The 72,089-nt window shown below is 41.5% G+C and overlaps 2 protein-coding genes across 3 annotated transcripts; one reads left to right on the forward strand and one right to left on the reverse strand.

Annotated features, from left to right (window-relative positions):
• The first annotated feature begins 766 nt into the window (after positions 1–766).
• On the forward strand, positions 767–20,073 carry THOC7 (THO complex subunit 7). 2 transcript variants are annotated; one of them, XM_068982437.1, is made up of 8 exons: positions 767–898; positions 14,513–14,630; positions 15,365–15,492; positions 15,770–15,856; positions 17,800–17,857; positions 18,961–19,027; positions 19,114–19,183; positions 19,797–20,073. In XM_068982437.1, exons 3-8 carry the CDS (start codon positions 15,384–15,386, stop codon positions 19,862–19,864), a joined length of 459 nt encoding a protein of 152 aa, XP_068838538.1. In that variant the 5' UTR covers positions 767–898; positions 14,513–14,630; positions 15,365–15,383; the 3' UTR covers positions 19,865–20,073. The 2 variants fall into 2 exon arrangements, with proteins under 2 accessions (XP_068838538.1, XP_068838537.1); XM_068982436.1 differs by lacking the exon at positions 767–898 and adding an exon at positions 1,597–1,666.
• A 1,033-nt stretch (positions 20,074–21,106) lies between these two features.
• On the reverse strand, positions 21,107–32,637 carry C10H3orf49 (chromosome 10 C3orf49 homolog). Its single transcript, XM_068983115.1, is given in 6 exon segments — positions 21,107–21,310; positions 21,755–21,868; positions 26,575–26,699; positions 30,142–30,318; positions 30,321–30,436; positions 32,513–32,637. Coding segments are annotated over 6 exon segments (861 nt in total).
• Between the last annotated feature and the right edge of the window lie 39,452 nt (positions 32,638–72,089).

Consider the following 72,089-nt stretch of genomic DNA (forward strand, 5'->3'; position numbering starts at 1 on the left):
CTTCTGGTTAGTGTCTTCTTTCCCTCTAAACCAAGAAAATGAACGAAATCATGCCCAGTCAGAATTTATGCCAGTATTAGTCTAAAGCCTGGAGAGATTTCGCACTGTGGGGGAGAGCAAGTTATACATCAAAATATTCACTCAAGGTAACTTGCTTCCTTTTTTTTTTCTTTTGGCCTTTGTGTTAAAAGTCACAGGTGCTAACTCTTTAGAGCACTGTTGAAGAGCATTATTGAAGTTTTTACTTCATATATGCGAATAAAATTTTATGCATACTGATTTCTAGCTAGAGGTGATACACCCTTCACTGTCACTTATTTGCATGTACAGCTCTTCCTCTCAGAAACAGAGAAAACCAGGAGAAAGAACTCAATTTGACTAAGGAAACTGAAACAACCAAATCCGTCTTCCATAAGAGCTTCAGACCGAAGAAGCAGGGTACTGGGGGGTGGGGGTGGGGGTGGGGGGCAGAAATATTGGAAAATAATGTCAAACCTGGATTGAAAACTCAGACCCGCTTCTTGGGGCTCACTGAATCCACCCCAGTGGAGATCAAATCAGTCGTACTGCTGCCCGTTTCCTCTTGCCCATCACCATCGAAATGTTGCCATTTGCGAGAAACTCATAGAAGTTGAATCAAAGTGACTTTTGGGAAGAGATGCCAGTATCTCCGGCAGTGTGCTCCGGAAATGTGTAACTACACGCTAGTCAACGTTTCTCATTGAGCACCTCCCTCTCCCTTCACTTTCGACTTCCCCTTAAGATGGGGACAGTTTTTGAAAATCTGAGAGAGAGAAATAAATAAGAGCATCCCGTCCCGGTCGCCGACGGGGATTCCGGCGCCCGGGGAGGAAGGCGGGCACCCCGCACCCCGGCGCTAAGCGATCTCCGCCCGCAGGTCGCTAAGTTTCTCCGTCCCGGTTTTCCAGCACCCGCCCGACCCCGGAGGGGAAGGGGGCGGCCGCCCGGGCCGGATCCGCGCCACCTGGAACCCGGGGCCTTTTTCGCTCGAGGACCGCGCCCCGCGCCAGTGCCCGCCTGCGAGACCCGCCCAAGCGCGCGTGGGTGTTGAAGTTTGCGGGGACCCCCCGCGAGGCGCCCCCTCTGTGCCCCGTGTCCCCCGACTCTCGGGCTCACGCCGGGCCGGACGCCCCCTCTCCCCGCGCCTCCCCCGAGGAGAGCGAGCCCACCCCCAGCGGCAACAGAGGGAACGGGGCAGCGGGGGCCGCGCTCGCCGTCCCCCAGGAAGCGCCGGGGGTTCGGACCCCGCGTGGCTCCAGCCGCCCCGGCGGCGCCCGGGCGAGCTCACCTGGCGTCTGGCGGCCTCCGGGGCGGCCTCTGGGCGTGGGCCGGGCGGGGGCGGCAGGGGGCGGGGGGGCAGGCTGCGGGGGCCGGGGTTGCACCGGGGCCGCCGCCGCCCGCCGGGCCTCGCCGCACGCGCGCTGGCCGTGGCCGCCCCCGGGGAGTGCGGGGAGCGCGGGTCCCGCGGCGGCGGCGGCGGCGCAGCGCGGCTCAGGCGGCGGAGCGGGCGGCCGCGGGCGCCGCCGCCTCCTCCTCCATGGCTGTTTACCCGGCTGCATTGTGGGAGTTTGACCTCCGCCGCCGCCAACCGCCGCCTCAGCTTGCGCCGCCGCCGCCGCGCACGCCATGGGAGCCGTGACTGACGGTGAGGTCCGCTCGCCGCCGCCCCGGCCCGCTCCCCGGAGCCGCGCGGCCTCCCCGGCCCCCGCCGCCGCCTCCCTCGAGACCCCCGGCCTCCCCCGCCGCTTCCGGGAGCCCCTCGGCTTCCCCGACCGGGTCCCTCGGAGACCCGGCCTTTCCCGGCCGCCTCCCCCGAGCTCTTCAGCCTCTCCCCGGAGCCTTCCCTGTCCCCCCTCGGAGCCCCTCGGGGCTCCCCGGCCGGCTCTCCCGAGATCGCGCGGGGCGTGGGGCGGGTGCGCCGGGAGGATCGTCTGGGGGCCGCGAGCACACGTGGGGGCCTGAGCAGGCGGGCAGCCCGCGACGCGCGGGTGGGTGGTGCCCGGAAGGGGTCCAGGCTGTGGGAGGATGTGGTGAGGGAGCACTGGGTGGGGGCGCTGGGGTCCGAGGGGCGGCGAAGCGGGAAAGGGCTGGAGGCCTTGCCGCTGGGGGTCCGGAGGACCTAACGAGGGGCTAGAAGAGACTGCGAACTCCGAAGAGGTGGCCGGGGGGTGGGGTGGAGATCGCGCCAGGTTGGAAAGCTGGGAGAGGTCTCCGGACAGTATTGCAGGGGTGTCGGTACAGAGGATGACACCTGGAAAGTGTCTAGGAAGGTCCCCTAGACAGTGGATCGCACGGAGGCCCGAGAGCTAGCCCTGGGTTGGGGGTAGGGAGAGGGAACTGGGGATAATATCAAGAAAGAGTGGATGTGGACGGAGTGTTTGGAAGACAGCCAGGGACTGTGCCTAGGAGATTAAGAAGAGCCAGTATAGGGATGGGGCCACCTCGGGTAGATCAGTGGAAGACTCATTCGTGTGTGCATGTCTTGGGTAGGGTGGTTTGTCCCCTGAAATGGAGTGGAGAGGGAGAGGTAGGGGCTGAGTTTCTGGCAAGTTGTGAGGTCGGTTTAGGAAGATGGACCCATGTAAGGAGGGGCCCAGGAAGTAGTCTACAGATTGAGAGCAGAATTAGGGTGACACCTTGGGGAAGGTGGACAGACATAAGCATGATGGGCAACTGGAGGGAGAACCTAAGAAGCTATCCAGTTAGGGAGTGAAGAAGTCCGTTGCCGTTTGGGAAGGGGAGATCTAGGGGCACTGGGCCTGTTTGAAGAGTGGCCAGTAGATGCCCATAGAGAGGCCATTTCTGAAAAGTTGGAGGTAGACAAGGTCTCCACATGAAAGGACCAGGTCATGGGCAGAAGACTTAATAGGCCCAAATTTGTTAACATGACAGGGAGTAGTTAGATGGAGGCTCTTCAAGATCCAGTTAAAACTTAGCTTCACTCCAGTTAATTTTTTTCAGTAGGTATGTATCCCATCTGGGCTAAGTCTTGGGATTATAGCCCCGAGCCAACAGGCAAGACCTCTTCCTTCTCTGAGGTCACAGTCTGGTGGAAAAGACACATGAGATAATACGTTCTCATGGTGGAAAATGTTACTACAGAGGAAGTAGAAGGTTGGGAATTGTAGAAATACATAACAAAAATTGTTTATCCATTCTCAGAGATCAGAAAACCTCCCTGAAATGGTTACCCTTAATCTCACTTTGAAGGATCAGTAGATGTATTAATTGTTGCCCTGGTATTCCAGGTGGAGAACCACTTGTGCAAAAGGTCACAAAGTTTTGGAAAACTCAAAGATAACAAATATTGGCTAGAAGTTAGAAAGTTATGAGCCATACATTTTTGACGGTTATGGGATACCATTAAAAGATTTTAGCATTGGTGTGATGTTATTCAGATGGCATTAAAAACAACAACCACACTCTACTCTGAATAATAATGAAGGGAAGGGAAAGTGAGGCGTTAATTGGCCTCTCTCCTTTCTAACATCTATAGCATATTGACAGTATGCCAAGCATGTTCTAATTACCATCCCCACTTTTCAGATGACGCTGGAACACAAGGAGGTTAACTCAACCCTGGGTTGCACAGGTAGCAAGCTATAGAACCTGAGCTCAAAGCCAAAGGACCAACTGCCATGGTTCCTAGAGAGAAAGGATGGGGACTGAGACCAAGAGGGATGGCAGAGAAGCAGACAGATGGAAAAGAAACTGATGAGGTCGAATGTCAGGAGACTGAGTGGATGTGAGAGGAAGGGCCAAGGATTATTCCAGGTTTCTGATTGAAGTGACTATGTGCTTATTAGTGCTACGGCTCTATTCATCGAGGTAGAGAACAACAAAGGAAAGAGAGGTTTTTGTCAGAGGGAGGTGAAGAGGAAGATGAGTTCTAATGCACTGGTTGCAGTCAAGTGCCCACTACATCCAAAGAGACCATCAGAATCCCCACTCTGCCATTCATAAGCAGTCTGACCTTGTGCAGGTTAATTAACCTCTTTGAGCCTCAGTTTCATTCCTTGTAAATGGGGATAATAAAATCTACTTCATAGGCTGGTTTTGAGAATTAGATGCAGCAAAATTTGTGAAGTGCTTTGCACCGAGGCTGATACACAGTAATGTCCAGTAAATACTATTAAATGTCAGAACTGGTTTACTTGCCTCTCCTCCACTTTCTTTTGATGAGGACTGTGCCTTCTCCCATTCTTTGTCTGCACAGATTTCCCCTTCCTGCCTTTTCTGCCTGGTGACTGTCCATTTATTCTTCAGGACCCGTATCAAATATTCTCCTCTGCTCTTTTCGAAAACCAGTTGATCTTTCACCTGTTAACCACATTATCTTATTATATTTCTGCTATACCTCTCAGTATACTTAATTTACTTATATGATGTGTTCCAGAAAATATTTAAAGTGGCTAATTATAATGAGAAAACATTGAAATAAATGGATGATAGGGTCTTCCCAGGCAGTCAGGTGGTTAAGATTCCACACTTCCAATGCAAGGGGCACAGGTTCAATCCCTGGTTGGGGAACTGAGATCCCACATGCCTCACAAGGTGGCCCTTGGAAGTGATCGGAGAGTTTCAAGTGGTCATCTTTTGGATCATTCTGGGTTTCTGTGTAGAGAATGAGTTATAGGAAGGCAAGAATGGAAGCAGGGAGGCCAAAGAGAGGTGGTCCAAGTGAGAAACCAGGTTGGCTCTGATTAGGATGATGGCAGGGGAAGACTGAGGAGTGGGTGGCCTCCACACCCTCAGCCTCCTGAAGGGTTCTTGGAGAAGTTCCAGTACCTGTTTCTGGAGACTTGAGGAGGGCGGATGTCCTCTTGCCAATCTGAGTGCCTGGTCAGGTGCTGTGCCTTCATGTAATCCTTACATCCGGGTTTGCCTATCCAACTGGACTGGGAGCTCTTGGAAGAGAAACTCTTTATATCCTGTGCAAGGACACAATGGTTAGTTGGAGGAATAATCTGCCCTCCTCTAAGGGAAGGAGAGAGATACTACGTTGCTATCTATAGATACTGAACTTAGATGGCATCACCAACTCAGTGAACATGAATTGGAGTGAGCTCTGGGAGACTGAAGAACAGGGAAGCCTGGCGTGCTGCTGCCACCAGCTTGCAAAGAGATGGACACGACTTAGAGACCTTAGTGAACAGCAACAACTGAACTAGAAATGTTATCCCTAGAAGCATCATCTGTGCATGGACAAGGGAGGTCCTGGGAAGTTAATGGCTTATAGTCACAAAGCCATTCTCTCTCCTTCCTTGTTGCCACCCCAGCATTTTGGCTGACTGGAAAAACAGTTTAGATGTTGTCACTGTTAATGTAAACTATGTTCACAGTTTGTATTTTGTATGTTAATTTAAAGGGTGTTAAACTGTTAGTACCCTAATAGAAGGCATTTCAGAAGCACTTTTTGCAGTACAGAGAACATTAGGTATATGTCTTGATCTGCCAGAGCAACAGATGGATGATGAGAAGGGCAGTAGGGAGCGGGAGGTGGCTGTACACTCCATTTAATAGAGCTTGTTGGTTTTGACAAATGTTGCTTTTTTTTTTTTAATTAGAAAGTATAATGCATGGATAATATGCCTGTTAAAACTTGAAATAAAGGTTTTTAACATGCCCGTGAACAGACAGAATAATGGAATGCCACTGTGACTTTCTAATAATTGAGTATATTTTCCTCTAACTACAGAGATGACACTTTCCATCTGTAAAAGAAAGATAATAATACATGCTTTATTGGGTTTTTCCACGGATGAAGTGGGATTAATATATGTAAAGCACTTCAAAGTTGAGTGACCATTTAATTGATTGTCCAAACCAGGACACTTTTCAGAGTGAAAGGAAGCAGGAGGTATGGTCATCAAATAGGAGTGTACAAACACTGTGTCTGCTGCTGTTCCTGTTTCAGTTGTTGATCCAATGTTAATTACACATTTGTAGCCAAAGGGTTTGTTTGACTTTTTTTTTCTCCCCTATAAGTACCAATGGATTTGCCCACTTTGTTCTCTCATCTGTGGTCCCAGCACAGGGGTTACTGAAGCAGTTCAAATATTAAATAATATTTCTTTAGCCAAGATAAAAGGCATCTCAAAGTGTGGTTGGAGTTTCAACCTTGACTTGATTAGGGTCATACTCTAAACATTTAAATACATTTAGAGAAAAACCAGAGATGGTGAGGGACAGGGAAGCCTAGCACATTGTAGTCCACGGGGTCACAAAGAGGCGGACATGACTTGGCGACAGAATAGCAACAACAGAGAAAAACAAAGGACCTCAACATTGATTTTTCTGCTTTCTTTTTTCATTTTTAATGTAATTTTGGCTTTTGTCATTTACTTTGGCATGAGCAATTTATTTAGACTGGGCCTGAGTGTCTCTGGAGACCTTACTCTCTCCACTTGACTTTTTTGTGTCTTAACATTGGTGGCCTCAATAGTTGTTTTAATGATTTTAAACTTCTTGAAAGGAGGGGCTCGGTGTTATTTTACCAGGAGGAATCCAATGCAGTGGGATATACGTAATTCAGCTTAATATCCCATAAGCTGTGGTGATCTAGTGATGAACGTAACAGGAATCTGCACATGCGTTGTTTTGACATGGCCTTAGTCCCTCCTCTTGTTAACAGGTCAAGTCAAACCAGTTTTCTTTTTTGTTGTTAACACATCGCAGATTTATTAAAGAACACTGATGAGAATTTTCGATACAGAATAAATGAAGAAAAATACCTCAAAATGACCAATAAGTTCTCTATCAAAATAACGACTGTTAACACTGTGAGGAAGAAAAGTGGTACATGTCAGGAAATTCAAGAAGAAATGCCCCAAGGGACAGTGAAGACCTTCCCCTCTTCACCTTCCATAGCTCAGCCCCAGTGGCAGTTACTGTAAGGTGTTTCTTGTGTCCCCTTCCAGAGTGATTATTAAATGCGATCAAAGGTAAAAAGCATCTTCTCTGGTGTCAGACTCCTGAGTGTGAGTCCCAGCTCCGCTCCTACTTCTTATGGTATTTAATTTGCACAAGTAACTTCCAGTCCCTTCATTGGTAAAATTGGGGTAATAATGGCCACTTTACTGGGCTCTTGTGAGACTAAATGAGCATATTGTAAGCATTAGTTAGTTGGTGTACCAGTATGCATATGTAAAATTTTACACAAATATTTGCATGCTCTTCTGAACTATACTTCCATAATTAATGATATATCTTTGAGTTCTTTCTAATACATTTTGGGGCTCCTCCTACCTTATTCTTTTGTGATGCTCTAGTTTTTTAATCAATCCCCTTCTAAATGTTTGTTGTTATTTTCCTTTTCTTTTTTTAACTTTTATAAATAGTATGACAGTGGAGATATTTGTATAGTTGTCTTTGTACACAGTGGGTATCACTTCTAGAAGACAGGTCAAAAGTATCTGTATTTTTAATACATATTGCTACATTGGTTTCCTAGTAGCCAGCTGTTTTTTCCTCTGTAATCTTATCTCCAGTTATCCCTTCCTGTGGTTTTCAGTTTGTATCCAGAGTGTTTAGGAACAGTAAGAAAAAGCCAGCGGTTCATTTGTGTACTTTCAGAATAACTTGCTAAAGAGCCTTTAGAAAGGAAATGCTGATCCTCACTGAGAGATCACAGAATTGCTATCTCTGAAAAGCAGGTGAGATTGGGAGCTGTGAGGTCTAGCAGACTGGGAGGCACATTTGACAGTTGCTTCCCTGATGGCTCAGAGGTTAAAGCATCTGCCTGCATTGCAGCAGACCTGGGTTTGATTCCTTCGTTGGGAAGATCCCCTGGAGAAGGAAATGACAACCTACTCCAGTATTCTTGCCTGGAGAATCCCATGGACAGAGGAGCCTGGTGGGCTAAAGTCCATGGGGTCGCAAAGAGTCGGACACGACTGAGCGACTTCACTTAACCCTAGGAGGAAGTTACATGACAGGCTCTTACCTGTTGTCAAGCCTTGACCTGTCCCTAAAGTAAGAGTTTTACTTTACTAAGTGGGAACTTAGCCCACTATTATCTTCCAAATTGTCCTTCTCTTTCCTTTTTTGAACCTGTGCTCCAAGAGGCTATGAAAACTTGTTCTGTAATCAAGGTTTTAATAGCCACTTTGAGGGAGTAACAATTAGTTTGTGAAAGCAGTGTTGGTGTGGGTTTATGAGAGATTGTCCTTTCCACACTAAAGTGAGAAAACAGCTGCGATGGCTATGTCAGTCAACCAGAGGCTTGGGAGTGGAGAGTTGGTTTAGTAACTGTAAAGGAGTCATTTCTTCCAGCCTATTTAAGAAAAGTTAGGTATTAAAATCTAACCCTTTAAAATGGCTTTCTTGAGACCTATTCAGCATGTTAAGCAGTTTTGTATTCTAGTTAGAGGATGGCATATAAGACAGGAAAGGGTCTAAAAATATGCATCCCAGTTTTTCAAATAAATATTTGCTTATCATCATGCTTGTGTCATAACTGATTTGAAAGTGATTTTGAATGGCAGACATTTTATAGGGTATACTTACGGTACCCATATAACTGAATCCAATAAGAAATCTTCATACAAGCCTAAAATCTGGTGGAAAGCCACCGTTTTTGGAGCAGATATTAGGTATTTGGGGTTAAAAGCTTTTCCGAGGTGGTTTTGATCCTCGTACTTAGTAAAGAAAGGGATCGTGACAACTACGGAATGATGTTGATAACATCACTAATTTCTAAACCAACTTCACTATTTTTACAGGTAGACCAAGGGCCTCCTGATTTAATATTACTATTCAGATTGCTTACAGAGAGCTTCAAGCATGATAATAATTTATGAAGTAAAAGCATATAGTAAACAGAACATGTTTAGGTATGTCAGTCTAGAGCTAATTGATGAGGTACAATTATAAATAAACAACGCTCATGTCATACATGCCAGGAACCATCAGCAGCTGGCCATCCTTAAATTTAAAAAGAGCAGAGAAATTTCAGACAGGCAACTTACCCTTTTAATTTGTTGCTGTTGGAGCTGTGCTCTGTACTTTATGTATATATATATAATTTCAATCCTCTTCATCCCCACAGACATTCCTAGGCAGCAACTACTTATGCTGACCTTAGAGCATGAAGCTTGAGGCAAGCAAATTTGTGACAGATCATAACTGTGCAGAACTTTCTATGCATCTTATGTATCAGTATGTAGATGTATCTATAGATATAGCTCCAGCATTTATTCAGTTTCACATTACTTTGGGAATTAAATTTAACATGAAGATAAGAATAACTTTGCTTTTTTCTTTTTTGTTTTCCTACAGTGAACAGGCACTTGTATACTTTTATTTCCATAAGGTTTCACAGCAGTCCTATGAAGTGGATTGTTTTATTCCCATTTTTACAGATGAAGTTAAAAGTTGATCACACACACCAAGTAAATACTGCGGACTAACCAGAACACTGGCCCCAGTTTTTGACGTGGGGTCTGGCTGGGAAGAAATGCTCTGTAGACTAAAGAGCGATCAGGCTCAAGCAGGAGAAAGACCTTGAGGGCCTGGACAGCACGCCCGCTGTGCTCCAGAACTGATCAGCCTGCACTGCTCGTGCCAGCCAGATGGTCCTGGCTCCTGCCTTTTCCTAACCAAGTCTCTGTGGAGCCCTCGTCTGCCTTCCAGGACCTGTGACTGATCTCTGCTTTAATTCACATCCTTTTAGCTCCTTCAGTGGGCATATGCTTTGGGAGCCTCCTAACTAGCCTCCGTGCCTGTGGGCACTTCAAAGTTGCACCCCATTTTGTATACTTGATCCTCCTAGAAAGTCCCTTCACAAATCTCCAGCAATTCCAACTTGTTGCCTGCCAACAGGATCTGAGTCTGCCAGTGTGGCATTCACTACTGTGGACTTCCACAGTCTGCCCTCTGACTGCCTGTATGTGCTTGGGCCTTGACATCAGTCTCCAGGCCCCCAGACTTCTTGGTGTCCTAGAGGAGTGTTCACATCCCAGACCCAGCCTTGCAATTGCCACCTCTGCCTTAGCTCACAGCTTTCTCCCTGCCTATTGCAGGTGAGGTGGAGAGAGACACGATTTTAGGTTGCTTGCTTTCTTTTCCTACCTTCCACTTTTGTTGAAGTATAACTGATACACTAATAACTACATGTGTTGGGTATAATTTGATGCAGTTGTGTGCTGTGCTTAGCCACTGAGTCGTGTCCGACTCTGCAATGCTGTGGACTGTAGCCCGCTAGGCTTCTCTGTCCATGGGGATTTTCCAGGCAAGAATACTGGAATGGGTTGCCATACCCTCCTCCAGGGGATCTTCCTGACCCAGGAATCGAACTGGGGTCTCCTGCATTGCAGGTGGATTCTTTACCAGCTGAGCTATCAGATACAAACACCTATGATACCATCACCACAGTCATAGCTTTCTTTATTTTGCAAACATCAACTAACAAATTTTGAGTACTATATGGTTCAAAAATGAAGTATTATAAGACATATTTTCAAAAATATAAGACATGGTTCAAAAATCAAGTAATATAAGACATCTTCCAGCCTGTCCTCCAGCTACCCAACTTACACTGTTCGATTCTTTGGTAACTCCTTATATTAGTTTCTTGTATATCATTCCAGTATATCTATGTGAACATCAACACATATAAATATACTTATTTCCCTACATTTATATGAAAAGAAATATGCCATAAATAGGATTCTTCACCTTGTTCTTTTAACAAGTTGTATTAACTGGTCTTCCTTTCAGTATACACAGTTTTCCTTTGTTTTTTACAACTTTATATTATCATATTCTTATACCAAAATTTATATATCTTAATCTGCTGCCAATGAGCATGTCATATTGCATATGGTCAAGTATATCTAGGATTTTTGGGGTCAAAGAATACATATTTGAAATTTCCATAGATATTGTTAAAATGCCTTTTAGCTTTTTCTTTTTTTGACCAATGATGGTCATGTATCAGAAGAGCAGCTTTAGGGACTTACCTGGTGGTCTAGTGGTTAAGACTCCATGCTTCCAGGGAATGGGTTCAGTCCCTGGTCAGGGAACTAAGATCCCACAAGCCAAGGGGGAGGGCCAAAAAAGAGGGGGGGAAAGCAGCTGAAAATTCTCTTTCCCTGTTCCCCCCAAGCTAAAGGAAGCTCTCCTAATCTCCTGCTGTGTGTCCGTGTCACTTAACAGTCTCAGCCTCCTCTGTGTGTGTACATTCGTATTGTGTGTTATGTCTCCAGCTAGAGTGAGGGAACTCTTGTCTTTACTCCATGTCCTCAAGAGGTTAGGCTGGCACCTATGGACACTGCTGCTCATTGATCAGATATTCATGTCTTTTGTCTAGGAAGAGAAATCTGCTATGGACCTGAAGATAAGACGGTTTTATTGAGGGCAGATGTTCCCAGGCAGGCACCACAAATCCAATTTTAAAATATTTACTGAGCATCAGAAATGTAAAGACACAGTATGAGAGACTGGAGAGGAAACAGAAGGAACAGGACATAGGATGGGCCCTGATGAACCTTTTCCCCAAGTTTATTTGGCCTGTATAATGCTTTAAACATTTTTCAAAAATTTTTGTAATTGGGATATTACATACGTATGTAAACAAGTGCACAGATCTTAAGTATACAGCTGAAAGATCACAAAATGTCCTGGAAACATTTTCAGCTAGTCACCAAACTTTAAAAATCCCTTGAAAAACCAGATCTGGTAATAACCTCTCACTTTAGGTACTCAATCCTCCATTTCCCTACTCCCTGGTTCCTGCATTCATTGACATTTGAAATCCATTGTCCTCCATAAAGGAGGGTTCCTAGTTATCTGGGAGGAAGATGGGGTTTCCTGGGGGCTTGAAAGAGTAGAGGTAGGAAGATCAAAAAGAAACGAAATAGCATCCATTGGCCACTGGACTGCTCACCCACTGAACGTTTACTTTTAACAAAGTTAAAACATGATTGTGACTTTATAAAAAAGTCAATTCCATTTTCTGAATTTTAATCTCTGCCAGGACTGTGTTTTGTCTCAGTCTCCTCAAATAACATTATTGGTGGTTAAAAGAGGAAACCATTAGTTTATATCTTTCAGTGTAAAATTAAAACCCTTGATGAATCCGTAGCTTGAGCCGTCTGTCACAGCCATGACTCTGAGAACAAAACCCAATTCTAAACATGTTTATCTGATGTTGTCACAGAATAGATTTTAAAACTGGGCAAAAAAAAAAAAAAAAGTTGGAGCCATCTGCCTTCCAAAGTTTATCTCCACTGCACCTGCGCTCAAAAATACTTCTGCCTACTCACAGGAACTATTGTTTCAAGATTTTGCTGTTGATTCATCATGCAGGTTCTCTAGGAATTATTCACACTTTAAAAATTATTTTTTAAATGCCTGAGTATGGTTGAAAACAAAAATCCTATAAAATCATAAAAATTAAATCGCATCCTCTATAATACCTCTTATCACAAATAGCCACTATCACCAGTTTCTTATGAATCCTTCCAAAGATATTTGCTGAATACCTAAACACATGTGTGATGGGCACATACAGACACAGATGGCTCCTTGTTTACACAAATGGTAGTAAACTATGTGCTTCTCTGCACCTGTGTTATTTTCATTTTACTTAACATATCTAAGGAGATTTTTATGATATTAATATATACATCCACACAATTTTTTTTGGCTGAATCTTACTACCTCTTTTTAAAAACATGAGATTCAGCAGTTATCTATTTATGTATGTATGTCTGTTTCTTTATTGGCCCCCCTTGTGAGGCATGTGGGATCTTAGTTCCCCAACCAGGAATCGAACCCGTGACCCCTGCGATGGTAGCATGGAATCTTAACCACTGGACTGCCGGGGAAGTCCCTGCATATTATTACATGTAACAACTGTTTTATATTTAGCCAGTCTCTTCCTGGTGAATGTTTAGGTTTGCCATCTTCCTACTACAAGCAGCACTCTTAAGAACAATCCTTTTACATTTATCTTTGTGCATGGGTGCACGTATTGGAGAAGGAAATGGCAACCCACTCCAGTGTTCTTGCCTGGAGAATCCCAGGGACGGCGGAGCCTGGTGGGCTGCCATCTGTGGGGTCGCACAGAGTCGGACACAACTGAAGCACCTTAACAGCAGCATGGGTGCACATGCATCTATAGGATGATTTCCTAGAACTGGACCAATGGGGTCAAAAAGCTATATGCATTTGGAATATTATCTGATTGTCCCGCTGCCTTGCAAAGAGCACACCACATACATACTATCCGTGTACGTAAGTGTGATTTCTCAACACTCTTACCATAGCTTATTATCAGGTCTTTTGATCTTTACCAATCTGAAAGATGAAAATGATATTTTATTGTGGTTTCAACTTGCACATCTCTTATTATTATGATCCAGCATTATCTTGTCCAGGAAGAACAGTAGCTCATGGCTGCCAAGCAAGCCCACTGCGGCCCTAATTGTTACTCAGCATTGTTATCTGCATTGCTTTTCTATTATCTTTTCTGTTTTTCTTTTCCTTGGAGCAAAAGGGAGACAGACATTTAAAAAAAAAAAAAGTCCTCACGAGGAAAGAAACGTTACCGATACAATTACTAAATTACACCCCCCCAAAAAATTTCTTTTCTCTGACACATCTCATTCTCTTTTTCTAGTCTCCCACTATGTCTTTCAATCTTCTTTTCTCTCTGTTCCTTTTACTAGTATCTTACAGTACTCAACGCCATGAATGCTTCAGGCTTTCTTCTGTCTGAACAGGTTTTGCCCACAAAGTTTCTCCAAGAACTATTGACTTATTTCTCTGGTAGTACCTGAAAATTATTTTTACTCTACAGCCTGGCAATAAAATGTCAGTTCTGTGAGGGCAAGGCTTCTCCCTGATATAACCCCAGCCCCTAAAACAGTGCCTGACATGAGACACTTAATAACTTTCCATATATATACATGGAAATTATATTAAAACCTACCTAATGTAAAATGGTGTTGGAGAAGACTCTTGAGAGTCCCTTGGACTGCAAGGAGATCCAACCAGTCCATTCTGAAGGAGATCAGCCCTGGGATTTCTTTGGAAGGAATGATGCTAAAGCTGAAACTCCAGTACTTTGGCCACCTCATGGAAAGAGTTGACTCATTGGAAAAGACTCTGATGCTGGGAGGGATTGGGGGCAGGAGGAGAAGGGGACGACAGAGGATGAGATGGCTGGATGGCATCACTGACTCGATGGACATGAGTCTGGGTGAACTCCGGGAGTTGGTGATGGACAGGGAGGCCTGGCATGCTGCGATTCATGGGGTCACAAAGAGTCGGACACAACTGAGCGACTGAACTGAACTGAATGTAAAACTGACCATTTTAATTCTTTTAAGTACAGTATTTTATGTACAGTTCAGTGGCATCAAGTACATTTACATTTCAGTAGTTTTCTTCTAGATAAATGAATCTGTAGTGGTGTTGCTTATTTGTCCCTGAAAGTGAACAGGAACCAGATAGTCATTTTAATTCACATTATTCTGTCCTCCAGACGAAGTCATACGGAAGCGTCTTCTAATCGATGGAGATGGTGCTGGAGATGATCGGAGAATTAATCTGCTGGTGAAAAGTTTCATTAAATGGTGCAACTCAGGATCTCAGGAAGAGGGGTATTTCATGTTGCTGCCGTTTCTATACTAATGTCCTACTGTGATTTTTTTTTTAGACCATACATATAGTGCTGTCAGTTTTTCATATTTTCACTCATTAACAGAGTCCAGAGTAGGTTTTTCTAGCCTTCCCTTCAGAGGCTACTTTTATGTTTATTAAAATGTGCAGAAAGTGCAGTGATAAGAATTGAGGGTTAAATTCAGACTTAATACTTCAGTCCCTTTTAAAAGCAGAAAAGTGTTTAGTAAGACAAAATACTTAGATGAAATTTTCTCTATTTTTTAAAAAAAGTACTAATAAAGTTGCTGCAAGGTTTTATATATTTGATAAATTTCTAACTTAGAGTTTTTTCATCATTTGAATTAGCTTTTCACATAGATAAATAATTATATAGAATGAAAAAATTGAGAACAGAATTGTGATGATAAAAACCATCTTAAAACATTTTAAAAAAGGATACTAAGCAAAATTCAAAAAATAGTTGTTTGAATTATACTTATATTGCTAACAACTACAGTCCCATCTTTACATTTGTAACTAATACAGTTTATAAATTCAAGTAAACCACATTTGGAAAAAGAAAACCTAAAGGATGGATATTTCAAATTGTTTTAAATAAAGCATATTCTCTCAGAACCCGGCATAATTTACTTAGCAAAGGTGTGCCTGCATTGTAATGATTCAGCTGGAAATCCACAAAATGTTTATTCTCTTTCTCTCTCTTTTATGTTAGATACAGCCAGTACCAACGTATGCTGAGCACGCTGTCCCAATGTGAATTTTCAATGGGCAAAACTTTGCTAGTATATGATATGAATCTCAGAGAAATGGAAAATTATGAAAAAATTTACAAAGAGATAGGTAAGGAAACAAAGTAATTGTATCTGTCTATAATTTTAATTTTTATGGGCTAAGGGAAACAATATTTACTAACATTTTTCTCTGGTTAGTGGTAAAATAATAACAATATTAATAGAAATATATTCTAATATGAGATTATACTTTGAGTTACAGCTGTGTTTTAAATGCCAGCATCTGTTTTATTAGCAAGGAAACTAAATTTAAAAACACATTTAAAAACTGAAAATGGAGATTATACATGTTGTTATAAGTATCTTAAAAAAAACTTTTTATATAGAATGTAGCATTGCTGGAGCCCATGAAAAAATTGCTGAGTGCAAAAAGCAAATTCTTCAAGCAAAACGAATACGAAAAAATCGGCAAGGTAAGGGTTTTGTGGGATGTAGTGAGCAACTTCACTTTCACTCTTCACTTTCATGCATTGGAGAAGGAAATGGCACCCCACTCCAGTGTTCTTGCCTGGAGAATCCCAGGGACAGGGGAGCTTGGTGGGCTGCCGTCTCTGGGGTCGCACAGAGTCGGACACGACTGAAGCGACTTAGCAGCAGCAGCAGCAGCAGTGTGCAAATACTTCATTACTGACTAGTATTTTCATGCAGCTTTTAACGTGGTGAGATGAAACCTTCAGCTAGAATCAACCTAAATTATAAAAAAGAATTAGGAGACAAACTTTATTCTTTAAAACTATACTATTTTTTAAAATAGCAGAGAAGGAAGGCCATGGTAAAAAAAAAAAAAGTTGGATTGTGTTGATTAAACAAGTATGTTTTTAAGTATTCTTTTTTTTTTTTTTTTAACTGCTCTTATACCCCTTTGCCTAAATAATGTTATACAAGTACATTAGATTTAAGACTTTGTGTTTTGTGTGGGTTAATGGAATTACATTAAAAAAAAGAAAGAAAGAAATAAGCCCAGTGGCTTTTTTTATTAAGGACTATACAAGCAGACATTTACAATCTGCCTGGGTTTTATTAGAATAGGAAGGTAAAACTTTAGTTTTCTTCTCATCTCTTTTGTTCTTAATTAAGGTCTGCCTTATTTTAGTTCATATCAACTAGTTCAAAATAATTTTCATGGCAGAGGCATTGCTCCTCCTATAAGATAAATTGAAAGGAAGATTAACAATATAATGGAAAGTCACAACTGTGACATATACATGAGAGCTATAGAAAATGTTAATTATTTTGGAGTTGTGGAGTTTTATCATTTAGGTTTTGTTGTTGTTTATATTGAACATGTATTATTTTATAATCCAAAAATATTTTATTAAAAATCACACTTATATTGAATTAATACACTGTCAACAAACAATTTTACTTTTTAATGAGTTATTTAAGATGATGTTCAATTCCTTATTTTTAAAAGATGGTTTTTTAATTCAGTCTAAAATGCATGTGGTCAGGTTGCAGTGGCCAATTTAGAGCAGGATATACCAACTTATTTAAGAACTAATATCAATTGTAAAATCATTAAAAAAAATTTGACAGTGTTTTGGTAGATTAATAAGGCTTTTAAGTAAATGCTGCCATATATCATTTCATAGGAAAAGTTAACAAGAGATACATGACTTATCTTAGAGGTCTTAGTGGAGCAGAAAAACAAAGTTCCTGAATTATAAATCATTTCTAAGTTTATGAGATATTTACCTTTGAAATGAGTGAGAAGTATAATTTCCCCTTGTCTAAGATTTGAAATTAATTGTAGGATACCTTGTTAATTAATTATAGATCACCCTGTTGAACTTCCCTGGTGGCTCAGACGGTAAAGTGTCTGCCCGCAACGCGGGAGACCTGGGTTCGATCCCTGGGTCGGGAAGATCCCGTGGAGAAGGAAATGGTAACCCACTCCAGTACTCTTGCCTGGAAAATACTGAGGAGCCTGATAGGCTACTGTCCATGGGGTTGCAAAGAGTGGAACACGACTTCACTTTCACTTTCACTTTGTCGGTCTTCTATTTGCAGGGCAAATAATAAGATTCTCTCAAGTTCAGAATCAGTCTACTTGATGATCAATAATGACTTAAGTTCACTTTCTCTTAAGCTAGTCCTTTGTCTTCTACCCAGGGATACGTAAATGGAAAGACAGAGTAGGAGCTAAAATCCTTGTTTGGAATATACTTTTGAAGTCATGAATTGTCGCAGTTATAATTGAATGAAAGGAAGCTGACAGTACTCCGCATATCCTTCAATGTTTCCACTTCTTTATCTACTAGGAAAAGAATTAGGAGAGATTTGTGATGTTAGACACTTTGTTTTGATATCCAGGTTTGAAATATCTTATTTTGGTAAATGTTTTTGTATCTTTCAGAATATGATGCACTGGCAAAAGTGATCCAGCATCATCCAGACAGGCATGAGACATTAAAGTAAGTTTAGAGCTTTACTTTGAAAAGAGCCAATCTTCATACATAAGTGTTTACATACTAGTATACACATTCCATTTCTATGGGAATATATCATATGTTTCAAAAAATAAGGGTCAACCCTAAAAATTACAGATTCTAATACCACTTGATTAGATTTTCCTTCTGCTAACCTTGCTGCCTATAGTTCTAAAATAAATGCATGTAATATGTAGCAATACAAAAACAGATAAATAGAATATGGTCTACTCATATAGAATACTAAATAGGAGTTATAGAGAATTTGAAAAGAAACACTTTCCAAACACCAATTTAAAAAATAATCAGTGAATAGGAAAACAGAAGATATATATAATGAATTTTAAATTATTAATAAGTTTCTGAAATATATACAGAATAATAATCATTTATAAAAGTTAGAGCCCTCCAAATATTCTATCCTGATGCTGTATGTTATTGAGATACAAATATATGCATAAAAAAGGATTGGTATAATACAAGGATTGCCTGAATGGAAAGTAGAGGAGGGAAAAAGCCTGGTTCAGAGGAAAGTGAAAGTGAAGTCGCTCAGTTGTGTCCGACTCTTTGCGACCCCATGGACTGTAGCCCACAAAGCTCCTCCCTCCATGGGATTCTCCAGGCAAGAGTACTGGTGTGGGTTGTCACTCCTTCTCCAGGAGGTCTTCCCGACCCTGGGATCGAACCCAGGTCTTCCGCATTCCAGGCAGACGCTTTAACCTCTGAGCTACCAGGACCAGGGGTTAAAGTTCAAAGGGTATTTAATTATTCTGCAATTTAGCACATTTACTCCCCCCCCCAAAAAAAAGTTTTGAATTATGACAAAATGTTAAAAGGGTTTGATATCCTATTGTCAAGTTTTCCTATACTTTAAAAATTATCTAAAATTTAATTTTAATGAAAATTAGTACATATTTAGAAGTTAAGGAATCACACTTAGTTTTAAAAGTCTCATCATAATGGATGTTAGAGCTCCTTATCCTTTATATAAGTACTATTATTTAGTAACTAAAAAATTAGATATTAATTATGAATTCTTTTCTCCCAATTAGCAAAATATAACACTTTCATTTTTTTTTTTTTTTCAGAGAACTAGAGGCTCTGGGAAAAGAATTAGAACATCTTTCACATATTAAAGAAAGTGTTGAAGATAAGGTATTTGCATGTGATATCATTAGTCTTTGTGTTCTGTATTGGTTTATAGATCATTTGTGTATTAATTTTTTTTCTTACTAACATAGCTGGAATTGAGAAGGAAACAGTTTCATGTTCTTCTTAGTACCATCCATGAACTTCAGCAAACACTGGAAAGTAAGTAACATGACTGTAAAATGAATGTTCGTGTAGATTTTATTTTTTAAAGATTAACTTATTTTACTGCATCAGGTCTGAGTTGCAGCATGCCAACTCTTAGTTGCGTCATGAGGGATCTAGTTCCCTAACCAGGGATCAAACCCAGTTCCCCTGCATTGGGAGCACGGAGTCTTAGCCACTGGACCACCAGGGAAGTCCCTATGTAGATATTTTAATGACCAGGGGAACTTCTTTTTAAATTGAAGTCTCTCACATAAATTTTGCATTTTGATTCAGCTAATGTGTGCTTAGTCACTCAGTCATGTCTGACTCTTTGCGATCCCATGGACTGTAGCCCACCAGGCTCCCCTGTCCATGGGACCCTCCAGGCAAGAACACTGAAGTGGGCCACCATTCCCTCCTCCAGGAATTCAACTTATAACAACAACCAAAGCAGAACTTTTCAAAACCAAACCCCCTTGTGTGGGTCAGTTGCAATCATAGGCTGCCATTTGGCCATTTTTGCTTTAAATATATTCACTTATAAAGGACAAAAATGTTTTCATATATTCATCAGACATATAGTTTAAGCAAATTTGATTAGAGTTTTACGTTTCTTTTTCAACTGCAGATGATGAAAAGCTGTCAGAGGTAGAAGAAGCTCAAGAAGCAAGCATGGAAACTGATCCTAAACCATAGACCAAGTAATCACTCTCCATCCCCAAGAATGTTGAAGTAGCAATGTGATCTCAGTGTGTTTAGAATTTGTTGTGCTCTCGAGATATGTAAAGTTTTGGCGGTGAACTATTTTGCTTTTAAATGTTAATGCAGAGTTCATTCATATTTCTTCACACAAAGGAAGATGACTTCATTATATATTTGCTTTTACTGAAATGTCTTTTTTGTATTTAAAAGGTGGGAAGCAACATCCAAAATAAATGTTGAATAAAATGTTTTTAAGCCAAATATGTTTGTGCTCATTGGCATTCTAGATAGTTTTTAATTGGTAACATTGATTTGCTCACAAAATAAATGGAAGATAGTAAGAAGGTGGCATTTCTGGAGGGTACATGAGAAAATGAGTCAGTTTTTGGAAATTGTTACCACTTTTGAAAATGAAGACTATGATCAGGCTCTCAGGAGAGCTGTGAACTTGTTAAATTATGTACAGAACGTTTGTGGTGTATGCTTACTGTGAGAGAGGCTCTGTGATAAGAAGAATCACTGGGCTAAGAAGTAATTATAAGATGCAAAGTCAATCAAAATATATTACTTTCTAGATCTCTGTCCTTGATACTTGAGATATATGGTTGGTAAATGTTTTGGTAAAACATTTTCTCTCTATTGTTTTCTTCTGTAGGAGTCATTTTCAAGAGTCTTGCAAGAAAGGATTTCATGATCTTTTTATAAATTTAAGTCTGAATCACATGTACTTTTCTTAAGGATTGAATTATATGTCTAATACTTGCTAGGTTCCATCCTTATCCATTCATTTTAGTTCAGAAACATGACACTTTGCATGAGTCATAGCTTAATAATGTTACATTTTTGTAATTTTAATAAGAACTCTTCTCTTTAAAAACAAAGGTTTAAAGTTAGCTCAATAGTAGTCACAGTGAAAGTGTCAAAATACCTTTAAGTGCTTCCTCTAATTTCATCTGGCAAATCATGGTAGAAATTTCTTTGTAGAATTGGTATGCCCTGGTAAATATTTCTATTTTCCATTATTAGTAAAAATTATGAAGCAAGAAATTACTTATACTGACTTATAATTAAAAATCAATTTTTGTAAAAGGACTATTGGGAAAAATATTTTTATAAGGACTGTTGGGCAGAATATTTTTAGACTCACCCCTCCCCGAACTGACTAAGAGAAATTTATTCAGGATTATGTACCAAAGATAAGAATCTCTATGAAACATAACTTTTATGCCATCAGAATCAGAATCGGAAGCAGCACCAGGTACATGGGAAACACACATTTTTCAATTTATACTTTCTCATGGTTCGCCTGGACATCCTCTGCAACTGCTTAGAAGACTGAAGAATTTCATCCCCTAGAAACTCACCCTGTTGAAGTTCAGCATGTCTTTGGGCCAATAACTTCATGGATTTATCTGTCACTGTTTCTATGAGGTCATCCACCTAGCCCAAAACAAAGAAATGAAGCCATGTGTTAGAAAGCCTTGTCCACACCCAAGGGAGAGCTGTTTTTCCTGAGAGATGAGTTCAGGAACTGGTGGATGTCTGCAAGTCCCAAAGGATTATTCTAATTCAAGTCATAGCAAACAGAGCTTGAAAACATGCATTTACCACCCAGTGCTAAAGACAATCTCATTTCTTCTCCAGCCCTTGTGTGTGTGCCTTCATTTTAATTGAATTCACTTTAACATTTAGTAGGCACACAGCATCATCCTCAGCGCCCTCAGCAATCCTGTAGCCACTCTCAAATGCCCCCTACTAACAGGATGCCTTCATGCTAATCATGAGTTTCGTCCGACAGCCACACTGTCTAGCAGGGCTGTGCGTTCAGTTGAGCCCAGGCCTCTGATGCTTTTGAAACACAAAGTAAAAACCTTTGTCCACTACCTGCATTTGAAGTTTTCCCACTGTCAAATCTGATTTCCGGAGAATGTTTTCCATGCTGTGCTTCTTTCTTTTAAATACCGGAAAGTGTGGTCTCTTTTTTGATGAATATGGAACCTATCATAAAAATGTAAAAAACACATCAGATTAAGAAGTGCCACCATTATTTCTGTGACAGTGCTTCAGCGAACACTCTTACCCTTGCGACATCCTCTTTTAAACTGAATATTTGCCACATAACAACACTGGATTGGAGGCTGTATTCATATTATTCTCCACGCCCCATGCATCTCCTTTGTGCCCAGAGCTCTCTTTGAAGAGATCTATAGGGTGCAGAGAAATGAGATTGTCTGGTTCTGAAAGAATATACAGTGTCAGGGAAAAAAGCAGGTCGTTCGTAAGGGGAAGAAGAAGAAACTGCCTCTGTAGCCGCTGAGCACAGCCAGAGTGTGGGGCTGTTGTAGATGAGTGCCCCAGAAAGCTCATTATCACTGGATCCAGTTGCTAATCTGGTCTCTTTTCTGCAGGTTTCCTTATTTTCATGGCAGACATGTTTCCAAACATAAAAAAGAAAGCTCTGGGTTCTTTCATTGCATGCCTGATACCCTTCCCATGGTCCTGGCTTGCTGGTTACAAGTACCTGTGCTATTAAAACTCATTCCTAGGTCATGGCTCCTGGCTAATATGGCCTTTTTAGTCTTACTAGGTTCACTCTTCCTTCCCCTTGTGTTTAGTAATTACCATCAGGACTACTGTGAGACCTACACAAAGTGGGATGTGCAATCACATTTGGGTCTTGCCCTTTGCCCAAGTTTACAAATGAGTCTGTGGAACCTCTGCCCTGCCCTGCCGGCTCCTGCGTGCATGCTCAGTCACTCAATCGTGTCTGACTCTTTTGTGACCCCGTGGGCTATAGCCCACCGGGCTCCTCTGTCCTTGGGATATCCCAGGCAAAAATACAGGAGTGGGTTGCTGTTCCTCCTCCAGGGGTTCTTCCCAAGCCAGGGATGGAACTTGCATCTCCCACATTGGCAGGCAGATTCTTTATCGCTGAGCCACCTGGGAAGCCCTGCCAGCTCACCCCGGCTCCAATGTCACTTGCAGAACCTTCCCCAATCTAACCAGAGCACACCTCCTCTTGTTTCTCTCTCATAAAACCCAGTGTTGTTTTTTTTTTTCTACTAAGCACTTAGCTTGGTAATTACTTAAGTTATTTCTGTGTGTTGAATACCATTATTAAAAAGTCAAATGTCTTGAAGGGTCAGGCACGTTTTGAGAAACAGGCTCAGTTGGGCTGGCATGGCCTGGAGAGAATGGGCCTCCTGCAAAGGGGGTGGCCTCTGTGTAGCTCCTGCTGTTGCTGGAGGAACTGCAGGCTCCATGTTGCCAAATCCTCTTATTTTTCAAAAGGAAGTTGAAAATCCAGACTTGTTTGAATGATTCTAATTTCAAAACATGGACAACTGATTCAAATATATGAGAACATAGGAGAGCATATGAGAACATTCTGAGAGCTAACAGTGCCATGGTTTAATGTCCATCTCCTCCATCAAACTATAAGTTCCATGGAAACAGGACAAGGGCCATTGGGTCACATTTATAGGCCCCAAATGTAGAAACTGCCCAGCACATATTCAGTTCAGTTCAGTTCAGTCGCTCAGTCATGTCCGACTCTTTGTGACCCCATGAATCACAGCACGCCAGGCCTCCCTGTCCATCACCAACTCCCAGAGTTCACTCAGATTCATGGCCATCGAGTCAGTGATGCCATCCAGCCATCTCATCCTCTGTCGTCCCTTTCTTCTCCTGCCCCCAATCCCTCCCAGCATCAAAGTCTTTTCCAATGAGTCAACTCTTTCCATGAGGTGGCCAAAGTACTGGAGTTTCAGCTTTAGCATCATTCCTTCCAAAGAAATCCCAGAGCTGATCTCCTTTAGAATGGACTGGTGGATCTCCTTGCAGTCCAAGGGACTCTCAAGAGTCTTCTCCAACACCACAGTTCAAAAGCATCAATTCTTCGGCGCTCAGCCTTCTTCACAGTCCAACTCTCACATCCATACATGACTACTGGAAAAACCATAGCCTTGACTAGACGGACCTTAGTCAGTAAAGTAATGTCTCTGCTTTTGAATATGCTATCTGGGTTGGTCATAACTTTTCTTCCAAGGAGTAAGCGTCTTTTAATTTCATGGCTACAGTCACCATCTGCAGTGATTTTGGAGCCCCCCAAAATAAAGTCTGACACTGTTTCCACTGTTTCCCCATCTATTTCCCATGAAGTGATGGGACCAGATGCCATGATCTTCGTTTTTTGAATGTTGAGCTTTAAGCCAACTTTTCACTCTCCTCTTTCACTTTCATCAAGAGGCTTTTGAGTTCCTCTTCACTTTCTGCCATAAGGGTGGTGTCATCTGCACATCTGAGGTGATTGATATTTCTCTCTGCAATCTTGATTCCAGCTTGTGTTTCTTCCAGTCCAACGTTTCTCGTGATGTACTCTGTCTATAAGTTAAATAAGCAGGGTGACAATATACAGCCTTGACGTACTCCTTTTCCTATTTGGAAGCAGTCTGTTGTTCCATGTCCAGTTCTAACTGTTGCTTCCTGACCTGCATACAGATTTCTCAAGAGGCAGGTCAGGTGGTCTGGTATTTCCATCTCTCTCAGAATTTTCCACAGTTTATTGTGATCCACACAGTCAAAGGCTTTGGCATAATCAATAAAACAGAAATAGATGTTTTTCTGGAACTCTCTTGCTTTTTCCATGATCCAGTGGATGTTGGCAATTTGATCTCTGGTTCCTCTGCCTTTTCTAAAACCAGCTTGAACATCAGGAAGTTCATGATTCACGTATTGCTGAAGCCTGGCTTGGAGAATTTTGAGCATTACTTTACTAGCATGTGAGATGAGTGCAATTGTGCAGTAGTTTGAGCCTTCTTTGGCATTGCCTTTCTTTGGGATTGGAATGAAAACTGACCTTTTCCAGTCCTGTGGCCACTGCTGAGTCTTCCAAATTTGCTGGCATATTGAGTGAAGCACTTTCACAGCAACATCTTTCAGGATTTGAAAGAGCTCAACTGGAATTCCATCACCTCCACTAGCTTTGTTCGTAGTGATGCTTTCTAAGGCCCACTTGACTTCACATTCCAGGATGTCTGGCTCTAGATGAGAGATCACACCATCGTGATTATCCAGTTCATGAAGATCTTTTATGTACAGTTCTTCTGTGTATTCTTGCACATATTAGGAATATGATAAATATGAGCCTAGCACTCAAGAGGCAAAATTCAAAACTAATACTGGTACACTCTGGCAGTGCACTAGAGCAGTGCTGTTTAATAGAACTTCCCACATAAATGAAAGTGTTCTTTATCTGTGCTGTCAAATGCCATAGCCACTGGCCATATGTGTTAACTGAGCACATGAAATGTAGCTAGTGCAGTGAAGGGAATGGACTGTTCTTTTTATTTAGTTTTAATTAATGCAAATAGTCACATGTGACTATTGGCTACCATAATAGACAGTACAGTTAGTACCTAGCATAGTAATTAGTGGGCTTCCCAGGGCTTTACTCTTCTCAGCAGTAAAGAGTCTGCCTGCAATGAATGCAGAAACACAGGAGACCCAGGTTCAATCCTGGGTTGGGAAGAGTCCCTGAAGAAGGAAATGACACCATGCCAGTACTCTTGCTTGGAAAATTCCATGGACATAGGAGCCTGGCGGGCTACAGTCGAAGGGGTCAGAAAAAGTCAACACAACTGAGCACAGCAGGAACAGCATAGTAATTAGGAATAAGCACTCGTAGAGCCAAATCTTCCTGGATTTGAAGCCCGGCTCTTCCGATTATCTGGGGCAATTACTTAACCTCTCATTGCCATCCCTAAAATAATATCCTACTTATTGCAGTAAGCTATTGTTATCTACTTTATAGGGCTGTTGTAAAGAATATCTGAGTTGATATTTTTAAAGCACTTAGAAGAGGGTTTGGAACATAGTCAGCTTTAATAAATGCTTATTATGTCGAAAGAAACAAAACTTCAGATTCTATTAAAAAATAGCAGGGGCAATTTAGGCACAAACTTGATCTAAGTACAGAGAAGCACAAGCTTTGGGTTGGAGCGTCCTGGATCAAGTGCTGCACTGTCTATACTATACACATGTTCTATTTGTATTTAATTTCAATTATAATGGAATGAAACTTAAAATTCAATTCCTCAGTTATACTGCCACATCAGCTGGGAAAGACTGAGGGTAAGAGGAGAAGGGGGTGACAGAGGATGAGATGGTTATGTAGCATCATGGACTCAATGGACATAAATTTGAGCAGTCTCCCGGAGACAGGGAAGGACAGAGGAGCCTGGCATGCTGCAGTCCATAGGGTTGTAAACAGTCGGACATGACTGAGGGACTGAACAACAACAACCGGCCATATGCAAAGGCTTCAAAGTACACATGCTAATGGCCACTGTTTTGGACAAATGTTTGCATCCTTGCAGAAATTCTGTGGGGTTGGTCTGGAGAGTATCTCTCCACAGAGCATGCATGATATGCCAGATGCTAATATACCAACTTGATATTTGAACAGCTGACCAAGTCAATATAAAGCTGCAAACCCCACTGTTGCCCAGATTATAGCAGAAGCTGAACCATTCGAGCTCAGAAGTCGAGGAATCAGACCTGGCAAGTCCACTTGCTGTGCCCTGAATTCTAGGAGTGGAGACACAAAGGGCAGCTTTAAATGGGAGAGAACTTGGTTTTTACAACAGGCCTGAACACTGACTTCCGTGTAAGTCTCTAGACACAAGTTTGTTTTAGCATTTTACCTTTTTCATTCCTGAAGGAAGTGATGTCACAGATAAACGCTTGCTGGTTCTCCTGGCTTGGAGGAGTGTATTTCCTTGGGTTATCGCCTCCATCTCTGCTTCGACAACGTCAAGTTGTATAGTTGCTTAGAGGGAGTGAGGGGAAAAAAACAGACAGTCTTGAAGAATCACAATAATAAACATATGCTTTCTATGAGAAAGTCTCCTGAAAAGCAAGCATCACATGCAGTTTCAGTGGCTTTTTTTCTTTGGGGTTAAAATTGAAAATGAACTTGCTTTGCTGAATCTCACACTTTCTCTTGAACACTTGGCCTTTTCTTGTGGTCATGACCTCCATAGTCACCAACCCGTCTTGACAAGGTGGTTGATAACTGTCTTTGAGACTTCACTTTTGCCCTCTGTTATTTTTCCCTGTAACTCTTGTGGAATTAGAAAAAGTACCCTCTAACATAGAAGACAATCCAACGACTACTTGCTGTTGACTGAAGACAAGTGTAAGTGTACTCAGTCATTCACATACCATCTTAATAGTTTTTCCCACATACTAGGAGCCCTGTGAATCCTAGAGTCCTTAATATTTTTCTCTGTCAGTTCAGTTCTTGGGACTTCTCTGGTGGTCCAGTGTTAGGAGCCCTCGCTGCCGGTGCAGGCTGTTCGGGTTCGATCCCTGGTCAGGGAACTAAGATCCCACAGGCTATGCGGCACAGCCAAAAGATAAGGAAAAAAAGCATCCTCATTAAAAAAAAAAAAAAATCAGTTCTTAACACAATAAACATGCTTACAAAGGAATCTTAAAACACTATCATAAATCAAAAACCAGTATCATAAATATAGACACTGGGACTAGTATGGTAAAACCAAAATCATGTTATTGCCAACAGAAGGCAGTAAACTTGAGGCTACTCCCCTTTGTATTAGGATAGAAAAAGGGAAGGAGAGGAGACTTTTTTCCTTGATGTAGTGAAAGGGGTCAAAAAGACACTGGGAAAAGCGGGGTGTGCAGCGTGTTCCATGTTTCAGTGTTTTCATGCTGTGCCCAGCCCCTAAAATCAATTTAATCTGCTTCATGTCACTTGATAACTGCATTGAGGAACCATGGCTCCTCAGCTCAGGGACTGGTGGCTCTAAATTCAAAGCGGATGCTCAACCTAGAGGGACGCTCCTTTCTCCCCCACCTTCCACTGTCAGCTCTTGCCCAAATCTTGCAACTCCTGCCAGTGAACATTCTCTTCAACCTCACCACCCCCACTGCCACGACCAGCCCCAGCTAAAATTATCCGTTGCCTTGGATGAATGCAAGAGCCTGTTTATCATTCCTCCTGCATCGGATCTTACCCTCCTCCAATCCAGTCTCTACCCTGCAGTCTGAGCTACCTTTCAAAAATGCCCTTCAAATCATATAAATCCCCAGCTTGAAAGCATCTTATCACCCTTAGGAAAAGTTAAAATTTCTTAACATGGTTTACAAACACCCTCATCACCTTATTCAGCAGACTCCCCCTGGCTGGATTACTTTCATTCCTTAGTTATGCCCAGTGCTCTCTTGACGTTGGGACTTGAACATGCTTTACCCTCTTCCTGGAAAACTATTCTCACACTTTTTCCTTATCTAACTCTAGCTGTCCTCCAGGTCTCATCTGAGTTGTCTTTTCCTTAGGGAGGCTTTCTTGAGCCCCCTCCCCTAAAGTCAGCATCCATGACGTGTACCCACCCTAGCCTGTGCTTCTTCTTTTTGCATCAGAGGCAAATATCTGCATAACATTGAAATGCCCCTCCATGCCCTCTGTAACTCCAGGAGGGTGGAGACCATGCCTACGTCTGCTGCTCTAGCACTTACAATGTGGCTGCCGCATAGTAAGTATTTACTACATAATTGTTTTAAAGTCTAATGAGGATCAACAGGGATGAGCAACTGTCTTTTGGCCACAGTTGAGAATCAGAATGTTTGAGCTGCAGCCTGAAAGATGGGCAAGTTTCTTGGAGAAATCTTAGCGTAGAGATTTGTTATTTCAGCTATGATAAAAATAAGCCAATGCGTGGGCTGTGGGAGAAGGCTCTGGTCCTCTGTTTTCTGCTGGACTCTCCAAGTCCAGCCCAGTCAGTAGAGGAGTGTGCCCTCATCGCTGTTTTCAATAGAAACAGGCAGGTCAGTCTATGCCAGGTAATTGCTAGATGCTCGGATGCTTGTATTAGTTGTCTTTTTTCCAGAAGAGAGAGTTTGTTTGAAAGGGTGATGCGTCAGCTGGAGGCCATCAGTTTTTGTTTTTTCTGGAAAAAGTATCTACCAGGTGTGCAGCCTTATCATGATGTGAAATTGAAGATACGTGTGAATCACCTACATATACATAAGTATTCTATATATTTATAGAATGCTGTACTGTCAAGGGAACTAGAAATATACAAAGGGTATTTATGGCACTGAAGCTCTTCTGTACAGTATTGTAATGAGAGACACATTACATGGTGGGTTTTTCAAACCCACAGAACTGTGGGGGCAAAGCGTGAGTCCTAATGTAAACTATGGTGGCTGTTTACTCGCTAAGTTGTGTCCAACTCTTGTGACACCATAGACTGACTGTAGCCTGCCAGACCCCTCTGTCCATGGGATTCTCCAGGCAAGAATATTGGAGTGGATTGCCATTTCTTCTCCAAGTTAGGGATCAAACCTGGGTCTCCTGCATTGCAGGTGGATTCTTTACTAACTTAGCCACCAGGGAAGCCCAGCGTAAACTATGGACTAGTGTTAATAATAATATGTTAATATTGGCTCATCAACTAACAAGTGTACTGTACTAAGGCAAGAAGTTCATAATAGAGGAAATTGTGTGGGTAGGGTAAGGAGAGGGGGGTATAGAGGAAATTTCTGTATTTTCCATTCAGTTTTTCCAGTTTACCTAAAACTGCTCTACAAAAGTAGTCTGTTTTAAAAAGGAGAATGCGAATAGTAGTCATCACTCACAAGAGCCCCCCACCAAACCAAACGTCATTACCATGTCACAAAAGAAACCGTCAACAGTTCAAACGCCAATTCTTCACAAAGTATGTGGGAAGTAGGTATAATAAAATAAAATTTCCTTTACGACTTACCAATCATACATTTTTAAAATAGAATTCGCATCGCACCTTCGTCTGTTGGAAGCAGCCATTTGAAAATCTGCCTCACTTCTTTCTCCAGAAACAAAACCAGAAAAGCCCACTTTGGTTTGATTTTCTAATATATGTACATGTGTATATGCGTATATATATACACACCTGTGTACACATCGAATATTTCTGTGAAAAGTAGTTTTAGACTGATGAGACCAGTGATTAATTGGAGTGGGAGTGACCCCAAATGTAATTTAATTCAGTTTTTGAAGATGTACACACACACACACACACACACACACGTCACCTGGGGATCTTTCTTAAAAGCAGATTCTAACTCAGTAGCCCTGCGTGGGGGCCTTAACTTCTGCATTTCAGACAAGCTCCCCAGAAATGCTATTCTGTGGCTAGCAACAAAAGCTGTCCTATTTCATTTTCTCTCTTGGCCTTGACACTGAACCATATGTTGACTTGTATTACCATTCTGGGAGAGCTTTCTCATTCTTGGTTTGGTAAATAACTTGGGCGATGGAAGCTCTTTGACAATTCTAAGAAGGCTCTGTGTATTTGGAAGGAGGGTTTCCTTGTGGTCAGGGGCACCCTCTTTGTTGACACTTGCTGGCTTGCTTCTGTACGAGTGTGACAGCATCTCACCATATTTTTCTTCTGATTTTTCTGGTTCTTGTGAAATTCCATGTCACTATTACTGGATGACTCCTCTTTAGGGACCAATACATTTTGTTTCACTAAGTTGGTAGACTCAGCTTTATGCCATCTGAACAAAGGAAAAATAATGTGTGTTAAGGAAATTGAAAAGTTAAAAATGAAACACTAGAATCATGAAAATCAACTACAAACGTGAACAAATTATACAGTTCCAAAAAAGAAAACCGAAGACCAAGCATCAAATCCAAAGCCAAAGCAACTACTTGATATTGTGTTGCTGAGCTCTAGACGTGCATTCTGGCCACGATCTCATTTAATCCTCAGAGCTGGTAGTTTATATTATTATCTTCAGTTTACTAATGAGTAAGCTGAGACACAGAGAGATTAATTTAATTGACAGAGTATAGAATGCAGATTTTCATCTTGGTTTGAGACTGTTAGAATATATTACCTCATATTGGCAAATTGGTGATCTCATTTTAATCACAGTTTGAGATGTTTTTTTGCTGGACTTCAAAATGTGGTTCCAAATGCGATGAGACATGAGAGTGTCTGCTGGGGTAGATAATAAAAAATACATTCTCCAAGGTCCTATAAGTGCTGCATTTTATGCAGAATACTGATTTAGAGAGAATAATTATAAATGCATATTTCCAAAATTCCAAATAAATAATATCGTCATCATTTTAGTAATAAAATAGGTAATATTTCTTAGTAGACTTTTATGTGCTAAACACTCATCTGAGTTCTTTGATATGTATTACTTATTTCAATCCTCCTACTATCATCTCCATTTTACAAATGAGGAAATTAAAACTTGGAAAGCTTAAATAACTTATGCCCAGATACTCTGACCCCAAAGTCTATTCTGTTAGTTTCTGTGCTAAGTGAGTATCACCTGTTCCATGATACCCTTATTTATCTAACATTCTTCCTTGATTAACTATTTTGATGTTAGTTTCATCCAAAGCAATAATATCCATAAAATTCCAGGGATTTTAAAAAACCAGTTCTCTATTTCTAGATAAAAAGTCATTTATGGGCTAGGACTAATCTCCCGTGGACCTCTAGGAGAACTTTTAATAAAACCATCCGTTTCTACTACCATAAATACACACACACATGGGAATACAACGTAGGAGGTTCAGGAACCCCCAAGGTCATCCACGCAACACCTATCAAGTAAAAAACCCAGCTCTAAGCAGTTTCTGAATCTCCAAAATGCACCCCCTAGTCCCATCCCCCCACCCTCATTAATTTTATAACATAATTAATAAGATGATTTTGCTCCAAAGCCTAGGAACAGAACTGCTACTATTGCTGTTATGAAAAGAATCTTTTCTTCCCTAACCTTTTAAGTATCTTGGTTGCTTGTGAATTTATTTGGTTGTATTGCCTTTCCTTTTAATCCCTATTTTTTTTATTGGAAGTGGAAATCTCCGCAAAATTTCATTTTGCCCATGGAAGTTCAGAAGTCTGGTCTTTGATACTTCAGACCTCATGATAATGACACTTTTCTACCTATCTGAGCTATTGCTCATGAATCTGGTAAGAAAGAATACTCCCCAAATTGGAAAATAATCAATTCACTGCCTTTCCAAATTAAAATGTATTACATTTGGAGTATTCCATGCTCGTCTTCATGGTTTTGCCACTAGCAAGAAATATGAGATATAAGACAGTTTTTAGGTTACATTAAAGAGCATGCACATAGATAAAATATAATTCGTACACATTACAACAGCCCAAATTGCTGGAAAGGGGAATGGAAAGAGCACTGATCATGGGCTTATTTTGAAAAAATGCACTATTGATTTTTCAAAATAATAGTGTTTGCTGTCTAAAACTGTGAGACTTAAATATGAACTTAGTATCTACTAATGTTAATATCATATGTGACATTAAATCTCAAGTTCAGGTAGAAAGGAAAGGTTTTCCCATTACAATGAAGACTTTTCTGATCACAAAACGAGGTTTCCATTGTGGCACTAGACTCCCTGATCCAATGTATATATGCTGTCTATATATGCGGTCTCTGCTCCCTCTGATCCACACGGAGCCTTCATTTCTAAATGCAGTGCTTAAAAACATGCTACTTTTTTCTGATCAGCACAGTGAATATTGTTTAATGCAAAATCCAAAGCATCTCACTGAAGAGAAAAGAAAATCAGCCCCAGTTTCCTACCTTTCAATCCCTTTCCTTTTGATCGAGCCGGTTCTCTTTCTGGGCTGCTGAAATCTTCGGTACCGGCCAGCTCTTTCGTAAGCAACCTTAAAGCACTCTGGAGTATACAGGTGAGGGCGATCCATTGCTGTCAACCTCACCTGCAGTAGCTGTTGTTAATTTCTTTAGCTCTTAGGCTCACAAACTACAAAACAAAATCATCCAGTGACCGAGGCGCTTTTAACTCCTGGGCTCTTTGGGGGTAAAGTATGTAGGAAAATTTTTGGAAGTGCTTCCTTATTCCCTTCCAGGTGTTACAGACATCATTTGTGGGACCAGCCCTGTTTACCACTTTACAGAGGTCATCAATGATGCGTTTGACAGAGCAGTGGGAAATTCCCAGCCGTATTGCAGACTCCAGGGCAGGGCAGATGTGAATAGGTGACCTGCTTGTCTAACCACTGCCATTTGGGTTGGTAACAAAATAATCACACACCAACTGATTATCACGTTCAAATGTGCATGTCTGCATTCCAAAGCGGGAAGAACCGAGACCACCACCACTAATTCCAACGATCCCAGCTTTTGCTAGCTCTTTCATGAGGAACTGATGAATGCTCTCTGTCCAGTTTTTATTTGGCTTTCTCACAGTACACCCCTTGGGCTATTTTGTAGTGATCTCTCAAAACACATGGCTGAGAAAGTTGAGCCCACCACTCCCTTTTGACATTTGGTTTATTTCCTGGAGGAGAGCAAATTCTCGCTGGGTTGGAACTTCTCACCACAAGGTGGCAGCAGACACTAGGGTTTATTCCCATCCCCTTCTGGCGCTTTGAGTTTTTCAGTCTGAACTAACTAGAAGCTAAGAAGTTTTCAGAGTTTTCAGCCCTGGTGGGCTGCCATCTATGGGGTCGCACAGAGTCGGACACGACGGAAGCGACTTAGCACTTAGCATATATTATATACTGCTGCTGCTGCGTCGCTTCAGTCGTGTCCAATTCTGTGTGACCCCACAGACACAAATTACCTGGGGATCTTGTTAAAATGCAGATTTTGTTGCAGCAGTTCTGCCTGATGAGGTCATTGGGCCAGCTGCTGCCGCTGCTGCTGCTGCCAAGTGGCGTCAGTTGTGTCCGATTCTGTGCGACCCCATAGACAGCAGCCCACCAGGCTCCCCCGTCCCTGGGATTCTCCAGGCAAGAACACTGGAGTGGGTTGCCAGTTCCTTCTCCAATGCATGAAAGTGAAAAGTGAAATTGGAGTCGCTCAGTCGTGTCTGACTCTTAGCGACCCCATGGACTACAGCCTATCAGGCTCCTCTGTCCATGGGATTTTCCAGGCAAGAGTACTGGAGTGGGGTGCCATTGCCTTCTCCGTATTGGGCCAGAGAGCTCAACAAAATTAAAAAGGGCTACTTGCATGAGGATTTGTCTGCTCCTGGCAGATTAATCAGCAGGCACCAGAGCCCTGAGGTGGAAGGAGCCTGATGTCTTTGAAAACTTAAAGTGGCTGCGGCGAAGAGGCAATGTATGTGATAAGCTGGAGTGATAGGCAGGGCCAAGCCAGCTGGATCCTACAGAACAACTGAAAGTTGTAACATTATTTTGAATCTTCAGAATAATGGAAAGTTATGAGGGTTTTTTAATCATTAAAATCAAAGACAAATTAAAATTTTTAATTGTGGTAAAATATATATTATATGCTGCTGCTGCATTACTTCAGTCATGTCCGACTCTGTGTGACCCCATAGACAGAAGCCCACCAGGCTCCTCCGTCCCTGAGATTCTCTAGGTAAGAATACTGGAGTGGGTTGCCATTTCCTTCTCCAATGCACGCATGCATGCTAAGTTGCTTCAGTGGTGTCCAACTCTGCGCGACTACATGGATAGCAGCCCACCAGGCTCCTCTGTCCACAGGATTCTCCAGGCAAGAATAGTGGAGTGGGTTGCCATTTCCTTCTCCAATACATTATATAAAATTTACCATTTTTAAGTGTGTTCATATTGTTGTGCAACCGTCACCACCAGCATCTTCAGAACTTTATCTTGGAAAACTGAAATTGAAAACCCATTAAACGATAACTCCTAAGAACTTTTCTGTCTCTATGAATTTTTCTTAATTGGAAAAAAGTATCTTGGAAGAAGTCACTACGTAAGGTGACAAAATTCCAAAAATGAATTACCATGAAAATATATATCCCAATTTCTTTGTACAATAGTGAGAAAAATCTGCAGGACAGAAGAAGAGTGAATAAGAAATAGGAAGGGCTAAGGAGAAGGGTATGAAGGTGAACAGTATTTTGACGCAAGCCCAGAAGTTAAGTAGAAAGCCTGTAGCTGTGTATGCTTTATTCATCCAACCTGTACATTAGGTAACTGAAGGGCAAAAATAAAGCCAAATGAGAATTCTGTTTTGTTTGGGGGTAAATTTCAAAACTTTTGATTTCTGAATTGAATTCAGAACCAACTCTTTTTAGTTCTTGGGATAATGACTGAATTCAACAGTGAAAAAAATGTTATTGCTACATCCAGTCCAAGAGATGGCCTCACTCTGTCGCTATGAATTTGATGACACTTTTTGAGGAGTGATGCTGAAACCCAGCCTCTGTGTACCAATGCTGAATTGAATCTCAGAGACACAATTTTGGGTGAACTGGGAGAGAAGGGCTCTCTATTGCTTTGCCCAGCAAAGGAGGCCAAGCTAGTACCCATAAGACTGTCCCACCCTGGAGTGGGTAGAGAGGGGTCTTACAGTGTTAAAGCAATAGGGCATGATCAGCTCCTGGGCATTCTTCTGAATGGTTGGTGGTGAGGTAACTGGGAGTCAGCATCATCAGCCTTCTGGTTCCAGTCAGTCTGGGGTCTACGTGCTTGCGGGCAGCGTTCTTCCACTTGGTGGAGGTTTCTGTACCTGCAAAACAGTTCAAAAGGTTAAGCTGAGAATATTATCGATGGTCCTCGGGGAAGAAGTGAAGGTCCCGACTTTGTCTAATGGCTGAACTATTATTATTTTGTCTGGGGTGCCTGTTTCCCTTTCTTTCTGCATTTTTCTCACTTCTGTGATTAAACTTTTTCTTTGACTAAAGCTTTTCTACAGACAAAAGGCAGGTGGAGGATTTGGCTTGGGGACTATTTTGGGAAGGCCTCGGAGGGTCCTTCTGGGTTACAGGAGCTACTACTACTACTAAGTCACTTCAGTCATGTCCAACTCTGTGCGACCCCAGAGACGGCAGCCCACCAGGCTCCGCCGTCCCTGGGACTCTCCAGGCAAGAACACTGGAGTGGGTTGCCATTTCCTTCTCCAATGCATGAAAGTGAAAAGTGAAAGTGAAGTCACTCAGTCGTGTCCGACTCTTAGCGACCCCATGGACTGCAGCCTTCCAGGCTCCTCCGTCCATGGGATTTGCCAGGCAAGAGTACTGGAGTGGGGTGCCATTGCCTTCTCCTACAGGAGCTAGGAATATGTATTTATTCTGTGCAATGAGAATCCAGCATTGAACGAAATAACTGGAACCCCTGTCTAAGATTTGCACTCTAGCGGAAGGCACAGATAGCAAACTTGTTAGTGAACTGATACAGCATTCAGACACCAATAAGGAATGCAAAGAAAAAGCTAGGAAAACCCTGTAGCAAGTGAGCGCTTCTACCAGGGTGATCAGAAAAGACCTTTCAAGGCAGTGATAGTTGAGGTGAGACATTTCACCTTGGAAAGGACATAAACTATGGTCGGATCTGTGTTCTAAAGCAAAGTATTCCAAAGATGAAAAATGACCAGAGCAAAAGTTCTGAGGTGAGTGGGCACTAGGTCAGATTGGAGGGCAGGAAGGAGACCACAGTGGTGGGAATTCAGATGACAAAGGAAGGCAGCCTTATGTTTGTGCTTTTAAAAAGATTGCTGGGACTTCCCTGGCGTCCAGGGGTTAAGACTCAGCACTTTCAAGGTAAGGGTGTGGGTTTGATCCCTTGTTGGGGAACTGAGATTCTGCCTGCCACATGGCATGGCCAGGAAGTTAAAGAAAAAAAAGAAGAAGAAGAAAGAAAAGATTGCTGTGTGCCGCTTGCAATGCACTGGAAAAAAGTATGATGGCTGAAGAGGCAACTGATCCAGGATGGAGATGCTGGTGATTAGGCATAGAGTGAGACATGTGCAGAGATTCAGGGAATATTTAAGAAGTACCATACTGAAATGAACTCGATGTCAAGTGGCGGTGAGTAGACAGCAGGATAAATTAGACTGGGACGTTAGCTTGTTGCAGTAGCTCAAGTCTGAGACTGGAGTGGCTTTAAAAAAACTTTTTTTTGGCCATGCTGTGCAGCATGTGGGATCTACAATTCCCCAGCCAGAAATCGAACCTGTGTCCCCTGCCTTGGAGGCATGGGGTCTGAACCACTAGACTACCAGGTAAGTTCTTGGAGTGGTCTAACTAAATAGGGGTAATGGAAGTAGAGAGAAGTGCACTGATTCAAGTCCCCTGTAAGTCTACTTTTCTTTCCAACCCTCCTTGGGATATGGCTTGGCATCAAACCCATAGGATCACTCCCTGGACACTGGTAAATGTCCCTTTCAAAAGCCAGAGGAGGGCAAAGCCTGGTCAAAACACGATCTCCCTTGTTCTAAACATTATCCTTCTATTCTATCCTTCTAACACATCTGAGATCACATAATCCTGTTCAGGTAACCATAACAACAGTTGCAAATGAGAAAGCTTGTGTGGCCAGGCAGGTAAATGTGAGAAGCTGCAGGGTGTAGCAAGGAGGGGAAGCACCTTTGGTAAACTGTGGAATGCTGGACCAGTCAAATGCTGCTGCTAAGTCACTTCAGTCATGTCCAACTCTGTGCGACCCCATAGACGGCAGCCCACCAGGCTCCCCCGTCCCTGGGATTCTCCAGGCAAGGGTACTGGAGGGGGTTGCCATTTCCTTCTCCAATGCATGAAAGTGAAAAGTGAAAGTCAAGTCGCTCAGTCGTGTCTGACCCTCAGCAACCCCATGGACTGCAGGCTTCCAGGGTCCTCCGTCCAGGGGTTTTCCAGGCAAGAGTACTGGAGTGGGGTGCCATTGCCTTCTCCGAATCAAATGCTAATGAACTTCAAATTGTTAAGGCTCTTCCAGCATTTAAAAATGTGGTCTGCAAGTCCTGTTTAGCTTGTGGGTCACCTATTTGCTGACTCCAAATGTCTTTTTATATAAACTTTCCATTCAGTCAGGCAGATCTTTCCTATCTGTGGTCCTAAGGCTGATTCCCATCCTCCTCCAAGTTTTTTCCCCCCCCTCCAAGTTTTAACTTAAATGTATTAACTTGTATTCTATTGCCTTTGGGCTAGTTATTACACTGTTTTTGCATCTCATCTCTATCTGGTTTCGTAACCTTACCTATGAATGTGTAAGTTCTCAAAAACTTGGTAAGCAGAGATTCCAGGTCTTACTTCAAATTTGGGTGTGATAAACACGTAGACTTTTGAGAATCCCTTGGACAGCAAGGAGATCAAACCAGTCAATCCTAAAGGAAATCAGTCCTGAATATTCATTGGAAGGACTGATGCTGAAGCTGAAGCTCCAGTACTTTGGCCACCTGAAGAGAGGAACTGACTCATTTGAAAAGACCCTGATGCTGGGAAAGATTGAAGATGGAGGAGAAGGGGACGACAGGGGATGAGACGGCTGGATGGCATCGCTGACTCTACGGCCATGAGTTTGAGCAAGCTCCGGGAGTTGGTGATGGACAGGGAAGTCTGGTGTGCTGCAGTCCATGGGGTCAGAAGAGTTGGACGTGACTGAATGACTGAACTGAATTGAACTGAAATGCATAGAACAGGCAGGATGATGTACTTTAGTGGTGCTGTGATTTAGTCGCTAAGTCGGGTTCCACTCTTGCAACCCCATGGACTGTAGCCCACCAGTCTCCTCTGTCCACGGGATTTCCCCTGGCAAGGATACTGGAGTGGGTTGCCACGCCCTCCTCTAGGGGACCATCATGCCCAGGGATTGATCCTGGGTCTCCTGCATTGCAGGCAGATTCTTTACTGAGATATGAGGGAAGCCTCTATCTTAGTGGAGTCACTTAAAAATGGAATCCCTTTGAAAATGAATGACTCTAGTAAGGTGAAGAGTCCTCACTCACTCAACTCACCCAGGACTGACCAGGGCTTAGGAGGTCTTTGCATGTAGAGAAATATGACTTGGGGACATTTTCCTTTTCGCTTGAGCACATCTCCTTACTGGAGCTTTTGCCCACTTGAGAGAAGAAAGTAACATTTTACAGGTCACTTAGCAAGTACTGTTTCACAAGGAAGTGTATACTGGGCGCCTAGAGACAGAATGATTCACCCAAGGACTCCTTACCTAGAGGGTGCCACTCCCTAGCAGTCCGGGAAGGCTGGGGCTGGGGCATAGTGTCTCTGAAGTGGCAAGAGGCTTTTCAAGGAAGGATGTCTTTTTTTCAGTTGCTTTTTGTATGGATTTCTGCCCCAGGTAAGTATCTGTGACTTTAGATTCATCGTGTACCTCTTAGGATAAACATTTGGTTTGCTTTGACAGTCTTTAATAACTTGAACTCTTCCGAAGTTGTCAAGTACTCTAGGCTGTGCCCCATTAGAAAGTCAGTGTTTCAGTTGAAATGTCCTCTCAGATGCAGTTGAGATTAGTGTAGACTCTGGTACAAGTTCTTTGGAGGGCAGTTTGGCAACATCTACCAGCATGTGATGTCTATATTGTCTCAGAGCCAGTGTGTTACTTCTGGGAATTTATTCTACAGAAATGCTCATAGAATGATGTAAAGATATATGCAGGTTTATTTGTAAGAGCAAAGACTAAGGCAGCCTATATGGCCATCGATAGAAGAGTAAAAACTATGTCTGTAGACACAGACATAATATGGCCGTTGGAGCCATTGAAAGAAGGAGGAAGATCTGTTTGTTCTGATGTGCAAATAAAAAGATCATTCATAGTGTATTATGGAGTGGAGACAGGATGTCCTAAAGCTGTGAATACAAGAAGATTCTTAAAAAAAAAAAAAAAAAAAAACTATATTCACATGCAAGCTGGCATAGCATGTACTGGAAGAATATCCACCAAAGAGTTAACAGTGTGTATTTTGGGAGATTGGGACTGAAAATGGTGATACAGTGCAGACATGAGGAGGAATAACTAGGAGGTTTAAAGATGCTCATTTTATATACTTTATATTGTTTTATTTTTTTTAAAACGTGAGCATCTGTTACATTAAACTAAGAAATCAAACTCAAGAATTTAAAATTTAATTATCCAAATTTTGAATCATTTTCTTCATACATTTATTCACTTATTCATTCAGCAAATATTTCTTAAGTGCCTACCATGGCCAGACACTGTCCTTTTCCCTGGTGACATAGCAGGGATCTAACAGATGAAAATCCCCAATTTCATGCAGCCTGTATTTGAGGTGGGGGGAGAGGAAGCTGAAAGTAAATGTATCATATGACAGAAAATAAAGAAATGATATATAAAATTTAAAACTTTTCACCGGCAGGGGTAGGATATAATGCTATTTTTGTGCCAGGCTGGCCTGGGAAGACCTCTCTGATATGAGGACATTATATCAGAGTCCTAAAAGGAAACGAGTACACAGGAGCTGTGTTGATCCAGGGAAGATGCATTTGGACAGGGAGTGCCGTCAAGGCCAAGGCCCTGAGGCAGGACCTGCTTGATGTGTTTAAGGAACAGAAGGTTTGTGTGGATCAAGCAGAGGGAGTAAGGGCAAGAGTGGAGGAATATGAGGCCAGATACATGAAGGAAGACTCATCTATCCTGTGGGGCGTGGAGGCCAGCATATAAACTTGGCTTTCACGCTGTGTAACATGAAACGCTGTCATAGGATTTTGAGAAAAAGCATGGTGTTACCTGACTTCAGTTTTAGCATGTTGTCACCTCCACTTCGAGTTGCTCAATCATGTAAAAGGTACATGATGATATTTTCTAACATAACCCAAAGAACCCCTGAATTAGCATGACTGCTCTAAGAAATTATCACAAACTTGGAAGTGCCTTAAGACAGCATAGATATATGACCTTGCAGTTCTCCAGTTAGAAGTCTGGCATGGGTCTCACTGGGCTAAAATTAAAGTATTGGCAGGACTGGATTTTCCTCTGGACTCTCAAGGGCTATATCCATTTCCTTACCTCTTCTAGTGTCTAGAGGCCACCCCCTTCCTCCGCTAGTCACTCCCTTCCTCCACGTTAAAGCCAGCAACTTGCATCTTTCTGACCTTTCATCCTATCTCCTAATTCTCTTTTTCTGCCTCCCTCTGCTGCTTTCAAGGATCCTTGTGCCTACATGGATCTGAACCAGATGACCCAGGACCATCTCCCTATTTCAAGATCCCTAACTTAATCATGTTGGCAATGTAACCACTTTTGCTATGTAACGTAACATATTGAGAGGTTCTGGGGATCAGGAAATGGATATCCATGGGGTGGGGCCATTATTCTACCACAGAGCCCAAGCATTGTACTTTGCTAAGCAACTGCAGTCCCCCACCCCAGGATACACATATATCCCTCGTGGAGTGTAAATTTCAGCTATGGAGAAAAAATTCTGAGTAGGACTTTGACATGCTGTTCCAGAGGGAACTCAATGAACAGAAATTAAAATTTTCCATTGACAAATTTCAGGGTTCAGAAACTTTCTTAGACAGGAGGCCTATATTGTGGCCTGAAGGACACCTTTGAAAGAGAATTTGTCAACATAGGAAAGAGGATAGTGGAATATCAATGACTGGAGGGAAGCCTGCAAACATATTTAGAAACAGGTTCATGAAATAACTGACTCAAGAAAGTCTCCTTGGATGGAGATTAAATAAAAAAAGAAGAAAACAAAAGAAAGAAACACGAATTCTCCAGCACTTTGGCGCTAGAGGGCACCATCAGACAAGGTGCAGGGGTTGACGGATGGAATTAGGCTTGCGTGCACCGAAATGGTGAGAAGGGACCAAGAAACTTGGGCAGGGCACTGAAACCGCCTCCTTCCTCCTCCTGGAAACAGCAAACCTTCTGTCTGGCTGAGAGTGCCTGGGGTGATAGTGAAGAACCACTAAAAGGCCCTATTCATCACTGTGTGAAAGTGAAAGTGAAGTCGCTCAGTCTCTTTGTGACCCCATGGACTGTAGCCTACCAGGCTCCTCCTTCCATGGGATTCTCCAGGCAAGAGTACTGGAGTGGGTTGCCATTTCCTTCTCCAAGGGATCTTCCGAACCCAGGGATCGAATCCAGGTCTCCTGCATTCCAGGCAGACGCTTTAACCTCTGAGCCTGTGTAGGAGCATATATATAGACATATTATCTTACTGTGAATTCATCACTGTGTAGGAGCATATATATATACATATACATATATATATATATATACATATTATCTTACTGTGAATGGCCATTGGATTGTCCTTTAAGTTTTATTGCTCATTGCAAAAGATGACACTACAACAGTACCTGGCTTGCCTCCTTAGCACTTAATAATTGTGCTAAGCACTTAATAATTAATGACCAAATAAACTGCAATAGAATTTTAATTTGAGAGTGGAGAAGCAACAGGACCTGAATTCAGGGGACTGTCTCTGCAAAGTGTTTGAGAGTCTATCCTTAGTCTGCATGAGTGTGTGCTAAGTCATTTTGACTCTGTGTGACCCTACGAACTGTAGCCCACAGGCTCCTTCGTCCATGAGATTCTCCAGGCAAGCATACTGGAGTGGGTTGCCATGCCCTCCTCCAGGGACTATCCTTAGTGTACCTTAGCTAAAATCTTCACCATAAAGAAGAGACCCAGCTGAAATTCAAGGGCAGCAGAAAACACATAGGACAGAGGGCAAGAAGGAAAGATAGAAAAACAGAGCTGAGGTAGGTCAGCCCTGTAGGGCATATAATGACATTTGTCTCTGAATGTATTGTGATTTCAAGCACTGAGTAATTTCCTGGCACTGAGGGGTTAGATAGAAGTCATGTGAAACAATGTCATTTAGGAAACTATTTTTGTTCACATTTCATGCATCATGTCTAATAAGACTTATAATGAATCAATGTAGAAAGAAATCCTACATCTCTCATGAGTGAATGGCAAACCTTTGCCAATAATCTAATTATTTATCTTTTTTTTATCTTGTCCTTGTTCTTTATTGTTTAAAATTTATTTATTTTTCATTGAAGGATACTTGCTTTACAGAATAAATCACTTACCTCTTAAATACAGTGATCTGTTCCCTGACTTGGTGTAGCCAAAGAAGCTTCTTATCAAACAGCAGTTGGTTTCCAGCTTCAGAGAAGATGAGTTGCTTGCCCAGTGGTCACATGGCCAGTGAAGAGGCAGGCCTGGGATGTGAGTCAAGGTCTGTCTGCTTGGTTTAAGAGTCCGCTCCTAATGTGGTCCCTTCTCCTTTCTCCCTAGAACTAGAGCTTTTTGGTGAGGGCTTTCTCAAAATTTGAAATTTGAGGACATTTGTCTTTTCCAATTTCTACCCCCAAAGAACTTTACTCTGAATCATGAACTCATCTCTATCATTTAAAACTATGTGATTTGGTTCCATCAAAATTTCGGGTTCCAATCTTTATACTCCTGTTTATTAGCTGTGTCCTTTTAGGCCCGTTGGTCTCTCTATGCCTTAGTTTTCTTATGTGCACATGGAAATGATGATAATCCTACCCCTTGCTCTAGCGCTGTTTAGAGGATTAAACAAAAAAAAAATCATATGGGCACTTCCCTGTGGTCCAGTGCATGAGACGTTGCCTTCCAGTGCTGGGGGTGCAGTTTCGATCCCTGGTCGGAGAGCTGAGATTCTGCATGCCTGGCAGCCAAAAATGCAGAACACACACAACGGAAGCAATACTGTAACAAACTCAAGAAAGACTTAAAGAATTTCTATGAAGGAGTGTCCTATAAATGGTCATTAATATTATTTATTATTCATTCAGCAAATACTGTCAGGTATTCTTATTTAGTGTCCTGAATAGATACATTCCTTGCACTTTTCTGCAAACTTTAAGTGCAAGGGGAGTCACACGAGTGAAAAGAAATTGGAACATAATGTGTCTAGTGTTGTGATGGGGTGGCATGGAAACACTGAGGATAAGCGTCTAATCCAGCCTGGGTAGGTCAGGGCAGGCTTTCTGAAGGAAGTAATATTTAAGGGGCAACCAAAGGATGGGTAGAATTTGAGGGAATCAAAAAATATTTCAGAAACAATTTATGTAATTGTCCAGAGATGGTCAAGAGAAATGGAAAGCAGGTCAGGATAACTGGAACAGAGAATGTAAGGAGAGTTGTTCAAATATAATATGAGATCTGGTGGTTCAGATGGTAAAGAATCTGTGAGCAATGCAGGAGACCTGGGTTTGATCCCCTCGGCTGGCAAGATCCCCTGGAGAAGGGAATGGCTACCCACTCCAGTACTCTTGCCTGGGAAATCCCATGGACAGAGGAGCCTGGCAGGCCACAGTCCCTGGGGTTGCAAAGAGTCAGGCACAACCAAGTGCCCGACTTAACACTTTCACTGTTCACTTTTCAATACAAGACCTGTGCAAGCACAGCATCCTCGCAGATCCCTCTATGTTGTGCCCTCATGCTCTTCGTACAGAAAATGACCATTGCAATAATCTTTACATTTTGAGGTATGTTATAAAAAATGATTATATCATATGGTCTTAGTTTGGATTTTCCTGGAAGCAGTACCCAACAGAAGGGTTCCAGTGCAAGCAGATTTATTTGGGAGATGATCCCGGAAAAACACCAGTAAGGGGATGAGGAAATGAGGAGTGGAGCCAGCCAGTAAAAGGCATGCGGTCAAGCATGTGAGCAGTGAGGGCGACTGGGGCTCAACCCCACTGGGACTCGGGTCTCCAGTGGAGAGGCACGGTTTGAGTTACTGAGGATGGGGAGGTCGAGCTGTTTAACCACCAGGTCCCTGCTGGCCATCGGTGGAGGGCTGCTTCCAGGAGCATGAACTGTCTGGCCCTCTGTATTCATTGAACTATCACTTAAATTTAAAAAGTGCATAGAAAATAAACATGTTGAAAAATTCATTTTTTTAAAACAACGATGTATACTTTTTACTTTTAGGTTCAGTCTCTCATGGACAGCTTTCAGCATTATTGTTTTTTTAAATATTAAAGTATTTTCCTTCATCCCTGTCACAGGGAGTTAACACTAATGGACTTCAGATATATTCCCCCCCCCCTTTTTTTCTTATTTTTCTCTAAGCAGAAGTTTGGAAGAACACAAGGGGTAACAACAACAACAACAACAAACAAACAAAAGATCTGTTATACATGGCAAAGTTGTCAAGAAAGGCCTTATTTCTAGAAAAGAAGCTTGTCATCTATCGCACTTTGGAACAGTCATTCAACTACCTGTATTTACTAAAGAGACTGTTAAACGTTCAATAAAAGAAACACCACAAATCTGTTTTCTTGGTTGAAAGACAGAACTAGAGTGCCTTGGAACAAGACACCAGGAAAGCACAGAACACAATTTTCTCCTAAATGCAAGGGGTAACCCCAACATTCATAACCAAAAATAAAGCACAGGCACTGACGGCAACGTTCCAGGCACAAAAAATCCAGGTGAAATCATTTCTGCATTTCTCTCTGATCCCAGGAATGGACTGTTTCACCATTCCTCAAGGATGTTTAAACAGTGGTACAGACTGTGTCTCTCTGTGGAGCAGAGAATGTTTGTTTATCATGAACTAAAATAAAGCTATTTTCTCCCTCTAGGGCAATGATTGGCATGCTTATGCCTCATTCTAAAGATTAGGGTTCCCTGGGAAATAGATGGGGAAACAGTGGAAACAGTGTCAGACTTTATTTTGGGGGGGCTCCAAAATCACTGCAGATGGTGACTGCAGCCATGAAATTAAAAGACACTTACTCCTTGGAAGAAAAGTTATGACCAACCTAGATAGCATATTCAAAAGCAGAGACATTACTTTGCTGACTAAGGTCCATCTAGTCAAGGCTATGGTTTTTCCAGTGGTCATGTATGGATGTGAGAGTTGGACTGTGAAGAAGGCTGAGCGCTGAAGAATTGATGCTTTTGAACTGCGATGTTGGAGACGACTCTTGAGAGTCTCTTGGACTGCAAGGAGATCCAACTAGTCCATTCTGAAGGAGATCAGCCCTGGGATTTCTTTGAAGGAATGATGCTAAAGCTGAAACTCCAGTACTTTGGCCGCCTCATGCGAAGAGTTGACTCATTGGAAAAGACTCTGATGCTGGGAGGGATTGGGGGCAGGAGGAGAAGGGGACGACAGAGGATGAGATGGCTGGATGGTATCACTGACTCGATGGATGTGAGTCTGATTGAACTCCGGGAGTTGGTGATGGACAGGGAGGCCTGGCGTGCTGCGATTCATGGGGTTGCAAAGAGTCAGACACGACTGAGTGACTGAACTGAACTGAACTGAGCACAGGGTTTCCCAACTGTGTCATCAGCCTCGTGCACACTCATGTCCACCTGGATCCCTCTTTGCTGTCCCCTGGGACTTCAGGAGCAAAGGAAATTGATGCGAACATTAAGTCCCTACTGCTTGTTGTACCATTAATAGCAAAGGCCTACGTCTCTGTATTAGTCAGCTCAGGCTGCCACCTCAAAGTACCAAAGAGTGGGTGGCTTCAATGACAGTCATTGATTTTCTTACAGTTCTGGAGACTGCAAATCTGAGATCAGGGCATCAGTATGATCAGGTCCTAGGGAAGGCTGTCTTCCTGGCCTCATGCGTCAGAAAGAGAGAGAGATCTCTTCCTCTTCTGATAAGGCCATGGTCCTATTGGATATGGGCCCCCACCCTCATAACCTCACTAACCTTAATTACATCCTAAAGATCCTGTATCCAGACATAGTCACATTGGAGTTACACCATATGAATTTTGGGAGCATATAATACAGTCCATTGGATTATGCCCTAATTCAAGAGCCCTAATTCAAATGTTCATCTCACCCAGACACATCCGGATTAATGTTTGGTCAAATGTTGGGCACCTTATGGCCCAGTCAAGTTGACACATTACATTAACCATCACAGTCCCTGACATAGGAATCTTGAGTCCTCTGCCAGCATTTGTGAAACTATGGCAGATTTAAGTTGTCATATGGGAACCTAGGGTTAAGTTCTCAGATACTTCACGGCTCTTAATGATCCTACCATGTCTACCTAACTGATATGCTACCTAACCAATATGCTACTAGGGAAGAGCAGAGGGCAATTACTAAAAAGCTCCACAAAGAATGAAGTGGCTGGGCCAAAGCAGAAATGATGCTCAGTTTCAGATGTGTCTGGTGATGAAAGTAAAGTCTGATGGATGCTGTAAAGAGCAATATCGCATAGGAACCTGGAATATTAGGTCCATGAATCAAGCAGGAGATGGCAAGAGTGAACATTGACATTGTAGGAATCAGTGAACTAAAATGAACGGGAATGGGTAAATTTAATTCAGATGACCATTAGATCTACTACATGGGCAAGAATCCCTTAGAAGAAATGGAGTAGTCCTCATAGTCAGCAAGAGTCCAAAATGCATTACTTGGGTACAGTCTCAAAAATGACACAATGATCTCTGTTCATTTCCAAGGCAAACCATTCAACATCACAGTAATCCAAGTCTATGCCCCAACCACTAATGCCAAAGAAGCTGAAGTTAACTGGTTCTATGAAGACCTACAAGACCTTCTAGAACTAACACCAAAATAAAAAGAGATATCCTTTTCAACATAAGAGATTGGAATGAAAAGCTGATTTTAAGACTTTTCATAAAAAAGGGAGCTGTACATATTTTTTTTTCCTTTGTGGTTTTAAAATATGAAAGAAGTTGGGGAGCACTGCAGAAATCCCTATAAGAAAAAGTCCAATTTTGTTTTTTCTCTAAGATGTTCTAGCCTTTCCAAATTTTGCCATCGAAAATGCCAGCCCTCTTCCCGAAAATGCTTCTGAACACACATGGGTTGCCATAATCACTGTCTGTCTCACTCCACACTTCTCTGACTGGTGATCCATTCTCTATCCACGCATTTGTGCTGTCTTGCAGACTTACATATCAGTGGGAAGTAAGTACATAGGCAAACTATCGTCACTTGGTACCACAAGAGTTCTAAAAGGAAACCATCACCATTTCCGTTCTTACCTTCCACTGTATCTTATTAACCTAGCACCTATTCCTTGGGATCCCAGTATGTGTCAGATGCTCTAAAATTCCTTGTGGGCATCAAGATGCATTTATCTCACAGTCACCTGTTGAGGACCTCCTCAGACACAGGGCAAGGCAGTGGGGGTCTTATGGAATATGGTCCTTGCCTTCATGGTGTTTACTGGTTTGTAGAGAGATACTATTTAAGTCAATACTCACACACGTGTAACATGGCGAGTATAACAGGAGTCATGGAGGGCAGGCCCACAGGTCTGTGAGAGCACTTAAATGGGACATTTGACTGAGTCAGGCTTCCCTGAGGAAGCATGAGAAGCAATCTTCTAAATAGACGGAGAGAGAGAGAGAGAGAGAGAGAGAGAGAGAGAGAGAGAGAGAGAGAGAGGACTCCAGGTAGAGAGAATAGCATGTGCAAAGGCTCTGTGGCAAGAAAGAATACAGTGAAGAGAAGGGCCTTGGAGGTGGCTCAAGTGGCAGGAGCTGAAGGGGCAGTGGAGAGAGAGAGTAGATTTTAAAGGAGGTGGGGGTAGAGGGTTAGATCCTGCAGGGTGTATGAGTTGTCTTATCAAGTCTTACTTACCATCCAGCATAATAAAGCCAATATCCCCCTCTGGGGCAAAGTTCATGCAGACTTACAGGACTATAAAATAAGCTCAAGATTCCTCAAATATGATGCAAACCCACTGCACACACAACATTCACCTGCCCGCCCCTCTCCCTGCATTGCTCCCATAGGACTTGAGAGCCGATAGGGAAGCATGTAGCGCATGCTGTTTGCTGGGCTGGGGATAATGAAGCCCTAAACAGCAATACGTGTTTCCTTTCCAAACAGCCTTATGCAGGGGAATCTGCATTGGCTCCAGGCTTTAAGAGATTCTGAAACCAATAGAGAGAGTGCTGGGCTAAGTCACTCCAGTCGTGTCCAACTCTCTGTGACCCTATGGACTATAGCCCACCAGGCTTCTCAGTCCATGGGATTCTCTAGGCAAGAACACTGGAGTGGGTTGTCATGCCCATCTTCAAGGGCTCTTCCAGACCCAGGGACTGAACCTGCATCTCTTCATGTTTTCTGCATTGGCAAGCAGGTTCTCTACCACCACAGCCAGAAAACCAGTAGGGGGAAGACATGGCTAAATGGGCAGCTGTGGTGAATCAAGAAAGGCAGGATGAGATAGGGTAAGACTGCAGACTGTGGAGCCAAACTGCATGTGTTCAAATTCTGGTTTTGTATCACTCTGAGCAAATGAATTAACTTGTCTGTTCTGATTTTTGTCATCTGTAAAATATGGATAAGAACAACAGCTGCCTCATGGGCAGTATTAAATCCGTTAAGTGCTTGAACAGTGCCTGGTAGTCAGTCAGTTCTGTATCAGTATTAGTTATGCTTTTATAATGGTGATCCAGGCTAGACAAAGGTTGAAACAAAGAGCTGCTGACATAGAAATCCAAACAGAGGAAGCAAGGAGGAGGCTCTGTTAAGGCGTTAAATTCCTCCCAAAGAACTCGAGGAAAAGGGCACTACATCAGAGGAACCATAGCTGTTCTCGGCATAGGTTTTGTGACCTGAGAATGCTAGGTTTGCGTTGCAGTACCTCCAGTTAATAGCAATATGACCTTGGGGAAGTTACTTGACTTTTCTGCAGGTTTTCTCTTCTGTACAAAGAGATTAATAATAATAATACCACCTCACTCAGGAGTTGGTAAGAAGATTGTATGAGATAATAAATGCAAAATGTTGTTTAGTGCTTGACCATAAGGAGCAATTTACACACTGGAGATGTTACTAAAATCAATATACTTCAACATTCAACAGCAGTGTAATTAAATTACAGAGAATAAAAAGCTATAAGAAAGGTGGTCATATTATCATAATTATGTCATAGACCAGCTCTAGATAGCTTTAGAAACATTTCGCTCATGAAACAGTTTCATAGCATGGAAGTAAATCTACAGAGAAAAACACAGCTAAATGAGTTAATATCTGTCTTGACAGTATCACTGTATAAGAAGGCATATACTGTTCTTTTACAGGTTAAACAAATCATTATCCTTTGTTGAACTTCCTTTCTTACAGAATATATACTTGTTTGGTTTGCAAAAGACTGAGCTTGGGACGGGTAACTGGGCAGGCAGTCAAACCAAAAGAAAGAGGGGAAAAAAAATCCAGTGCCAAACTAGTCTCCTGAAGAAACAATAGCAAAGCTTGAAGTGATCTGACTATATAGATACATCAATGAAGTGAGACAAGGTGTTCTCCAGTTATGTAATCTTCAAATTGCTACCTGTCATTGAGTAATCTAAGTGGGGTCACACAGGCAGGATGGCAAAAGGAATTCAAGTTAGCCTTTGTGTGTGCACTTTCTGTTCTCTGGACAGGAGTAATCAACCAGAGGAACACTTAAACCATCTTCCTGTCTTCTTCCATTGTGACGTGTAAAGAATACCATTTGCATTTTAAAAAATTCAACAAGTATTTGTTAAAGAGCCTAACACTGTGGAAGGAGCTAAGGAGTAAGGACACAGTTGATGCCTCCATGGGGCTTCCAAGGTAAAGGGCACCATCCCATGAGGGCCAGTCTGAGCCGAGGGCTATGTTTCTTGGTTAAGAGAGTCCTTGAGAACAAGACTATGCTTAATTGCAGCTTGAAAATCCTATGCATCTTCAAATCAGGATATAAGTACTAACTTACCAGGAAGCATCTGGGTGTGAGGAAAAGAAAACAGATTTTAGAGTCAGGAAGACTTTACATCTGGCTTTATATCTTTATATCTTAGCTCTTCCTAGCCATGTTACCTTGGTCATCTAACTTCAGAGCCTCAGTTTCCTCTTTGGTAGAATAAGTATATTAATAGCATTTGCTCCATGGAATAACTGTGAGAACTGACAAGATGAAGGGTCCAGCCTGTGATAAGTGTTCAGTAGAGGAGTGACATCTCATGGAAGTGGGAGGAAAACATTCAGGTGTTACTGCCAGAGGTGGAGTTGGTCAGTACAAGAGCTCTGGGGTACACTGGCAAGGGTCAGGTCCAAGTCATGCCTCTTTCAGTAGCATGACTTTCCTAGCTGTATTACATAGTCCAAACTTCAGTTGCCTCTTCTGTGAAATGGGGATAATGATATTATCTTCTTTGTGAGTTTGTTTTGATGTTTAAATTATGTAAGAAGCTAAGAGCATTAAAAGTGCTCAATAAATGTTAGCCCTTGTTCAAGCTGGTTTTAGAAAAGGCAGAGGAACCAGAGATCAAATTGCCAACATCCGCTGGATCATGGAAAAAGTAAGAGAGTTCCAGAAAAACATCTATTTCTGCTTTATTGACTATGGCAAAGCCTTTGGCTCTGTGGATCACAATAAACTGTGGAAAATTCTGAGAGATGGGAATACCAGACCACCTAACCTGCCTCTTGAGAAATCTGTATGCCGGTGAGGAAGCAACAGTTAGAACTGGACATGGAACAACAGACTGCTTCCAAATAGGAAAAGGAGTACGTCAAGGCTGTATATTGTCACCCTGCTTATTTAATTTCTATGCAGAGTATATCATGAGAAATGCTGGACTGGAAGAAACACAAGCTGGAATCAAGATTGCCGGGAGAAATATTAACCTCAGATATGCAGATGACACCACCCTTATGGGAGAAAGTGAAGAGGAACTAAAAAGCCTCTTGATGAAAGTGAAAGAGGAGAGTGAAAAAGGCGGCTTAAAGCTCAATATTCAGAAAACGAAGATCATGGCATCCAGTCCCATCACTTTATGGGAAATAGTTGGGGAAACAGTGGAAACAGTGTCAGACTTTATTTTTGGGGGCTCCAAAATCACTGCAGATGGTGACTGCAGCCATGAAATTAAAAGATGCTTACTCCTTGGAAGAAAAGTTATGACCAACCTAGATAGCATATTCAAAAGCAGAGACATTACTTTGCTGACTAAGGTCCGTCTAGTCAAGGCTATGGTTTTTCCAGTGGTCATGTATGGATGTGAGAGTTGGACTGTGAAGAAGGCTGAGTGCCGAAGAATTGATGCTTTTGAACTGTGGTGTTAGAGAAGAATCTTGAGAGTCCCTTGGACTGCAAGGAGATCCAACTAGTCCATTCTGAAGGAGATCAACCCTGGGATTTCTTTGGAAGGAATGATGCTAAAGCTGAAGCTCCAGTACTTTGGCCACCTCATGCGAAGAGTTGACTCATTGGAAAAGACTCTGATGCTGGGAGGGATTGGGGGCAGGAGGAGAAGGGGACGACAGAGGATGAGATGGCTGGATGGCATCACTGACTTGATGGACGTGAGTCTGAGTGCACTCTGGGAGTTGGTGATGGACAGGGAGGCCTGGGGTGCTGCGATTCATGGGGTCGCAAAGAGTTGGACATGACTGAGCGACTGAACTGAACTGAAATTGTCAGCATGAGGCTGCCAGGACAGTATGATGATCCTTTCTTCTGAGGGTTGATTATTTGCTTACTGGGAAGGCAGACCCACTGGAAACATAGCAGCGTGGTTAGAGAGTATGGACTTTGGTGTAAAAAACCCGAGTTCATATCTTGCCTCTGTTCTTTGCTTGGCGACCTCTCTAAGCCCCAGTTATTTCATTGGTCATACTAATAGTACCAATAACACTTTTTCTTCAGGATTAAATGATTCAAATTAAATATTTGCAGTTGGTACAGAGAAAGTGCTCGGTACACTAAGCTATTAGTATTGCCTTAGAACCCATCACCATTATGGGCAAGGGGTTCATGGCTTAACACAGAATGTCCAAAGACACGTGGCCAGCCTTTCCAGTGAGTTTTGCTAACCAATAAAACACTTTCCCCCCTGTAACTTTACCAACAAGAAAAGCTTTAGAAACAAGAATTACCCAACCAGCTCACACCATGCCAGACATGGAAAGGACATGAACAACAGAACATACAAGGCTTTTATATGAGGGTGAAGAAATACAAGTTAGAGACCTGAAGGGTCATGGCTGAAGTCTTGGGGCCATTTCTTCGTGAACATGGATTTGAATTCAATTTTCTTGTTTTTCAACTTTAGGGAATCCCTAAAGAGAGCGGTTCAAAAACCAGCATGAAACAACCATGGAAAATACAATAGGAGGCTCAGGGTGACTGAATGGGGGATGAAAAGAGACTCATGCTCATTTTTCATCCATTTTGAGGTGCTAGGCAGTTTGGGCTAATGGTTAAGAACAGGAAGATGAGTGTGAAATCAGATGGGGTCTGTATTTCTCTCTGTGAAAATGTGGCCAATCTGTTTAGCCTCTACAAGCCTCAGTTTCTGCATGTGTAGGGTGCACCCAATAATAGCACTCATAGCAAGGACAGAATAAGCTATTTGTAAAGTGCTTAGCATATTAAAAAGCAGAGACATTACTTTGCTGACTAAGGTCTGTCTAGTCAAAGCATTGGTTTTTCCAGTAGTCATGTATGGTTGTGAGAGTTGGACTGTAAAGAAAGCTGAGCACTGAAGAATTGATGCTTTTAAACTGGTGTTGGAGAAGACTCTTGAGAGTCCCTTGGACTGCAAGGAGATCCAACCAGTCCATCCTAAAGGAGATCAGTCCTGGGTGTTCATTGGAAGGAATGATGTTGAAGCTGAAACTCCAATACTTTGGCCACCTGATGTGAAGAACAGACTCATTGGAAAACTCCCTGATGCTGGCAAAGATTGAAGGTGGAAGGAGAAGGAGATGACAGAAGATGAGACAGTTGGATGGCATCACCGACTTGATGGAAATGAGTTTGAGCAAGCTCCAGGAGTTGGTGATGGAGAGGGAAGCCAGGTGTGCTGCAGTCCATGGGTTCATATAGAGTTGGACACAACTGAGAAACTTAACTGAACTGTAGGATAAACCATGACAAATTAGAGAAGGGATATGATCAACTTTGTTATTTGAAAGAATAACATGGGAAAGCAGGCTGGATGAAGGGTAAACCATTTAATACTACATATGTGAATTCTCTGTTCATGCCGGTTTTTTAAGAAATCAGATCACCTTGCTTCCACTTTTTAAATACGTGATTTTTTTCTGTCTTTTAAAAAAATGCTGATTCATATTGAGGATTATCAATATAAAACATTCTGTCTACATTCTTAGGATGCCAGTCATTCACTCCATGATTCTGCATTCTAAAAAATATTATTCACCACTGGAGTACCCAAGCTGGACTTTGAGATGGTGGCTCTGTACTCCCTGGTAATCTATGCCAAAGATGACAGACAGGCAACGGCATCACAAACCATTTTAATGCAGACTCAGGATGTGAATGAACTACCCATCTTCATGGGATCCCTTGCTCAGGGAGACCAAGGTACAGAGCTCTTCTCTTGGGGAAGGAAGGACCCTGTGGACATATGTATGTTGATGCCATGCCCTCTCATAACATCATGGGTCTAAGAGTGATACTGAGAATTATGATAACAAAAGTAATGATACATGGCTGCAGAAAAGGACAGGCATTAATAATCAGACACTAGTAACATAATTAACTGTGTATCTTGAGTTAGTTTCTCTTTCTAATCCTCAGTAAAATAGAAAATACTAGTTACCAATGATTTGGAGTGCTTAGCAATTAAAAGCACTCAGGAAATGTTCAATGTCACTATTGTCTAAATGTATCAACTCTATACCTGATACATGACAGGCAGATAAATGGTGTCTACCATCATGATGATAATGATGAATGGGAATCATCCTATACCAACATCTGTACAGAGTAAGCATAATGCATTCAGTGTTGTCTAAAATCTAGGATTGAATGAGGAGTTTCTGGGCTTATAATGGTGACACTCATTCAAGCACATCTATTTTACGTTTTTTATCAGTTACTGAGATTTATATCCTAGAAGACACGGCCCCCGACACAGTAATTTACAGAGTGGTGGCTAAGGATCCAGAGGATGCTGTTTTGGAGGTAATTTATGGTTTAGGGCAGAGACTGTCAGTGCCTGGTGGTTTTATGTGCAACTACATTCACAAATAAAGCCATGGAGATGATCAGGTCAATTATACCCACAATTCAGGTTCTGGATATACTATTGCCTCAATTATAAGGACACTGCAGGTGAAGATGATTCAAAACTGGGTTGTCTGGGCAATTGCTTCCTTTCTGGGACATTCCACTCTGTGCATGCAGGTCCAGCCTTACATAACTTTTGACAAAAGATGCCAAGCATTTTAGTTCATTCTTGGGAATTTTGGCTACACATACTGTTGACAAACACTACAACTTCCTGGCAGAATTGATTTCAAATGCTATTTGAAAATGCTGAGTCTGGTCCTCAGGGTTGATAACAGCCCCAAGAATGCATTTATGTAGAATAGGTATTCTCTAGAATACCTCTAAAGAATGTGGGAGCAGGAGGAAACTATGGATTTAGACCCTAGAGGCTTGGATTTAAGTCCCAACTTTATTGCTTTAAGTCCTTTACCATTCTTGCTTCTATGTTTCAGCTGTAAAGTTGGGAAAAGAATATCGCTTTGTTTTCTCTCATACTGCTTTCTCTCATATTGCAATGGACTTCAGTTCAGTTCAGTTCAGTTCAGTCGCTCAGTCGTGTCCGACTCTTTGCGACCCCATGAATTGCAGCACGCCAGGCCTCCCCGTCCAGCACCAACTCCTGGAGTTCACTCAGGCTCACGGCCATCGAGTCAGTGATGCCATCCAGCCATCTCATCCTCTGTCATCCCCTTCTCCTCCTGCCCCCAATCCCTCCCAGCATCAGAGTCTTTTCCAATGACTCAACTCTTTGCATGAGGTGGCCAAAGTACTGGAGTTTCGGCTTTGGCATCATTCCTTCCAAAGAAATCCCAGGGCTGATCTCCTTCAGAATGGACTAGTTGGATCTCCTTGCAGTCCAAGGGACTCACAAGATTCTTCTCTAACACCACAGTTCAAAAGCATCAATTCTTTCGTGCTCAGCCTTCTTCACAGTCCAACTCTCACATCCATACATGACCACTGGAAAAACCATAGCCTTGACTAGATGGACCTTAGTCAGCAAAGCAATGTCTCTGCTTTTGAATATGCTATCTGGGTTGGTCATAACTTTTCTTCCAAGGAGTAAGCATCTTTTAATTTCATGGCTGCAGTCACCATCTGCAGTGATTTTGGAGCCCCAAAAAATAAAGTCTGACACTGTTTCCACTGTTTCTCCATCTATTTCCCATGAAGTGATGGGACCAGATGCCATGATCTTCATTTTCTGAATGTTGAGCTTTAAGCCAACTTTTTCACTCTCCTCTTTCACTTAATGAACTTAAAAAGCAGTTTTTACTGTGAAAGATATTTACTTGCAAATGACAGGATTTGTATTTCAGCATCAATTTTTGATGCCATATAGACTGGTTATGGCAATCCACTGCAGTATTCTTGCCTGGAAAATCCCATGGACAGAGGAGCCTGGTGGGCTACAATCCATGGGGTCACAAAGAGTCAGACATGGCTGAAGTGACTAAACCACCACCACCGCCACACTGGTTATGACATTATTTGGCTTTACTGTTTTTAGCTAATGGATCGACAGACAAGAATATCACGGCATTGCACTTTCCTAGTGGTCCAGTGCTTCAGTCTCTGCGCTTCTACTGCAGGAGGCATGTGATTCCTGGTTGGGGGACTAAAATCCTGCATGCCTTGGAGCACCGAGGGCGGAAAAAAAAAACCAATATCATGGCCTTTAATTTTTAATGTTGTATTATTTTTCCAAACTGGTGAAAAATTAGAGAATTGTCCATACCGATGCTGTAATTCCAACATTTACAATGTACTAGTGATACTACTGGGTCTTTATCCAAGGTGACTTGACTTTTATAAAACTGTCTTTACACAGTGGATGGCCACCAGTATCTGAGGCCTTGTCCATGTGGCTTTTTGAGGTATTGTACACATACAAGTAATTACATGAATGAACACTGCTATTGTCAAGCATCCCTACACACATTGTCTTCTCTTCCTCCCCAGAGCACAATACCACATCCAGGATGGGACTGGAAAGGTCACAGCTTCCTGTGCAACATGCAATTAAGCCACCTAATCATGCATACTGCTCCAAATCAACATGTTCAAGATTATAGTGTTGAATCCAGCACTGAGCAACTCCAACCACACGGGTATCAGACATCATATCACAATTGCTTCCTTGCTGTTCTCTATGACAGCTCACCCACCATGTTGACATTTTTAGGGTGGAAAACACATCACAGTTCCAAGAGGGTTTAGCTGTGACTTTAATGTGCAACCACAATGACTTACTAGCCAATTAATGCTAGTAATTCATGTCAAAGGCAAGACTCCCAAAGGCTTGCTCATAGAGATTAAATGTTTCTGGTCCTGGCCCTATACTTTTCTCAGAAGAGAACTGGTTTCTGGGCCATATTTGAAAGTCTCATGAAATGTTCTTTGTGAATTTTACCAAACATGGAATGACATTTCAGTATTGATACTGGCTGTGGAAACTTACATTTAGATCCACTCCTACACACATCCTTCTAACACAGGAGACCAGACCAGATGTGTTATTCAAGTATTCATGATTGGGAAACAACTTTCTTTTGTATTTGACTTCACGTTGATTCAGAGAAAAACTGGTTGCAATCTGGGAGACAGCTCACCACTGTTTTGGAGTCTGATGTAGGATGATAATAATAAAGACATGAATAACTGTTAAGGGACTTCCCTGGTGGTCCGGTGGCTAAGAATCCGCCTGCCAATGCAGGGTATATGGGTTCAGTTTCTAGTCCAGGAAAACCCCAGAGGCCATGGGGAAACTAAACGCGTGCCTCAACTGCTGAGCAACTACAGAGTAGCCCCAGCTCGCCACAACTAGGGAAAGCCTGTGGACAGCAATGAAAACCCAACACAGCCAAAAATAAAAGAAGTAAATACGTTTTAAAAATTACGCTTAGAAAAACAACTGTTTTTATTGGATGATAGGCACACACCTATCCCTATGGTAATCACTGAAGTAGAAGCTATTGCCTACAATGATATTAAGTAATGGACCAATATATTAAATATTGATCCATGGATCAATACTTATTGATCCATGGATCAACAAACTAATATATTATGCCTTTAATTTACAGATGAAGCCCATTAGGCTAACAGGATTAAGCAATTTGCCTGAAGAACAATTAGTGTACTTGAAATTCAAACTCATGTTCCTTTTGCTCTAAAGCCAGGGTGTTTCTTCTCATACAACCAAAACCTGACCAAAGTGTATTCCATAAAACACAAGTCCCACCAGATGCTCCAAGAGAAGCATAAAAAATTCTATGATTAAATGATTTGGGGAAATGATGTTTGCTTATCTCTTCTGAATTCACAACACCCAGTATATTAAATTCCCTTAGGAGTTCTCTAATAGAGAGATGCTTGTTTAATCAGATTTGTTATAATTGTTTGTTCATAGCACTTTTTATATGAAATGTAACACCTGTTAACATTTCATGTAATGCATAACTAGTATGCCACAGGGTAGAAAGATTATACTAGCTCCTGCTGTTAGATTGATAAAACTGGACATATATCTCTGGGGTTGTTACAATGAAGAAAGATGAAATTCCAGATGAAGTCCTGGCCCATAATAAATAATGTACCAAAAATTGATTTTATCCTTATCTAGCCCACTAATTTCCAGGACTAAGATTTTTCATGCTTGACCACGAATGTTACTGTACATGTTCAAAGATCCTGGAAACTCTGGTTCATGTGTTATTCTTAGAGAAAGAAAAAGTTAAACTTCTTATCCTGAACAAGCTGAAAATCAAAGACTTTATTTACCATGAGGACAAACCAGTCCTCCAAAATCCAGACAGACTAGTGAATCCAGAGAGTCACAGCCAAGTTCTGCTTACTTGGAGCAGAAACTGCTAGAAGTGTGAGCAGGTATAAAGACATACCGTGGTAATTTTTATGAACTGCTGGAGGTTGAATGTGAAGTACTTTGAGACAAAGTGCTGGGTGCCACAGTCTTAGGGGGATCCCATATTTTCATAGCTTTTACCACCAGGAACTCACAGGTTTTCACAGTGAAGATTCCAATAAGATTGCCCTGTATCTTGGGGAGAATGAGAGAAAGAAGAGAATCTTTGTGAAACAAACCCAGAACTTTCTCTTAACAAAGCCTACACTCTTGGGGAAAAGACTTTTTCTGAACCTTACCTCATCTGGAATACAGACACCTACACACATGCCCTTATGTAAATCATATTCAAGGTTCAGAAACCTAAAGACAAGATCTTGAGAGATGTCTAGGGAAATAAACCATCATACCTATAGCGGAACAAGGATAAGAAATAAAGCAGGCTTCTCGTTAGGAACCACGCAAACAAAAAAGAGAGGAGAATAATTTTAAAAGTTGAAAGAAAAATATCAAGAAGTCTGCATTCTTTGAAATTACCCTTCCAAGACCAGAGAGGAATAAAGACTTTTTCAGCCTAGCACAAACTGAAGAAATGAATCACCAGCATATCTGACCTGCAAGAAATGTTAAAGTTCATCAGCAAGAGGGTAAATAAGGTAGGTAAAAACTCAGATCTGCATCTAGAAAGGAAGAGCACAAGAGAAGAAATGCTTAAATGTAAAGTAATTTTTACTTTCAATTGACATAAAAGATAATTTTATTTAATAGTAACAATGTAGTAAAGATTACAGTATATTGTTAAGTGAAATGAACATCAGTAATATCACAAGTAGGAAAAGAGAAGAATTGGGACTATTCTGTTATATACTATCTATACTGTTACTGCTATACTCTCTAAAAAGCAACATAGTGCTATTTGAAGCTACCTTTAGATTAGTCAAAAATGTACACTGAAAACTCTGAGGCAACAACAAAAAAATTAAGAAGAAATAAAACTGATATGCTACTAGAGGAGACAAAATGGAATTATATTCAATTCAATTCAAAAGGGGAAAAAAATGACAGTTGAAATGAACAGAAAATAGTTACAAATGTGGGAGATATTAATTCAACTAAAACAGTCTGAATGCATCAACTCAAAGATACAGATCGTCAGAGTAGATTAAAAAAAAAAGGCCCAGCTGTTAATATATGACGTCTGCAAGAAACATACTTTAAATATAAACACTCAAAAATAGGCTAAAAGTAAAAGGAATGGAAAAAAGATACCACGTTGACATCAATCCCTGTAAAGCTGGAGGGAAAAAAAAGTCAAAGTGTTAGTTGCCCAGTTGTGTCTGACTCTTCGCAACCCCATGGACTGTAGCCCACAGGCTCCTCTGTCCACGGAGTTATCCAGGCAAGAATACTGGAGTGGGTTGCCATTCCTTCCTCCAGGGAATCTTCCTGATTCAGGGTTTGAATTCAGGTCTCCTGCAATGCAGGCAGATTCTTTACCACCTGATCCACCAGGAAAGCTGGAACAGCTATATTAATTTCAAACAGAAAATGGGGAGTAGGCATCTATGGAATGTCCATAAAGGGCAACTCAGCCATATTTAGGGTCTGTCTAGGGATGATTAAAAAAATGACTGCAGATAGAAGATCCCCCTTCTTCCCCACCCCACAGTAATGAGATCCCTGGTGACTTGAAGCTGACCTACTCTTCACCTCAGAGGTCTTTCCAATGCTTTCCTGGGTTTCAGGTCTACCCCAACTCTCCATGTCATCCCACACAAATCACCACTTCTCCATCTACCTTAACCTCCCTGGTTCCATGGTGATGGGACTAGTGATGATAAGAGGGGTGCATGTGGCTTTCTCTATTGTTAATACACTGAAAGGCAGTTTTAGACATCTGTGTAGAGTATATCAATTTAATTCTGCCTTAAGAATCCTACTTTCTGGGACAGTGCAGATGCCGCTGACTGTCATGAATAAGAAGTGTGTTGGGGAGGAAGAGTTATCTTGCTCAATATGTATTCCATCTTTTCCTTTCTTCAAGAACTTACTCCCTCGTAGTTGCTTTTCAAAGTAGCACGTTATGCCTTGTCTATCAAAACAGTTAATTAGTCCCTTGTAAAAATATGTCCTGGCTTTGAGGACAAGCAGCCACGGGACTGTGGGAGAGATGAGTGAAGGGTTAAGAGTGAGAAGGATGAAAGATAAAATGGGACTATTTTTATGACATAAGATTTAATCACTCTATTTGAAGGTAAAATATATCATTCAAGATATGCCAATGGTGAATGGAATTGATCCCTTAATTTCTCTTTCTGATTTTTCATTGTTAGTATATATAAATGCAAGTGATTTCTGGGTATTGAGTTTGTACCCTACAATATTGTTAAATTCACTGATTAGCTCTAGTAATTTTCTGACACTATCTTTAGGGTTTTCTATGTACAGTATCATGTCACCTGCAAACAGTGAGAGCTTTACTTCTTCTTTTCTGAACTGGATTCCTTTTATTTCTTTTTCTTCTCTGATTGCTGTAGCTAGGACTTCCAGAACTATGTTGAATAATAGTGGTGAAAGTGGACACCCTTGTCTTGTTCCTGATCTTAGGGGGAATGCTTTCAGTTTCTCACCATTGAAAATAATGTTTGCTGTAGGCTTATCATATATGGCCTCTACTATGTTCAGGCAGGTTCCTTCTATGCCCATTTTTTGAAGAGTTTTAATCATAAATGGGTGCTGAATTTTGTCAAAGGCCTTTTCTGCATCTATTGAGATTATTATATGGTTTTTATCTTTCAGTTTGTTAATATGGTGTATCACATTGATTGATTTGCATATACAGAAGAAGCCTTGCATTCCTGGAATAAACCCAACTTGATCATGGTCTATGAGCTTTTTGATGTGTTGCTGAATTCTGTTTGCTAAAATTTTGTTGAGCCCATTCACCATTGCAACAAAAAGAATTAAACATCTAGGAATAAACTTACCTAAGGAGACAAAGGAACTGTACACAGAAAATTATAAGACACTGATGAAAGAAATCAAAGATGACATAAACAGATGGAGAGATATTCCATGTTTCTGGGTAGGAAGAATCAATATTGTGAAAATGACTATATTACCAAACATAATCAACACATTCAATGTGATCTCTATCACATTACCAGTGGCATTTTTCACAGGACTAGAACAAAAATGTTCACAATTCATATGGAAACACAAAAGACCCCAAATAGCCAAAGCACTCTTGAAAAAGAAGAATGGAGCTGGAGGAATCAATCTTCCTGACTTCAGATTATATTACAAAGCTACAGTCATCAGGGTAGTATGGTACTGGCACAAAAACAGAAATATAGAGCAATGGAACAAGATAGAAAGTCCAGAAATAAACCCATGCACCTATGGGTACCTTATTTTTGACAAAGGAGGCAAGAATATACAATAGGGCAAAGGCAGCCTCTTCAATAAATGATGCTGGGAAAACTGGACAGCTACATGTAAAAGGCATGCCAAAGTTAATAACAGCTCTTAGAATACAGATCTTAAATATATATTGTCATTTCATTAGTAAACTTTTATTTTCTTTTGGGCATTATGTAGTAGAATAAGCAAAGGATCAGCTAACATAAACCAGCATTCTGATAACTTTCTGGGAAGATTTTTTAAAAATTCCAATAAAGAATAATTTCTGGATGTTTCATGGTAACGCTTGAAAGATAAAATACATACCACTTAATGATAAATAGAAGTTGTTTCTGTGGTTTTGTTATTTTTCCCTCTTTGATAAAACACGTGCAATGAACCATTGTAAGCCACAGATTTTATCTGGAAATAAGCAATATTTTCCATTCAGTCAAGTATATTGACTGAAAGCTGATGATGATCAGATTTTTATGATAGATGTTTGGATAGTCTAAGAGGCATAATTAGTGATGGAATTATCAAAAGATTCAACAATTATACTGCAGTCGAGTTTATAATTATGGATCTAAGGATTTTAATTATATACTCTTGTTTTATAACAGCTGTAAAAACAAACATTCAAGAGGAGAAAAAGATGAGCCTATTGAGTGACAAAACTAGAATATATAAATTGTGCTTTATAATTTGGGGTGTCAATTCTGCTTTTAATGGCCTGTTTTTAAGTATAATTATTTTAGGGAAAAGGCCCATGTTTCCTTTGAATGGCATCACTTTCAACTTTTTAAGTTTCATGTGTGTGGAAGGAGGGCACACCTCAAATAGGTAGGGTAGCTCCTAAGTGGAGGAAAAGGGTGGCTGTCATTTTGGAAGCAGGAGGAACTCTAAAACCTGCTGTGGCTCTTGTCAAAAGGTTGGGGAGGGAACACCATGCCAGGAGACATCACCTGAGAATCTCTAATTTACGGCTATTTACAGAACAAAAAGCTGCCATACTGAAATCCAACAAAACAAGATAAAACAAAAAAACAAAGCCTTCTTGCTGTTCATATTTGAAAAGTTAACCAGAAATTAACATCACTTTATCTGGATAGTGGCTGCCCTACACAGATCTCTGCCCAAATTCATTAAAATGGAAATTCTTTTGCACCTAGTAGAAAAACTAACTTTTTCTGGCTGCTCGAAGTCAATTATTAAGATAGCAAGGGAATAACTGACTTTTGCATAACTGGTTTGTGATAGTATAGATGTATCAATACTCATATTATCTGCATTTGTGTCTTTCTTTTACATAAACAGGCAGTGGCTGTTCTTGATTCATGAGGACTCTCAACAATTTTGCAGGATAACTTGACAAATTCATTTTATTGCTTTAATATTTTCATTTCATTGTGCAAAAACACTTAATGTGAGATCTACTCTCTTAATGGACTTTTAAGTGTACAATTCAATATCATTAACTATAGACACAAGGGTGTATAGCACCTTTCTAGAACTTATCTTGTATGACTGAAGTATTAAAACCGTGGAATAACAACTCTTCATTTTCCCCTCCTGCCCATCCCTGGTAACCACCACCCCTCTCTCTGCTTTTATGAGTTTGATTAGATACCCAACAGGAATCATGCAGTATTTTTCCTTCTGTGACTGGCTAATATCACTTAGCATCATGCCTTTAGGTTATATCTATGTTGTTGTATACTGCCAGATTTTCTTCTTTTAAAAGATTAAATGATTTTCCTTTATATGTATACAGCACATTTTTTTTATCTGTCAGTGGACATTTAGCTTATTTCTATATCTCAGCTATTGTGAATAATTCTGCAGTTTGAGAGTGATGATATCTCTTTGATATCCTGATTTCAGTTTACAGATTTAGTGGAATCACTATCAAAGTCTCAGTGGTGCTTTTTATAAAAATGGAAAAAAATAATTCTAAAATTTCATAGGGAACCACAAAAGACCAGGAATTGCCAAAACAATCTTGAGAAGGAAGAGTTAATCTAGAAGTATCTCACTTCCTCATTTCAAAATTCATTACAAAGAAAATTAAAATAAAATGGTACTGCATAAACATCGATGTGTAGACAAAATAGATAAAATAGATAAAATAGAACAGACAGCCCAGAAGTAAATCTATTCATGCTGCTGCTGCTGCTGCTAAGTCGCTTCAGTCGTGTCTGCCTCTGTGCGGCCCCATAGACACCAGCCCACCAGGCTCCCCAGTCCCTGGGATTCTCCAGGCAAGAACACTGGAGTGGGTTGCCATTTCCTTCTCCAACGCATGAAAGTAAAAAGTGAAAGTGAAGTCGCTCAGTTGTGTCCAACTCTTAGCGACCCCATGGACTGCAGCCCACCAGGCTCCTCTGTCCATGGGATTTTCCAGGCAAGAGCACTGGAGTGGGGTGCCATTGCCTTCTCCGATGTTTAGGTTTTACTATGTTCTGGCTTTGTGATCTTTGGCAAATCTCACCTCTCTGTGCCTCAGTTGATTTGTAATGAGGTTAATAATAGGACCTACCTCAGGGTGATTCTGAAGATTAGATAAGGTCATACATTATCTAATGTGGTGGCTCAGAGGTTAAAGCGTCTGCCTGCAGTGCAGGAGACCTGGGTTCGATCCCTGGGTCGGAAAGATCCCCTGGAGAAGGAAATGGCAACCCACTCCAGTATTCTTGCCTGGAGAATCCCATGGACCGAGGAGCAGGGTGGGCTACAGTCCACAGGGTCGCAAAGCGTCAGACACGACTTCACTTTCACTTTCACTTTCACTTTCACCTGAGGATGATTCTGAAGATTCAGTTCAGTTCAGTCGCTCAGTCGTGTCTGACTCTTTGTGACCCCATGAATCGCAGCATGCCAGGCCTCCCTGTCCATCACCAACTCCCGGAGTTCACTCAGATTCATGTCCATTGAGTCCGTGATGCCATCCAGCCATCTCATCCTCTGTCATCCCCTTCTCCTCCTGCCCCCAATCCCTCCCAACATCAGAGTCTTTTCCAATGAGTCAACTCTTTGCATGAGGTGGCCAAAGTACTGGAGTTTCAGCTTTAGCACCATTCCCTCCAAAGAAATCCCAGGGCTGATCTCCTTCAGAATGGACTGGTTGGATCTCCTTGCAGTCCAAGGGACTCTCAAGAGTCTTCTCCAACACCACAGTTCAAAAGCATCAATTCTTTGGCACTCAGCTTTTTTCATAGTCCAACTTTCACATTCATCCATGACTACTGGAAAAATCATACCCTTGATTAGACGGACCTTTGTTGGCAAAGTAATGTCTCTGCTTTTCAATATGCTGTCTAGGTTGGTCATGACTTTCCTTCCAAGGAGTAAGCGTCTTTTAATCTCATGGCTACAGTCACCATCTGCAGTGATTTTGGAGCCCCCAAAAATAAAGTGTGACCCTGTTTCCACTGTTTCCCCATCTATTTCCCATAAAGTGATGGGACCGGATGCCATGATCTTCATTTTCTGAAAGTTGAGCTTTAAGCCAACTTTTTCACTCTCCTCTTTCACTTTCATCAAGAGGCTTTTTAGTTCCTCTTCACTTTCTGCCATAAGGGTGGTGTCATCTGCATATCTGAGATTATTGATATTTCTCCCGGCAATCTTGATTCCAGCTTGTGTTTCTTCCAGGCCAGCGTTTCTCATGATGTACTCTGCATAGAAGTTAAATAAGCAGGGTGACAATATCCAGCCTTGATGTACTCCTTTTCCTATTTGGAACCAGTTTGTTCTTCCATGTCCAGTTCTAACTGTTGCTTCCTGACCTGCATATAGGTTTCTCAAGAGGCAGGTCAGGTGGTCTGGTATTCCCATCTCGATAAGGTCATACATGCAAAGGCCTTAGAACAGTGCTTGACAGATGATAGTATTCGATAATAGATAATGTTAGAATTCTTCTTTGATAATAAACTCTGAGCTTTTCTCTTATCTTTCTGCCTACTCTGATTTTCTATCCCTGCTCATCCTCCTTCTGTTAGATCTTCCAGTGTTTTTCTGGGCTTCATCTTAGTCTTCCCTTGCCCTCTGTTCCTTTCCCTCCCTTATTTCCCTCTAAACAGTAACACTGAGTTGTTGCCATTCAGTTGCTAAGTCCAACTCTTTGTGACCCCATGGACTGTAGCACGCTGGGCTTCCCTGTCCTTCACTATCTCTCAGAGCTTGCTCAAACTCAGGTCCACTGAGTCAATGATGCCATCCAACCATCTCATCCTTTGTTGCCCCCTTCTCCTCCTGCCTGGAATCTATCCAATCTCAGGGTCTTTTCCAAAGAGGTGGCTCTTCATACCAGGTGGCCAAAGTATTGGAGTTTCAGCTTCAGCATCAGTCCTTCCAGTGAATATTCAGGGTTGATTTCCTTTAGGATTGACTGGTTTGATCTCTTTGCTGTCCAAGGGACTTTCAAGAGTCTTCTCCAGCACCACAGTTAGAAAGCATCAATTCTTCGGGGTTCAGCTTTCTTCACGGTCCAACCCTACTGTCACTGTATCTTCATCTGTGTAAACACTCTAAATCCCCACCTTAAATATTTAAAAACAAGTTTAAATATAATGTTTTTTTTTTTTTTTTAAGATTTTGTTGTTGTGGACCATTTTAAAAGTCTTCATTGAATTTTTTACCATACTGTTTACCTACCATTTTATGTTTTGATTTTTTGGCCACAATGCATGTGGGATCTAAGCTCCCTGACCAGGGATAGAAAGTGCAACCTCTTCATTGGAAGGCAAAGTCTTAAGCACTGGACCACCAGGGAAGTCTCAATGGGAGACAGGCAGTATAACATGACGGTCTGAAGTCAGAAAGATGTGGGCTTGAGGTTTAGGTTAACCATGGCCTAGTTAATTGTTCGGGGATCATTTCCTCGACATTTGTACGCCTCAGCTTCCTCATCTGTAAGATGGGGCTGAGAATAGTACCAATCTCTTAGCATCATTTTAAGGATTAAATGAGACAGTCCAGGGAAAAAGGCTAAGCACAGAATCTGAGTCAGAGTAGAGGGTAGCCATCACTATTGTTTCCATAAACACAGAGAAATCCAGAAGAATCCTGTTACTGCTCTTGAAGCATGGAAGCCCTAATTCTCCTTGCTGGGTTTGGCCTGCAGTCTGGGCTCTGACATTTCTGATTCCCAAGCATCTCTGAAAGCAAATAGTCATGAATAAACCTTTCAGAGAAGAGAATAAAGTGGATTTGGAAGCTAAGTCCACTCAGAAAGACATAAAACTCCCCTTGGCATACTTGCCCCTGTGAGCTGTTGAAATAATTCTCAACTTAGGAGTGAGGCTACCATTGTTATTCTTATAGCTGAGATACTTCTTTACTAGTTGATGGTGTTATTACAGATAAAATGGGGAGAAATGAATCTAAGTTGCCTGGTCCCACAGAGAGTTAATTTCTCATCCCTTGGACTGCCTTCCTGTTCTGGGGATCATTCATTTAGGTGGTTTTCCCAGTGATGGCCCTGGCTGCCTAGCAACCATCAGCTCCAACCTTCTCTGAACAGCGGCAGGAGTTGTTCATATCAATGCCATCAATTTTTTTAAAGACTATCTCATTTTATGAAAAATTAAACCTCATAAAAATGCAGCTTCCCAATATATGTTGTTCCCAAACAGTGGTTGACAACTCTAATACAGAAACTGAATTGAGAACTGCAAATTCTTGAGTGGTTAGGCACATAAATGTAGGTGTCTTTTAAAAAACCATATTTTTTTTTAATATATAACCAGTGCTTTTGAGCACTCTCAAGTAATGTAACCACTAGCCGTTCTTCGTCCTCCCACCATGAAACGGGCATCATTATTCCTGTGTTTGCCCTAAAAGTAGATAGGTGATGGATTCTTCTGCAGTTCCTGAATGCTAATTTCTACCACATTGTTCTACAGCAAAAGCAGAACTCAATTCTATCTTATTTATGTGTGTAGAAATGGATGGTATGAATTTAAATTAATCAGAACACCGTGATGCATCAGAAAATCAATAAATTAAAAGGTCACAAATTTCTCCAAATGATTTTTAGGCTGCTTTGTAATCCTTCTGGGTTTAATCTTCTCTATTAAATTATCTCTGGGTCTACACAATTATTAAGCCACCAGTGCTCAGTTTAATTAACTCCTGGTATTAATCCTCCCATGGATTATTTGCCTGAGCTTTTTCTAATGATTTTTTACCTATTTCAGAAACTTGAGCCTCACCTACCCTCTTTGGCAAAACAACAACAACCAAAGCCCCCCCAAACCCAAGCAAGCTGACTTAGTGATGCAGTGTGGTAAGTAAAGAAGCATATGAAAAGCCCAGCTCTTAGACTAGAGGCACGCCACTTGAATTTTCTAAGCTTTACTGTACCTATCTGTGAAATGGGGAACAATATCAGTACCTATGGCAGAGTTGTTATGATCATTAAAACACAATGTATTTGAAGCATTTAACAGAAAACTAGAAGATAATATAAATGAAAGTCAAGGAAAACAGACAACTTAAAGTATTGCTTGTACCTCTGAGTTGCATGTCCTTAGTCGCTCAGTCATATTTGACTTTTTGTGACCTCAAGGACTGTAGCCCGCCAGGCTCCTCTGTCCATGGAATCCTCCAGGCAAGAATACTGGAGTGGGAGGCCATTCCCCTCTCCAGGGGATCTTCCTGACCCAGGGATTGAACCTGGGTCTCCTGCATTGCAGGCAGATTCTTTACTATCCGAGCCATCAGGAAAGCCCTTGGTGGTACCTACACACATAAAATTAGATGAATAGACATCTCAATATTTCTGTTTTCCCCCTCCACAGCTCTCTGTCCTCTCAGCCCTCCCTGAAAAAAGTGTGCCTTCAGCATCACCAAGTCAACAGAAAACAATCTGTCAAGTTCTCATTAAACAATCAGTATTCTTTTCCAAATGTAACTCTTTTTCATTCAACTTCAGCTTTCGTTGGAGTGCTGTGAGACATACATGCTCAGATAACATACTGAATATAACAGATTAGGAAAATCCATTTTTAATATTTAAGGGCAAATGAAGTGGCTTGAAGTTGGTTGAATGGAGTACAATTTCATCAGCATCATCATAGGCAAACATGAGCATGTTCACATGTAGTGGGTGGGAGGGGGGTGGCCCAGAGTACAGAGAGGTTTCAAGACTGGTTCTTGGAGGTGCATATCATCTGGTTATTTCAGTGTCTCTGCAATATTTTGCTTTCTCATCCTGTCCAATAAACAGTACTTCTTTTCCCTGGAGGGTTCTAGCTTCACAATCGACAGCATCGGAATAATTTCTACATCAGCAGTTTCTGATTTTGAGAGTGAAGCTAGAAGGTAAATACTGCTAGTGGCTTTTCATTTACTCAAAATATCTACCCTTCGGTCCATAGTTCCCTTTTTGAGAGGATTTCACCCCATCTGGCTTCAATGTGCTCCCAAATGAACATGCTTTTGGCATTGCCTTAGATATTAAATCATCATCTAAACTGTAATTGCACAGTTATTGGTTTAGGTACTAGCTGTGGCTATTAGGGCTCTTCTCTTCATCATCCACTTTCTTCAAAGCCAGGCATCAAGGTGATTTCGGTGATGGCGTTTGTGACCTGCCGTAGAAGGCAGTGGGGACTTCTCCCTGGATGGCTGGGGGCACAGAATTCATTCCCAATGTAATCCAGCAACTCTGAAAAGTTAATGGACTGACATTTTCTCCTGATTTCCTCCACATCTGCTGTAGGGGGTCGGTTCACAGCTCTTATTTCTATTTTTATAATGGTTTTTATGACCACCCTTTTCAGTCTTATGTTCTACATCAAAGTGCTTTACAGGGAAAAGAAATAGACCTTTAAACCATTCTAGTCAGCTTGCTCCTGAATCTCATAAGGACATTCTTCATGATTATGAAAGCTGAGGATGCAATATATCCTGGGTTAGTGTCTTCAGTAAAACAGACTGAGGATTCAAAAATGGGATGTCCCTGTCCCATATATATGTACACAAATGAACTTACAAAACAGAAAAAGATTCACAGACTTGGTTGCCAGGGGGTGAGGTGGGGGGAGAGATAGTTAGGGAGCTGGGGATCAACAAGTACCCACTGCTATATTTAAAATGGATAACCAACAAGGACCTGCTGTATAGCACTGGGAACTCTGCTCAATGTTATGTGTCAGCCTGGATGGGAGAGGGGTTTGGAGGAGAATGGATGCATGTATATGTATGGGTGAGTCCCTCTGCCGTCCACCTGAAACTATCACAGCATTGTTAATTGGCTATACTCCAATATATTTAAAAAAAAAAGTTTAAAAATGGGATGTAACTGAAGTCAGCAGGAGAAGCATGCTTCTAAATTTGTATTTATCATTATTTGGGAGGTGGAAATTGCCAGAATCTTTATCCATTTCCCCTTACTCTCAAAATCCTCTGCCCCCATGTTTAACTGATCACATAAATAGTTTTGGAATAATGGATCATGTCTGTAGCAGATTTCATGTTTTCTTTTGTTGGCCTGGTATCTTCATGGAAAAATAATTATGTATATCTAAGATACTTAAAAATCTTAAGACTTGTTAAAAATGGGAGTAAAATTATTAACGAGAGTTTAAGAAATTAATTCTTTCACAAAAAGTGACAACTAAAGCTTTCCTTTTCTCAGAATCTTTGATATCAGAGGATATGGCACTGAAAGAATTCGGCTCTGCCTGAAGAATCTGAATAAATAATTCTTTTGCTAAAGTTTTGCAATGGATTTTCACTGCAACTCTATGGAGAGCAGACTACTCCTTAGTTTCCAGAGTCACTGAACAGACCTTTAAATGAGAGTAAAGGAAATTTTGGAATGCCTCATTGGCAAAGGAATCTAAACAATTCTCTCTCTTTAAGGAGATATAGGGGCTGTGAAATCAGTTATTCAAATCCATATGAAAGAGTTAACAAGGCTCATTTCTTCCTTACTCTTTTGCAGTCAACTCTTCAGCATATGGCTAGACCAAATGAAATCCTGCCCACATCGTATTCTTTCTATTCCTCTAGTGATTCTTTCTAGAATTATTAAAGAAACGTCTTTATTCTTATAAGCGGATTGGCTTTATGATTTTTGTCGAGTTATCTCATAAATAATCATTTTATTGTAGGAGAGGTTTTGAAATAAGAACTGTTTTGATTTTTAGGATAAATAAATGGAAAATAGTAATTTTGGTTTCAATTATCAGTATACTTTTATTTAGAATAGTTTTGCTTTTTTTTTTGCCTGGAAAGGTGACCAACAGTCCCAACTGCCTGGGCAGTTTCTGGGGCGTGTGTGTGTAGGACTTTCCATGCTACACTGGATCTTGCATGCTTAGTCACTCAGTTATATCTGAACCCACGGACTGTAGCCTTCCAGGCTCTTCTGTCCATGGGATTTTCCCTGCAAGAACACTGGAGTGGGTTGCCATTTCCTCCTTCAGGGGGCAGTCCTGGGCAAGCTGAGACCACTGGTGACTGAAGAACACAGACTATGAATGTGAACATTCATCTTTCCATTAGGATACATTTCATACTTTCATTCTTCAAATCCATAAATATTTCTGCTGAGATAGAAACTTTTTGATCATCTAACTGGCCTACTCTTTTCTCATAATCATTATGTTGCTTTGAAGTGTTTTTACATTTTCTTTGTATTTGTCAGTCAGTTTTCCGTATTGAAAAGTCAGTGTTTAAAGGTAAGAGCCCATATCCAAAGCTCTGCTTTGCTCTGCCACACTAAGGAATTCCCTTCAATTTTTTATTATTGATGGGGATTGAGAGACTTCTCTAAATTCCTGCCTGTCCTTTCAACGGATTTGACTAATTTCATTCTTAACCACTGCCAACTGTTAAAATAACTGGTTTGACTGACATTTTAACTAAATGAATCAATTGTTTTCACTGGTCAGTTAAAGCGAAACAAATTCTATTTCTGTGAAAGCCTGTCAATTACTATAAAATCTTAGCTGTTTTTCCTGTGGCTACCCTTTCAGTTTCTCACTAGTTATTAAAGTGGTTGATCCTGGAGGACTGTTTACTGCTGGGAATCTAAAGGTTTCCTCATCAGTGTCAACAATAAGGACCCCATTCTTACCTGCAGGTAAGGAAATAAAATGTATTCTTTTAAATTGGTCTTGAAAATTGAATATGAAAATGTAGTCTCTGAAATTCATTAGTGAA

This window comes from Capricornis sumatraensis, chromosome 10, assembly GCF_032405125.1.
Source record: "Capricornis sumatraensis isolate serow.1 chromosome 10, serow.2, whole genome shotgun sequence".
NCBI classification, from domain to species: domain Eukaryota; kingdom Metazoa; phylum Chordata; class Mammalia; order Artiodactyla; family Bovidae; genus Capricornis; species Capricornis sumatraensis.

Bases quoted from the DNA above. Each gene is read 5' to 3' on its own strand.
- THOC7 (XM_068982436.1), top strand. The intron at 17,858-18,960 runs GTAAGTTTAGAG...TTTTTTTTTCAG, and splicing joins GACAGGCATGAGACATTAAA to AGAACTAGAGGCTCTGGGAA. The intron at 19,028-19,113 runs GTATTTGCATGT...TTACTAACATAG, and splicing joins AAGAAAGTGTTGAAGATAAG to CTGGAATTGAGAAGGAAACA.